Source organism: Suncus etruscus, chromosome 11 (genome assembly GCF_024139225.1).
Source record: "Suncus etruscus isolate mSunEtr1 chromosome 11, mSunEtr1.pri.cur, whole genome shotgun sequence".
Lineage (NCBI taxonomy): Eukaryota > Metazoa > Chordata > Mammalia > Eulipotyphla > Soricidae > Suncus > Suncus etruscus.
The window spans coordinates 95,003,050-95,075,138 of NC_064858.1; the positions used below are offsets into that span (position 1 = coordinate 95,003,050).

At 38.3% G+C, this 72,089-nt stretch overlaps 1 protein-coding gene across 1 annotated transcript; it reads left to right on the top strand.

Annotated features, from left to right (window-relative positions):
* The first annotated feature begins 5,469 nt into the window (after positions 1-5,469).
* HMGA2 (high mobility group AT-hook 2) lies at positions 5,470-33,719 on the top strand. The gene is made up of 4 exons (XM_049783021.1): positions 5,470-5,580; positions 8,369-8,455; positions 19,596-19,646; positions 33,603-33,719. The coding sequence occupies exons 1-4, from the start codon at positions 5,470-5,472 to the stop codon at positions 33,717-33,719; spliced, it is 366 nt and encodes a 121-aa protein (XP_049638978.1).
* The last annotated feature ends 38,370 nt before the right edge of the window (positions 33,720-72,089 follow it).

The window sequence follows — 72,089 nt, forward strand, 5'->3', positions numbered from 1 at the left end:
TTTGAAGAAATATTCAGAATATTCAAAATACTATCCAGAGCTCTTTATGTTAAAATACATATTTATATTTGCATGCTATATGTGGTTCTATACAAAGATTAGTCATGTTTTGAGATCCTATACAAATTTACTTCCAAATATGTACCATAAAAATTCATCTTATTATATAAAATATATACATAATTATTACAGTTATAATATGAGAAAATCCTTAAATTACTCCTTGAGCATATTATTTAAAGTTTATATTATATATTATATTAAACATGTATGTACCATATTCAAGTACAAATATGATATGATAAAGTGCAACTTTAAAGCCTATTTATAAAAGGTGACTATCGTTCACTCAAAATAATTTTGAATTACATATTTTAAATATATAAAATAATTCTCTCATCCTCTGGTATATTTGTAAAATAATTATTAAGACTTATTAAGAGTAACTGTTATAACAATACTTTAATAAGAATCTAAAATCTGTCATAACCTGAAAACTATGTATGCACAGAAATGATACCAATTAGAGGCAGGTCGGAAGTACTGCTTATTTCTATGGGCTATATATAAAACCTACAAACAAGCAAGATACAGTAGAAGATAAAATATACCTATTTTAAAAGTCTATTAAAATTGGAATAGAAAGAACATTCAAAGATGATATTGGTCTTTCATTTTAAAAATGAAGATACTGAAAAAATAATTTATGAAAGAAAGATTTAATAAATTGTAAACACAGGTCTCAAGATATCTAACTCAGTTACAATCTAACACATTACACTGTGACCTGAGATAAGAGATAGAATTTAGGGGCCAAAGAGATAGCATGAAGTAAGGCATTTGCCTTGCATGCAGAAGGACGGTGGTTCGAATCCCGGCTTCCCATATGTACCTCAAGCCTGCCAGGAACGATTTTTGATCATAGAGCCAGGAGTAACCCCTGAGCACTGCTGGGTGTGACCCCAAAACCAAAAAATAAAAGAGATAGAATTTATATACGATTATTTCCCATATTCACAGACAACTAAACACAGCAGTATAAGTATAATATGTAACAATAATGAAGAGAAAAAAAATAGAATAACACATTACTGGAAGATACATCCCAAATTTCAAAATATTTTTAAAAGAACTTTAATTCAATTTTTCATGAGCTACAACGGAAAATTAAAACTTTATACGTGATAGTCTCTGTATTTTATCATTAGAAAAATGATGCTTTGGGGTCCCGTGAATTCATTTTAGCATTCACTAATGAGTTCACTGAGCCAAACACTAAATCATTTGTCATAGATAATTAGAAAGCATGTTAACAGATACAACCAAGGTGCTAGTAGATAGTAGGTGCAATTTTATAGCAGATAGAGCAAAAGAAAAGAACTAGTCTAATGTAAATAGAAAGCACTTGGAAAAACTTCAGATTAGAAATGAGTTTAATGGATTGATATGGAGAGTATTATGCTGAACAAAATGAGTAAAATGGGAGGATAGACAGAATGATCACACTCACCTGTGAGATATATATATTAAGAAAACTACTATGGTAATACTATCCCAAGACAGTATTATTGAAATGAGGGCCATGAGGAGCAGTCCATGGTAGAAAGCTTGTCAAAATAGCAGGAGTTGCAGTCATGGCAGTGAAGGGACCATTATGATGATGATCATTGGAAATGATCACTCTGGACAAGAATTGGGTGATAAAAGAAGATAAAGATAAAGTGATATGCCTGATATCTCTTCAATAACAAGATTGCAAACCACAGTGTCTAAAAGGGAAGACAGACAGAGTGACTGCCTCAGAGACAGGCAGAGGAGAGGGCAGAGAGGAGGGCAACGGCGGGGGGTTGGGGGGTGGGGGGGTAGGACTGAAATGCAATCATGAACAACTTTGTAACTATGGGGAGGGGGAACTGCATTTTGAACAACCTTGTAAACCATGGTTGTTTAAATAAAGTAACTTTTAAAAATAAATTAAATGAGGCAAGCTTTGAATGAATGGGTAAAACGTGGTAGGATAAAGAGGAGGAAGTGAACAATCCAGAAATTTACTGTGAAAAAGAAAAATAAGCCTCCATTTCTAGATTAAAATTGATTAACTTGCATAAATAATATTTTTAAAAAAATCTCAAGATTTCAAAGATGGAAACAAGTTGTGATCTCTCCCTTAAAGAAAATATGCAAAACCTGAAAGCCTAGGTCATATCTTTCAAATAGTAAGGACCAAACATAGCTGATCTAAACAAAACTTGGTGCAAAATTTGTTCCATATCTTCTTGATATCAATTTCAAAACAGATCCAATACTATGATAACAAAGTGCGGAAGGCTAGACATTTCCCCACTTTTAACTTTTCTTAGAGTCAATGGTCCGTGCATAGAAAAAAGATATCTGAGGACATAATGAGGTATAAAATTAACTGGCTGAAATCCTCGGTGACTTTCTGCATTCATCCTAAGAGCTCTTCTTCTTCTATTTCTCTCCAAGAGCAAGCAAACAGAAACTCAGGAGATCCATTTTGTGTGTGCGTGCAAAAGATGCACATCACAGTGCTAATGGGATCACACTAAAACGTGCAAATTTGGCAGCCCGGAAATGTCATTGCAATCGTTAGTATGTGGAATTCCAATCCCTTTGATGAAGCTCCTAGCCTTTCTGCCAAGTTCTGGCAGCAAACCTTTGGTTCCTTTTAGACCCCTCCCACGCCAGTGGCTGGGCTCCATCGGAATGGTCAGGGGGCTTTGCCTCTCACCCACGGCTAAGCGTTCCCAGACTCTGCAGAAACCCCGACTTTCTACGAGGCAGCTAAGTGTCAGTCCCAGCTCTGCCAAGGGCAGCTGGAAATGGATTTAAAATGGCAACGCGACCAATGAGCGCTGCCGCGCCAGAACCGACATCCCCCTCGCACCGCCTCCCCAACCCTAGGACAACCTGGGGCGCCTAACTTTGCTCGCCACTTGAAGCAGGCGTTTAAATTCCACGGTGATCTGAATGTTGTGTGTGGGAGAGCTTCCTCGGGTCAAGGTTTTGATCTTAGAATCAGAATCAAATAATTTGGAGCATGATGTATGAATTTCTTGAAAACTATTTCCCCCGTTTTCAAGGATGGATGGAAAGAGCTATATGATTTTTATTTTTTAAATATCTTTTTATTTTGTTTTTTTGGGGTGATGCTCAGGAGTTACTCCTGGCCATGAGCTCAGAAATCGCTCCTGGCTTGTGGAAACCATATGGGGCGCCAGGGGGGGGGGGGGAATCGAACAGTCCGTCCTAGGTCAGCCGCGTGCAAAGCAAATGCCCTACCGCTGCGCCAGCGCTCCAGACCCTTTTTTTTAAAAATATCTTTATTTAAGCATCATGATTACAAACATGTTTGTAGTTGGGTTTCAGTCATAAAAAGCACACCCTCCCTTTAAAAGTGCCACATTGCAACAGCTTTCCTCTAATGCCCCCATCGCTTTTCTCCCCCACTACACTTCATTTCAGAAAAAAATAAAATAAATAAAAGGACTGTCATCATGATCGGGGTCCACATAACTCAGAAATACTCTTACGTTATAAAATCTGGGCTTGCCAGAAAGGAAAGTTGCCCGGAGAAGTCAAAGTTGAGGAAAACTGGCAGAGAGAATCGGACCGTGGGTACAGTTTAGGGGTGCGTAAAGGACGTGCGGTCCCAGCGTGCTCCAACTCATTTACTCGCAGAAAGATGGGACCCAGACGCACAGAATCAATTTGGGGGTGGTGGTGGGGTGGTTGTTAGCTTGCCCCGAGGGGTGGGAGGGGACATTCCAACAGGCTGGCTTGCTAGTCGGAGGTGTCCGTGCCTGCGTGCGCTCGCGCTTTGTTTGCACGTGTGCAAATGTCTGGCAAAGTGCTTGGATCTGTGTCCACGCGTGCAGAGAGGCGCTGGCGTGGGAGAAGCCGGGCATGATGAGCCCCGGGCAAGTGTGCACGCGGATCTGCGAGTTTTGGGGGGTGCTGGTGCGTGTGAGCTGCGAAGAGGACAATTAGAAGTGGGAGAAAAAAAAAACAACCCCAAACCCCCAAAAATCAGAGCTGCGGGGCGCGCGCACTGACTGCGCCCCAGTGCGTTCCATGTCACTGCGAACCCGAGCCCCACCGCGCGTGCCACTGGACGTTTCCCGCAGTGTGGGTTGGCTCCGCTCGGTGGAAGGGCAGGTAAACATAAACATAAAAATAAAAAAGAAAGCAAGCCCAGAAAAAGTGGCTCAGGACGCGCCTTCCCAAGGCTAAGCGTCCCGCGGAGCGGCCAGCCAAACCTGAATTCCCGGGTCCCCAGGTTGTCCCTTGAACCCCGCCGCCCGGTGGGAGCGCGTGAGCGAGGCTCCGGGTGGCACCCGGGCGCCTTGGCCGCCGCAGTCGGGCTTCGAACACCGCCCCTGGCTGGTGGCCAGGCGCCTTGGCTCGGCTGTGCGCTTGGCCGGGGCCTCCCTCCCTCCTCCCACTCCCCCTTTTCCTCCTGAGCAGCCCCCTCCCCTTTATCCGCCCACGACTAGACGTGGGCACTCCCCCGCTCCTGCCCCGAGCACGCACGGGCACACAAACACACATACACACACACACACAAACACGCAATCCCCCCCCTGGAAGCCCAGGCAGGGCAGGCGCTCAGAGCACTTGCAGCCCCAGCCGTGCGCACTCAGTGTCGGACGCAGCCGCCAGTAGCCGGGTCCCCCCTCCGACTCTCCGGCTGCCGCTCGCTCCAGCTACCCCGAGGAGGCGCGGTACCCCCCACACCGCTCGCTGCTTGTCGGGGTGCTTCGTGGCGGCTCCTCGGATCGCGCCCGGAGCTCTCCGTCCTCCCTTGGGCTGCTTGCCGGCTTCCTTCCCTCTTCCCTCTATCCCAGTGCTATTTGTTTTTTTCTCTCTCCTTCGTCCTTTTCTTTATTTTTCTTCTTGCTTGCTCTGCGAGCGCGGAGCCGGGGCCCCTTGGGAGAGACGAGGAGAAGGAGGAAGAATTCTTTCCCTTGCCTAACTTTTCCAGGACCACTATCCATCCCCAAGACTCTCCATCTCTCCCTTTCTCTCCAAGCCGCTTCCCAAGTTCTCTCCCGGGGCGCGCACCCCTTAACCATCGCCTCCAAGCCACCGGGGCGCATCTCCAAACTTGCCACCTTCGTTTCCCCCCCCCCCCTCTTCTTTGGACTCGCCTTCTCTTCCTCCCGTCCCCGCCACCTCCACCTCCGGCACCCACCCGCCGCCGCCACCCGCAGCGAGCGCCTCCTTCTCTCCTCCTCCTCCTCCTCCTCCACCTCCTCCCCTCGCCTCTCTTTCTGGGGCGCATGGTGGCCGCGGCGGCCGCCTAAGTCGCAGGAGCCTCCGCAGCTCGCCTGGCCTCCGCCTCCTCCTCTTCCTCCTCCTCCTCCTGCAGCCCTCTCTCCCCCGTGTCCCCGAAAGGTGCCAGGGCGGATTCGGGGGCGGCCGAGACCAGCGGCGGCGGGAGGCAACATGAGCGCACGCGGGGAAGGCGCCGGGCAGCCGTCCACTTCGGCGCAGGGACAACCTGCCACCCCGACGCCCCAGAAGAGAGGACGCGGTCGACCCAGGAAGCTGCCGCAAGTCAGTATGCGGGGGGCCGGGGAGGGACCCTAAGCCCGCCCGCCCCGGTGCGCGGTGCCCGCTGCCCGTTGCCAGGGCGCACAGCCCGTAGCGCGGGACTCCGGCGCCGCGCGCGCTGCCCGCTGCCCGGGAGGGGACCCCGGGAGTCCCCCGCGCGCCCGTGCGCTGCTGAGTCCTGGGCACCGGCGCACCTCCAGGCAAAGAAGGGAGTTGGGGGGTCCAGGGCAGCGCGTCCTGGGGGCACTAGGGCTATTGTGCTCGGGCCCGAGTGGCGCGCTGTTTCCTCCGGAGGCTGCCCGGAGCGCTCGGGGCTGGATTCTTGGGGAGCTTTTCCAGCGGGGTTTGCAGAAAGCCAGGCGCTCTGGCGGGTCTGGGTCGAAGAGGCTGGAATCTTGGGGGGCCGGAGACTCTTTCTCCCGCCTACCCGGGCCGGGCTGCTGGCGGGCGGGGGGCCTGGCGCGCTGCAGCCGCCCCTTTGGCGCCCTCGCCAAATTCTCGGTGGCCCCGACACTCGCCTCGCGCCCTCCCGCCAAAGAAAGAAAGAAAGTCTGCCGGCTTTTCGCGGGGCTCTTGAAATGTTCTCGGGGCCACTGCGATGGCCCGGAGCTGGGGCTCCCCGCGAGCTGGCGTTCCCACGGGACGGGATTGAGTCGTTTGGACCAGCACGCGGTGGAGAGGAGTTCCCGAGAAGGGGACTCCGGTAGCTGGGTTTCCCCCCTGCAGGCTCCCCTGACCCTCTTCTGCCCTTAGGTACCGCGGCTCCGAACCTGCAGGCGTGCAACACGCTTCTGGACCAGCAACTGGGGGTCGGGAGTGGGGCGATGTGATCTAGGGGCTCCCAGACCCCGCGGAGCTGAGGGTTTTGTCTGCGGATGCAACCAATTAAGCGTGCAGCAGGCATTCACAGGGTTGAGCTCTGCGCCAAGGGCGCGCGCGTGTGTTTGGGGAGAAAGGGACTCTCTGCAGTATCTATGTGTGTATGTGTAAGGGATTTGGGGGGGGGGGGTCCTGCAATATCTCTGTGTGTGTATGTGGTGTAGGGGATGGGGGGAATCTTTGCAATATCCAAACTTACGCGGGCAGCAGGGTTTTAAGGGGGATTTGTCGAGTGACAGCATTTAAAGACCGTTTCCGCGGGCTTTAAAAACTTCTGGGGTTGCTTCGTCTTAAAATCATTTCCTTAGAGGCAAATAAGCCGATTCAAAAAATAAATAAACCTATAGTTCCAAAGCTGCCTGAGAGCAAGGTGGGGGCTTGAGGACAGTGTTTGCCAGCCTGCTGCGTTTTAGCAAAAGGCAGAGAGGGTTGTACCTTTTGAAAGCATCAAAGGAAACAAGCCAATCTAGTGGCCCCGAAGCTTTCCCGCTCGACCCGGGCGACACTTTGAACTGCGTTGGGATCTTGTTTTACACCTCCCAGGAAGTCCTTTCCCTCCCCCTTCGCCTCGGATCCCAGTCGCCACCCAGAGTTCTCAATCCACGGATTGCTTTCCATCTCCTCCCACCCCCCAAAATAACCGGAAAGAAATGACTTTGAGGCTGTACCTTTGAGTCCCGGCAGAGTCACAAAGAAAGAAAAAAAAATGTGTCTCCGATGTGTTGGTTCCGGATGTGCCCACTGGCGCTCCCAGCAGCTTCCAGGCGGCAAAACTACCCCCCCCCATTCCCCCAAAAGGATGCAAATTTGGATTGAGAACTTTCATGCGATTTAAGTTCATTAGTCTCGTTCAATCAACCGACATGGAATGAAATGTAAATGGATTCACGGGACAAATGTTTGGGATCTGGAATATTAATCATTTGCATTCTTCTCAAAACCACTTGAGTAAATTTACAACTTGGGCATCGGAGCCACTTGAAGCCATAAAGTTTTGCTAAATCTATTGATAGTTTCAATTTCTCCCCAGACTTCTTTCCATATCTGACTTCACACAGACACACACACACAGACACACACACACAGACACACACACACACACACACACACACACTCTTACCTTTTGGCTGTCTTCAGCTCACATAAAAATTTTCTGGAAAACCAAAAGATTTCAAAAGAATTTTATTTTTATCAGAAGATACTTAAATCTAGACTGGAGACTATGCCTGCCTCTCCAAAAGGAAATGGAGAATTGAAGCAATTATCTAGGTAATTCAAGCAAAACCTCCCACAACAGATTTACCATAATTATTTGGATTTTTAGGGGGAATTAGAGTTATTTTGAGTTGAAGAAATTAGATAATTGCTCCAATATTTCACTCAATGTGTTGACTGAGTCACAAATGACCTACAATGAAGAGAGACATGATTAAAAGCCATCTTTTCAATCTGAACGGTTGTGGAAATATTCTGATATCAACTTCAGGTTTCTGTTCATTTGAAACGATAGTATGATAGATAGTGGTATGTATATCAAATCTTTCTAGTCCTGTGAATTGTCAAATGCTTCACTAGGCAGATTTTAGACATTAAAATTTTCTTTCAAGAACAGCAACCTTGTCAGACTTTGTTACTTTAAATTTTATACATTAAAATTTTCTTGTACTTTTTTAAGGTTGAAATGGAAGCTAGTTTTCATATGTAAAAATAGTGCCCTATTTGAATCCTTTGAATAAAAAATATAATTGTTTCTCCTTTCGGTAAACTCTGGGCCATCATTATCTATTTTTGTGGGAACTGAATGTATTCCAACATTTCTGATGAGCTGGATATACAGTAAAATAGCTAAAGAGTTAGGGTCAACTTATTTCAGACATTGTTGCCACAATCGCATTTTTCCCCTCACAATTAGGAGCCAGCTGGTGAGCCTTCTCCTAAGCGACCCAGGGGGAGACCCAAAGGCAGCAAAAACAAGAGTCCCTCCAAAGCAGCTCAAAAGGTAAGATTTCTCATGTCAAACCTCCCAGGTTCCTCAACCACTTTCTATGACCTGCCTGTGATTTTCCCATTCCAAACCCACACTTGCACGTTCCAACTGGAGATCCCAACACTCATTCACTACAGTTAATGTGCTATTTCTAAGCAGATTCTCAGAATAAAATTTCCTCAAGAAAATATTTACTGTGTTTTTTAAACCACACAAATAATTTGAAACTGAAAGCTTTGGTGGGAGGGGTGGGAGGAGGTGAGGAGCATGGAACTGATAAATTGCTACCCTTGTGAAATAGTTAAAAACATCATAATTATAGATTTTGCCTGGTGGTAAAGGATTTGCCGTTTTCTTCAAAAGTAACAATGATTAATTTACTTGATTATTTTCCATGACTATTTGTAAAGCTAAATCATCTTATCAAAGTTAAGTGCTTTGCTAAATAGATGATAATTAAAGAAGTAAATCCAATTACTAGAAATATATGAAATTTACAGCTCTCAACATAATGATAAAGTGTACAGTTTGTTTTACTGTAAGCTTAAAGTATAATATACCTAATCTCAAAAAAAGCAGAACAGATCACACAGAGAAGCTTTCAATGGGACAGTGGAACTTTGTAAAACATATTTTGGACAATTTTAATATATATTTGGGGCAGGATAATATCCAATCAAATATAACTCTTTTTCTATCCTGTCAACTGTATTTGAGGTAGCAAGAAGAAATGTTTTAAATTCAATGCTCATGCAGAAATAAGGTGAGTATCAAGTTACTGTTATTAGTGTAATGAACCTGTGTTTTACTTAGAGTTTTGTAATTAGTTAAAAAGTGCTTCAAAACTAAGAAATACATGTGTATCTAACACTCCAGTAAGTCTGAACACCCCAGTTACATATTTGTTTGAAAAATCTGTATACTCATCTCTTTGGGTTTAGTGTTTTATGTGGCTTTCTTTTGCTTGTGGGCAGTATCATATGGTATAGTATTCATGTTGTAAGCTGCCATTCAGTTTATACATACATACAGTGTATACAACAGTGATACAGAATTAATTTTTTAGAGAGTATTAGTCTTGAACAGTATAGGAGCATGTTTTTAGTATATATAAATAAGAGCTTTCTCATACCCACCTGTGACACATTTAATCAATATAATCTGAAATAGTTGAAATTACTATCATTTAAAAGTGACAGTATATAATTTAATTCTCCTAATAAGAGTACTTCTGTTTGGTTTTTTTTTTTTTTAACCTGGTTTATCAAATTACAAGAGTCTTTGAGCCAGGTAGGTCAGTTGTTTAATTTTCCACAAATGTGTGATTTACCTGACTTAATTACTTAACTAAAATAACAAAGGAACATCTTGTTAGGTCACCAGTAAATATTTACACTATGATGTAATTGTTCATTGTAGTATCTTCCCGGATACAGCCTGTCTCCTCATAAATAAAATGTTGAAAATTAAGTTAAAACAGGAAAATGAATTATCATTCAGTTTTCACTTAGTACATCCTTTTCTGAATGAGTAAAGATCCATCACTTCTTCATTGTGAAAAGTTTATAACTGACAGAACTTTTATTGATTAAAATCTAGCTGAGACTTATACCTCATTTTTCACTTATTGCAAAATAACAAAATATTAGCTCTTTTCCCCGAAAGTGTTAATTTACCTTTAGTTACTTTGGTGATAAGCATTTACAAATGATCCTATTAGGCTTTTCATTTTTCTATTTTTCATGTTTATGCATATTTATAATTATAATTTATACATAAATATATGTATTATATAAATAATATATTATTTATACATTTATAATTTGTACATCATTACAACTTATAGAGCAGGGACTTTTTCAATAATTTTATCCAATTTTGTTATGAAAGTTCCCCTTCTAATCATTTTCCCATAGCATGATTGTTGTATTTCTTCAGGATAAATTACACTCATTTGAAGAAAATAGTAGTTTGCTAAATAATGAATGGCATTAATGAATTGCTTGTAGTATGTGTAAATTTAATGTATTTTCACTTATGAATTAGTTAAGTTTGCTACTATGCTATGCAAACAGGATTGTCAAAACAATTATTTTTTTCATCAAACGTAGTCTAAAAATCTAATTCATTGTTAGGATTTTGAAAAGCACTTATTTTAGAAAAGTTATGGTTTTTTTGTTCTATGTAAAATAAACAGTAGATGTCTGTAAAGTATTCTGTGATTAATAATTGAGTCTTCTGTAAATTGAGGCTCATCAACATGGAAAATACATAACAAAATTGGTAAGAATGTAATAGGACAGACCTCTAAAATTAGAGCAGATTGATAGGTACTGGAATCCTGATGCTGTGTGTTAAATTGCTTGATGCTGGAGTTTCTTCACTTGCTTAGTTTGTGTTTGGATTCAGTAAATGGCCTTAGGGTATTTGAAAACAAAGCTGCTTGTTGGAAAATTAGCAATGTGAAATTTGACAAAGCAAGAGGAATTTTGCAAGACCAAGTGGACAACTACTAAATTAGCAACCCCTTGAATTTTAGACCATGTTGAATATAAACTTGGTTTGTGTGCTATGTAAAACAAGCAGTTTTACAACCACAATTTGTTATGCCTGGAACTTTGGGAAGAGAAAATAATTACTCTTCAGTCTGCTTCTATTCCATTATAACAAATTCCCTTGAGTATTCCCATGGATGACTATTATGTGGTCATCCCTAAGAACTCCAACTAGAGTACTCAAAATTTGTCCCTGAATCAGGTATATTATTACATGATTTCTTGAATAAACAGGTTATCTGCATATGTGTGTGCTGAACCTTTAAAAAAAACTTTTTTAGCTAAATAACTGTAAACATCATCTTTTAATTTTCTTTTGGTTTTGTTTTTCTCTAATGTTTGATTGGGATAAAAATACTTTGAAATTCCACATTTGGAAAGAATATATAATCTCCTAATCTCATTTATGTTGGGAAGTTACTGGAAGAGTTATTGCTAATTTTCCAGTGTTTAAATACAAGTCCAATCCATCTGTGAATCTCAGACCAATTCATACTGTTACTTTAGGGAAAAAACAGTTCCTTCTGTTGAATTAAATTTTTGAATTATCTCTCTCTCTCCCCCTCCCTCCCTTCCTCCCTTCCTCTTTCATCCTTTCTCAGAAACAAACCCACAACATACCACATGCAAGGCAAGTGCTCTATAATTGAGCCATACCCCAACCCGAATTAAACTTTACAAGGAAATTGCATATTAAAGAGATGACAAGTGTGAGATAACCCAGAGAGTCATGATTGTTCTAGAACTTCTTTTGACCAGGTGTGATGACCAGACCTAAAAATGACAGAGTACAGAATGAAAATGTCACTGTGAATGTATATTCAAATAATGTATAGGATAAAAAACTGAATTTCTACCAGTACATAGAATGCCTGATAGAGGGGCGGTGGGGAAAAGAAAAAAAGAATGCCTGATAGAAACTAGATACTGTAAAGTCTAAATTGTACTCATTGGCTAGAAATATGGATTTTTTATAAATGCTGCAAATACTGATCATTTTAAAACACTATTTTAGGGTAAAGGAATATTAAGTTTTACTTATGTTGTAGCATCTATGGTGAAAGAGAACTTCTTTAGAATATATGTCTAACTTGGGGCTGGAGTGAAAGCACAGCACTAGGGCATTTGCCTTGCACTATGGCCGACTAGGGCCAACCCTAGTTTGATCCCTGGCATCCCATGTGATCCCCTGAGGCTGCCCGGAACAATTTCTAAGCACAGAGCCAGGAATAACCCCTGAGTGCTGCTGGGTGTGACCCAAAAACAACAAGAACAACAACAAAAAAGAATGTAAGTCTAGCTGAAAAGAATAATGGAAAGAAAGCATGACAGTAGGTAATTCAAGAAAAAAAAAAAGATTTTAGAAATTGCCGCATAATCTCAACCTGTGGTTTCTATATTACTAGAACAATTGTGTTCAGTTCCTCTAGGCTTTAATAGGTAACTAGTTTCTACTGGCTCTCATGTCACTATCTGAATATACATAGGAATTCAGTCAAGTAAAATGAAGCAAAGTTGCCTGCTTTCTGTGAGTTTTGAAATTTTACGGTGATTGACTTAAGCATTTATTTTTGATAAAAACATTATTTTTCCAAAGAAGACCAAGCCTTAATGCATCAAATTCTCTCTGCAATGCCTTTGAGCCATCACTGATTAGGTCTCAAATACAGTTCCAAATATAGAAGATTTTGAATTATTTCATGAAAAGACCCAGAGTCTAATTCTCTTTCTTTAAAATTCTTTCATTAGAAGCTCCTCAGTCCTTTAACTGACATCCATTCATCTTAAATCTCAGAGTCACAACAGATATTTTTGCTGAGGTGATGGAACACAGCTGTTAAGTCTTTTAAAGAATTGCATTGGAAGGAGGTGCATTGGAAGGAAGTGTATTTTTTAAAAGTAGGTAGACACTTTCTTGAAAGTAGCTGAAGAACATTTTAGGTCAAGTAAATCACTCAAACCTCATTTGCCTTGTTGACTTTCTTTCGAGCTGCCTTGGAATCACATAACTGGAAACACAATTAAGGGTAGAACACTTAATTGCACTGTCTTAGAGTCTTAACTTTCAGTTAGGAATCTACTGAAATAAATAAATGAACATTATTCTGCCAACCAGAAGAAAAAGTAATAAGCAGAGCACTGACAATAGCTTAGCTATTGCCTTAAAATACTAGTCAATTTGAAAGGCGTTGTCTAGTTAAATTAGGGAGGATTCTGTTTGCTCTTAGTTCTTCCAGATCTTAAAATCAGATTGGATTTCAGTTCCACTGCTCATGAAGGTGGACAAGTAGTTGAACTTCCCATTTGTGAAACAGGGAAAGTAATTTAAGAAAAATTATGCTCAGAAACCACTGTGGTGGGTCATAAAGATAGGACTGGAGGTCTGGTACTTCCCTTGCATTGGCTACCATCCTGGTTCCATTCGTAGCACCACATATGGTCCTCTGAGGACAGTCAGAAGTCAGAGACATGCACAGTGGTGTCACCTGAATACCACTGAATGTGGCCCAGATAATCAAAAAGAACCACTTTGCATACTTTAATCATCTATGTGGGACTCAATCTTATGATATATGAGAAAACTGATTCAGAGATATGAACTGTGATATGTCCAATGTTCAACTCTGGTAAATGATGACATATGCATTTACATTTCTATCTAACTTCAAAATTTCATCTCTTTGTATGGTTATGTACTGCCCAATATTTTATAAAATGTTTACTACAAAGTAGGTTTTGTTATTTCCTGTAAAGGAAATGCAGGTTGGAAGTCAAGGAAAAGTACTACAACCAGTAGTCACAGACTTTCACTCCCCAAACAAGCCATGTTGCTCTGCCTTTGGACATTTTTAACATTCACAAAGTATTACTTCCAAGTTCAGCTAGATGACTAGACTTTGAGGAGGGTTTGCTGGTCCTTGTGGTTTTTGGTCTCCATATGCAGCAGAGTTCTGGATGTCATGTGGTGACTAAACCCCATACTTTTTATATGTCGTGAACATGCTTCAACCTGATTCTTGCCGGTTATGCTTTGGGTTCTGGAGCCACTTCCAGGAAAAAATCTCACCAGGACTGGGCTTTGGAAATGTTTAGTAGGTGCTGATTAGACAGTGCTCAGAGACCACTAAGGTTCTCTACATGGCAGTTCTTGAAGCCATCCAGTGCAGAAGGGCTGGTGCATAAGCAGTACATACTTCGTCCTTTCCATTCAAGCAGATGTCCTTGGTTCCTAAAATTTGGCTTTCTTAATATTTTTAATAATATTTTTAAGAACTTGAAGTTCCAGAACTTAGAAAAAGAAGTAGCGACCAGAGAGATAGCATAGTGGGTAAAGGCTTGCCTTGCGATCAGTTAACCTAAGTTCAACCACTCGAATCCTGTATATGGTCCCCAGAGCACCAGTTGGTGTGATCCCTTATGGCAGAGCCAGGAGTACCCCAAGAGACATACAGAGAGAAATAAGTACATTTCTCATTTACTCTTACTTCCAAACCTCATAAATTTGTAAATAAACATTCATAAATATATAATTTTGAATCTAAATTTAAAAAATTAAGTATGGAAGATGACAATCAAGGAAGAAATAAAAGATATATATATTTGTAAATATACATAATATTTGAGTAGTGCTGCTGGATATGGTCTGAAGTTTTAGTTATTAGAATAGAGAATTTTTCCCCTTTCAGATCAATTACAGTGAGATGAAATTATATCTTAATCACACATGGGTTTGTAGCATAAAAACAAATTCTAGTCTGGCAAGAATAAATGAAATAAGCTTGCACAGAATATTCATATGCTAACATATTTATTTAAAACAAAAGCCCCTGAAATAATTTTTGTTCGTTTTTTTTTTTTGTTTTTCGGGCCACACCTTTTTGATGCTCAGGGGTTACTCCTGGCTAAGTGCTCAGAAATTGCCCCTGGCTTGTGGGGGGCCATATGGGACGCCGAGGGATCCAACCACGGTCCTTCCTTGGCTAGCACTTGCAAGGCAGACACCTTACCTCTAGTGCCACCTCGTCGCCTCCCACCCCTGAAATATTTTTGTCTTGTACTGAAAAGTATTCTTCTGAAGAGCATTTACTACGGGGGACAATGGTAAAGGTAGTGATTTTCATTCTATAAAACTCCTTGATCTATGTTGGTTCCCAAACTAAAACCCTAACTTGTTTTTCAGCCTTTGTGAAGTTTGATCAGAATGATTAAATAATATGCCTTTCAAAGACAATGAAAACCTTCCAGAATGATGATGACACACAGCACAACTAATGGACTTCTCCTAGATGCAGCCTCAGAAAAGGGTCTCAGTTTACATGTAATTCTGGTCTGAAGACCCAGGAGCAAGGTTGCTTTTAACAAGTTCTAGGGACAATTGCGATATTTTGCCCTTTCCTTCTTGGTGGCTTGAATTTTATTTCTGAATAGGCTTTTGTAAAGGAAATGCTTATTTAAAATTCTTCTTATTTGCAGGGCTTTCTCCCTTTGAGAGATTTGCTTTCTTTGGCTTTGAAATGCAGTGAGTGAAAACCCTTTTAGAAAACAACTCTCTATTCAGCATATTTTTGAAAGACTCAGATCACATCTTGGCCCCAGAAACCTAACAGCTGTCCTAAGAAAGTGTTGTGACACCCTTTACCTTTAAGGTCAACAGTCTTGTCTCAGTCCCATCTAATATTGCCAGGCCCATTCTAAAGGATTCCTATTTTCCATGTTGATGCCGTTGGCTCCTGAGTTAGCTGTGCAATTGTAAAGTTGAAGATCATATCAGACTCTGCATTTTTATGAGGGAGTTTTATACTCATTTAACTCACTATGTCCGAGCCAAAAAACTTCTTAAAAGTGTCATTTGAGGGTACAGAGTAATAATAGTATAGCAGCCAGGCACTTGCCTTGCACAGTTACCTGGGTATGATCCTTGGCAAAGCCTGTGGTCTTTGAGCCTTGATGAGAGTGATCTGAGTGCAGAGCCTGGAGTATGCTCTGAGTATCATCAGGTGTGACCCCAAAACAAAAACAAATAAAAGCTTTAGTCTAAAAGTGAAATGGCAAAAGGATCTGACACTGATTAAAAAAAAAAAAAAAAAAAACTTTCTAGGAGAATGGACAATCCTGAAGGGCTTCCTTTAAAAGTCCAGAGAGAGCAAACTCTAGGGACCAACTCCTTTATGATAGATAGGCATGACCTTCCCTCACAAAAAGGAGATCCATCTTCTCAACCATGAAATCAAAGGAAGGCTTTCAGAGTGCAGTTCCTTGTCAGCTAAAATAGCAGAGCCAGGAGCCAGAGCTATAGTACAGTGGATGAGCTTATGCCTTGCACATGGCCAGTCTGGTTTTGATCTTTGGCAGCCCATATGTTCCTCCAAGCACCACCAGAAGTGATCTCTGAGCACAGTCATGAGTTATCTCTGAGCACTGCCAGGTATGGCCCCCCAAACAAGAAATAAACAAAAGAGCATAATCTAAATTTTGAACTCTAATCTTTGAACTTAAGCTTTCCCAGGTAAGGTCTGTGTTCCATTCAGGATATATATATATATATATATATATATATATATATATATATATATATAAAAATATATATATATATATATATATATATATATATAAATATATATATATATCCATCCCTTCTGAGACACCTCTAAGGGGGAGAGGGTACTTCTGCTTTTCACTTAATATCTGCCCTTGGAACTGAGGGTAATATCACAAATGAATCTTGTGAAGCCATTTGGAGGTCAAAATGATGTAGAGTGCCCAAGTCTGTTGATAATTGGAGAGAGCCACAGGCCAACAGTTTGCCCTTTTTTCTGGAAAATTAAATCAGTGACATTTTTTATTCACTAACCTTATAGTGACAAAAGTAAACAAACTAAGGAAAGTTAACATTGTTAGGAAAGTAGGAGCTCAATTCTTAGAGCCCAAATCCCCATGCTGCCATTTGCCACCATTAGGTATGGCTTTGAGCTGTTTACTTCAATTATGTAAAACGTAACCTGCTATTCTAAAAGAATAGATATAAAAATACCTATATCTGTTTTTTAAATATACAATGATATTTATTACTGCCTAATGAAAAAGGCTGTTGTATTGATTAAAATAACTCATACTGCAGAACTAAGCTCAGTAGCTGGGATATTTTAAATGCTTAGATATTCTAATTGGGTTATTTCATGGAATTTATTAGATAACAATGAAAGATTAGGGAGATGTTTGGTAAAAAATATCTTGCCACTTCATTGTTTTGGGACTACTCCCAACAGTGCTCAGGATTTACTCCTGGTTTGGAGTTTAGGGGTCATTGTTGGCGAGCTCGGGAAACCATATGGGATGCTGGGGTTTGAGCCAGGACCAGCTTCATGCAAGGGAAAAGCCCTACCCTGATATACTATCTCTCTACTTCCAAATCTTGTGGGTTTTTTTTTTTGACTCTTGCTCTCATTTCTTTATCCATCTCTATGTCGCCTCCATCTGTTTCTATTAGGCATATATTTCTATCAGACATTAAATAGAGAAAACACAGTTGCAAAGTAGCTTTAATATCTTTGTAGTAAGAGCTCAGGTAACAAACAACAAAGTGCACTAATAGAAAGCAATTTATTTTGGATCAGTTTGCCTCTATTTTTATATTAGATAACCAAAGAAAGTCTTTTAGTGGAAGAATATGCTAAATATTTTTTATCCTGAAAAAATGTGGACATACATGTTTTGAGGGGCTATGCAATGGATGTGTTGGTATTTTGGGGTTTGGAACAGGAGATGATAAATTCAAAGAATTACTTTATAGATTATGTTAAAATTTGATTCAAAAAGAAAATAAATATGTAACAGGAAAATCTTCAAACTAAAGCATTCAATCAAATTCTTCATATAAAAAATATATACACGGGGCCGGGCGGTGGCGCTAAAGGTAAGGTGCCTGCCTTGCCTGCGCTAGCCTTGGATGGACTGCGGTTCGATCCCCCGGTTTCCCATATGGTCCCCCAAGCCAGGAGCGACTTCTGAGCGCATAGCCAGGAGTAACCCCTGAGCGTCACCGGGTGTGGCCCAAAAACAAAAACAAAAACAAACCAAAAAAAAAAAAAAAAAGAAATATATACACGTAAAAACTGATGAGTGTGAAATTAGTGTTAATAATGTACATTTTTATTATTATTTCAGTTCCTACTTTCCTTCTCAGAGATAAACATTGATGATTCCTGCCAACTTTTAGTCTTGTCTACACCTTTAGTGAATTTATTTACAGGAAATTGTTTTTGGCAAGAAATAGGAACTTAACTACATCTGCAAATGCTTGTTTGATTGATTTTGAATCCTTATGTATTTTACGGAAAGTGGGGGACATTGGGCCACACCCAGTGATGTTCAGGGCTCAATCCTGTCTCTGTGTTCAGAGATCATTTCTGCTGGGCTTGGGGAACCTTTTATGGTGCAAGGGATTGAAATCGGCCTGGGTAAGACAAGCTCCCCACTCTATTATCTCTTTGGGCCAACACCCTCATGTATTCTTAGAATGAGATTTGCTTTTGAATAACAATGTAGGTAGATGTGCTTTTAAATTTGTAAAATGATGCGTAACTTTAACTGCAGCACGGGAAAGTCTTCATTATTAAAGACTGCAGATTAAAGCAGAGAGATAGAACAGTGGGGAGGGTATTTGCCTTGCATATGCTAACCCAGGTTCGAATCCCTGGCACTCTTTATGTTTCTCAAAGTCCACTTAGGAGTGATTACTTAGCGCAGAGCCACATGTAAGCCCTGAGCACTGTTGAGAATGATCCCAAACTAAAAACAAGCAAATAAAAAGACTTGAGTTCCTCAAACGATAGGTTGTGATATCTATGGCAGTCATGTAGCTTTTTACAGATTTGTTTTAAATATGATATTGGTTATTTGCAACTGTCTGATTTGTTGTATCCTGTTTTATTTTATATAGCTATAGACTTAAGGTTGCATAAACATTTCCTAGACATAAAGGGATTGCACATGGAAACACTTTAAGAAACCATGTTTTGGGCCGGGAAGGTGGCGCTAGAGGTAAGGTGTCTGCCTTACAAGCGCTAGCCAAGGAACGGACCGTGGTTCGATCCCCCGGCGTCCCATATGGTCCCCCCAAGCCAGGGGCGATTTCTGAGCACATAGCCAGGAGTAACCCCTGAGCGTCAAACGGGTGTGGCCCAAAAACAAAAAAACAAAAACAAAAACAAAAACAAAAACAAAAAAAAAAAAGAAACCATGTTTTAAGAAACATTAATTTTCAAAAAATAGTTATTTATGTAATAATGGATGTAGTAATAAATTTTATAGTGCACACATATAAAAGCAGATTTATCACTTAAAAGCATTTTCATGCATTTCAGTGGAGACCACTCTGGAGCAGTGTTTAGGATCATTTTACATCACACAGTGAAAAATGGAGCTGAGAATCTAGTAAAAAATGGAAATTAAATTCAAAGGAGAAAGATATCATGAAGATAATTTCAATAGACATCTGCAAGCCAAAAATATCCCTTTTAAAAACTGTCCTTTGGTGCGATACTTATAAATAAATAAGGTGGGATAGAAGTGACATGATTTCCTTTTTAATTTGGCAGAAAGCAGAAGCCACTGGAGAAAAACGGCCAAGAGGCAGACCTAGGAAATGGGTAAGCAGTAAAAGAGAGTGATTTCTCTTATTTGTTTTTCAAATGAAATCGTTTTTATTGTGTCAATGACATGAATTTCTGGTTTAGCGAATCCTTGAAAGGGTTAAGGTAAGCAATACTGTATCACCATTCCTTACCATGGGGTTCCAGGACTTTCTGACTTAGAACTTTTTCCCTTCTGAGTGACCCCTTTTTCTTTCTCTTATCAACATGAAAAGGATCTCCATTCTCCCTTTCTACAGAGTAACAATGAGATGACTTGTTCAGTGGATTGGGTAACTAAGGTTAAAGGGTATTATAAAACCTTGGAAATTGATTACAAATAGTGATAAAATTTTGATGAAATGTATGAGATAATTTTTAAACAATTTCCCTTTCAATCCTTTCTTCCTTCCTTTTGTCCCTTCCTTCCCTCCTTTCCTCCCTCTGCCCACCCTTCCTTCCTTCCTTCCTTCCTTCCTTCCTTCCTTCCTTCCTTCCTTCCTTCCTTCCTTCCTTCCTTCCTTCCTTCCTTCCTTCCTTCCTTCCTTCCTTCCTCCATTCCTTTCCTTTTTCCTTTCTTTCCTCCATTCCTTTCCTTTTTCCTTCCCTTCCCTTCCCTTCCCTTCCCTTCCCTTTCCTTCCCTTCCCTTCTTCCTTCCTTCTTCCCTTCATTCCTTTCCCCCTTCTTAACTTCCTCTTTCTTAGATGGTTTGTGTTTGTTTTATTTCCAAGTTGACTTTGAAAAACCAGGTTTTCCTATTTGGATTTTGTTTTTCTTCCCTTACTAGTCAAACGGGCTTCTTGTAAGTGTACTTGACCCCATAGGAACACAGATCTTATATCTCTTTGAGGTTTGATTACTGAGCAATTTTGTTAATATTACCACTGAACCTAGTACCCATTTTCTTCTGGTCTGTCTTTTATACTGCCAGAGAAGAAAATTCTTAAAAATTAATAAAAAATTTTCATCAAAGATTATCAGCCTATAATTGTCCATATAGAATCTTTGGCTATCTATTTCTCTTCCTGGTGTTTCTTCATGCTCCATTAAAAAAATAGAAAAAAATATCTTTGTTGCAACGCTGTTATATTTTCCTTCCCAAAGGAAGTTTGCCCTTTCTGTTCTAGAATTCTACATCACTTTCTATTTATACTTTGGTGTTCTCTTGCATTTAATTCATTCATTTTGCCACCCCACCACACCCCCTTCAATATACGTTGGAATTAAATTACTTAGCACAAAGAAATGGGGATGTTCTTTAGCTTAACAACATCTTGGTATTATAGAGTGTTGAAGTAATAGTGTTTCATTCAATCTCTGGTCAATAAAAGAATGATTTCTAACAAGTTGGTGATGATTTATTTAGACCACATATCTCAGTTGGGGACCCGATGACCCTCTGTGGGTCCCCAGGACGTTCCAAGGGCCACAGGTGAAGATCATGTAAATGGGGTGGGGCACAGCATGAAACTAGGACTAGTCAGTAGGATGGGGTGGGGGTGGTAGGTGAGGGACACAGAAAGGAGGGTCAGGGTCAGAAGAAATTTAGACACATATCTATACTGTTGAATTAACTTGAATATTAATTTTAAGCCTGCCTCTCCTGTTCTGGAAAGCTCTGAACATTAGGAAATACTTTCATATGACCCCTGGTACCTTTCTCTCTATTTATTAGGAAAAATAATTGTTTTCACTTTTGCTTGTGATAGCCCTTCAAATATTTGAAAACAGTGAGCACATCATCTTTGTTTATTTTTTCCTAGTAGTTTTAATAGCTCTAATTCTTTCAATGTTTTCCAATAAAGTATTTGGGGGTGGGGGCTGGAAAGATAGTATAGGGGTTAAGGTGCTCTAACTGTAAACTTGGCTTAGATCTCTAGTACCACATACACATCTGAAGCACCACCAGGTTTGTCCCACCCTCAAATAAAAACATTCCTCTTCTTTTTTCACAATTTTAAAGTCTTTGAAATATGACACCAAGAATTATCTTTTCCAGATATGGGTTCCAGAATCTCTGCTTGTGGTTCTAATTATCTATTGCTACATGATCAACTTTGACAAACAGTAAAATTAGACAAAGCAATGCAAGCTTTTTAATAATGCTTATGGATTCTTCCATTCAGGACTATGAATTGGGTACGTTAGAAAGTGATCTGTGCTTCAGTGTGTCTTGGATTTCACCGAGGTATGACTCTAGAGTTTGAGGTGTAGAATCTAGAAGAATTACCACTCATGAGTCTGATTCTCTTTTGGGAGTAGTCTTAGAGTATCGGAGACACCCATATTCATTCTATGGCATTTTGGAGTCATATGCAATGATGCTCAGGATACTCCTGGCTCTGTGCTTAGGGGTTCTCTTCTCGTAATATTCCAGAGACCATATATGCTGCTGGGGATTAAACCAGGGTCAATCTTGTGCAAGATAAACAAGCACCTTACCATGTACTGTCTCTCTGAATTGAGGTCTAACAATTTCTAAGCATTGAGACTTATAGAAGAGAACCGGTACCACTGAAATAATCAAGAAAGGCCTGTACAAACATTATGATGGGTACATAACAGAAGATTAAGGAGCAGTTTGGATGGAGTGAATGTGGATAAATGACATGAAAGCTATACACTAAATTAAAGTAACCAATACAATTTCCATCAGGCATGGCCTTTCTTGTTATGCCCTTATCTCAGTTTGACTGAAATACTATTGACCTATTACATGAATTTTAAGGAACACAGCATGTTGATTTGACTTCATATACTTTGCAGAAACATTACCACAGTAGTACTAGTAAATACTAGCTTTACCTCACATAATTACCATCTTTTTCTTTTTTCACTTTACTTTTTTGTGGTAAGGATGTTTAAGATCTTAACAACCTACAAGTACAACATAATAAGATATTTAAACTATACCCAGTATGCTCTACATTAGATCGCCAGAACTTATGCATAACTGCAGATTTGTACTCTTTGACCAACATCTTCCTGCTTTCCACCCCTTCTGACTCCAGGAAACCACCATTAAAATGTCAGTTTCTCAGATTTTTAGCTTTTGAAAACTCCATATTTAAGTGATATGCTTGTAAATTAGGGTCTTTCTTTATATTACTTATTTTCATCATGCCCTCAGAGTTTATCCATGTTGTTGCAAATGATAGCATTTACTTCCCTTTTTTTGTGACTAAGTAGCATTCTGTTATGTGTCTAACATATGAGCCACATGCACATACATATGCTAACATGTATTTAAAACACTTTTATGTGTTTATCTTCTGTACATGAACACAGGTTATTTCTGGAATAAAGAAGCTATGTATATTTTTCTCCAGGGTCTCATGAGAGGTTCTAGATTTCAAGCATTGAACCTTCACAGTGAGCTCAGTATACCACTGAAATGTTTGCTTTTCTGAGAATAACTGAGATATTCTCATTGATTCTCCTCACTTTTCATTGGTACTGACTGTGACAATGGAAAATATTTTGCAGTGAATTGTTACATGTCTATGACTCGGTTCCAATTAAGAATAGCTCTGCTTAGAAGAGGAAATAAAAAGAGATTGCATATTTGTCTAGACTTTGCTTTCTTTTTGCTTGTGTATATAGATCTATCAGGTAGAACATGCATTCAGTTCTATGGCATTTTTGCTAGAAAGCTTGTAATAATTAAATCATTGCATTTTCCCATATGAAATGGTCTTATACTTTATAATAAGTTCAATTCTTCATCAATATCATTTTTTGATTTTTTTTGCTATGTTTGTATTTTTGGGCCACACCCGGTGATGCTTAGGGGTCACTCCTGACAATGCACTCAGAAATCGCCCCTGGCTTGGGGGATCATATGAGATGCCAGGGGATCGAACCGTGGTCTGTCCTAGGTTAGCGTGTGCAAGGCAAATGCTCTACCACCTGCGCCACCACTATGGCTCAGGATATATATATATATATATATACATACATACATATACATACATATTTTTTATTATTCTTTAACTGTACTCATCACTCTCTGTGGTGAGCTTCAGGACATGAGCTGGACCTTCCAGTTCTCCTCTCTTTAGTCTACAGGAGATATATTTTTGAGCTGACTAAATTTACTAGGCATACATGGTCTAAAGCCAAATTGCTCCCCCTTTATTTTCCTCTTCATTTTTTTGCTTGAAGGTACTTTTACGGGCCCGGAGAGATAGCACAGCGGTGTTTGCCGTGCAAGCAGCCGATTCAGGACCAAAGGTGGTTGGTTCGAATCCCGGTGTCCCATATGGTCCCCCGTGCCTGCCAGGAGCTATTTCTGAGCAGACAGCCAGGAGTAACCCCTGAGCATCGCTGGGTGTGGCCCAAAAACCAAATAAAAAAAAAAAAAAAAAAAAAAAAAAAAAGAAGGTACTTTTACTATAAGACATTTGCTTTTGGGGCCATAGATAGAGTACAAGGGATAAGGTGCCCAGCTCTTCCTCTGAGCATCCCTCTGTGCTGGATGCAGCCCCAGACCACCTCACTCAGGCACCATGGCAGCATACTTGGGGCTCACATATTTTACCTCTTTAGCTTGGTTGGCTGAAAGTTAGTAGGAAGGACTTCTGGGTAAAGAGCTTAAGGAAGAAGAGATGTGGGATCAATATGTTCTTCTGATCTTCCAGGTAGGAATTCAGGATTGTATATTGTAGATGTTCTGGTTTCAAATTCAGAACATCACTTGTGGCATCACTGTGGCATCCTGAGCAAGTTCTTTAACCATTTCAAAGTCCAGTTTTTCTCATCTTTATTTTGGGGGTGGCACAACTGTTGATGCTCAGGGGTTACTCCTAGCTATGTGTTCAGAAATCGCTGCTGGGTTGGGGGATCATATGGGATGTTGGGGGATCAAACCGTGGTCCATCCTGGGTCAGCCGCGTGCAAGGCAAATGCCCTACAGCTGGCCATTACTCCAGCCCCAGTTTTTCTCATCTTTAAAAAAGTGGCAAAACTATTACTTTTTGACACAGAATTGTGAGGATTAAATGATAGTATATTCAAATAACTAAATAAAAGCTCAATAAATGTTCAATAAATGTTAGAAATTATAATGGATTCCACTATATATATATTCCCATATATGCAGCCAATACTTAAACTCTAATTACTTAACTATCAATAGTTACACATGAAGAATAGACAGATGTCAAGCCAATCAACTTTAGTGTTATGAATATGTCTTTAATATATTTATTCAGGATATTAGTAATATATTATGTATTAGTATTTATTATGAATATATGTCTTTAATATATTTATGCAGGATATTGAGGTATTTTTTCCTTAGAATTTATAAACTTCTAATTGGAGAGATTTGGTGCCCTGTGTTTATCAATTTGATAGGTGGGATTTCTGTTCTTTGCCGTAGTATGTACAAAGATCTGCTTTTTTCAGAAACATTGAAGAATTTCATTCTTCCTGTCAACTAGAAACCAGGAACTAAATATTTGTCTTTCTCAGTTTTTGCCTATGAAAGAAACTTATGGGGCTGGAGAAGTAGTAGAGCAGGTAGGGCACTTGCCTTGTACGCAGCCCGTTCGGGTTCAATTCCTAACATCCCATATAGTCCCCCTAACACCACCAGGAGTCATTTCTGAGTGCAGAGCCAGGAGTAATCCCTAAACTTTCTGGGTATGTTTCAAAAACAAAGACAAAACCAAAACAAAAGAAAGGAACTTACCAGATTACTGGTTTAGTGATGAAAAATATTTGGGACTAGTTTTAGAACATGGAGCCAAAGCTCACAAACACAGTGAAGAGGTTATGAAGATAATAACCTCACTATGAAATGCTCCATTAGTGACGCAGCCAATGCTTCTGGAGGGAAAGAAGCAAGGGCCAGATCATAAAAATAAATCCATGTGAACCAGGGATGTTTTTAGGTATTTTGTTTTCAGACTAATTTTTACAGGAAAGGAAATTAGCAACAGAAGGGAAATTCTTCCCCTTATTAATTGATGGTTTTTAAAGAAAAAATTACTAGAGATACAGAGATTTATATAGAAATTGACTCAGAACCCAGATGCTCAAGCTTAACTTCAATTGGTCACCAGAAAATTTCTAACAAACCCCAGCTGTTTTCCTGGGTTGCTGATTCTCTTCAGTTGATAATGGGGAAATATACCATATAGAGTTAAAAATACAAATTTTCACTCCATCTTTTTTGAGGGATCAATTTTCTTTCTTCATTAAAGACCTTGTAAGCCTATGAAAGTTCTGTAAACCCATTTATTAATCAAGAATGAGGATTCTAGATAGACAACAGAGCTTTTAATTTTTCGAGTTTGTATTAATCTAGAAACTGAAATGACCATTTGAAATTCAGATGGGGGAACCAGATCAGAATAAAATCTACCACAACTTGACTGATGGAACCTCTTTGGATTCCTTCTAAAGATTCTAAGCTTTATTGTGTAGAGAAAACTGGAAATTTAATTTTGAAGTTAAAACATTAGGTTTTCATTTCCATTTTTACCCTCCAGATGTTTGTTAATTTTTTAACTTTTAAGCCATTTTGTAAATTTACACTTTGTTTAAACTGAAATATAATTTTGATGTTTAGAAAAGAATAGCCAATAATGCATATTGCAGATAATTGTAACTTTTTACTGGAGGCAGAGAGAAAGAAACGACTTTGATATAGCATCAAAAACTATCTGCTAATGGAGTGTGTGAAGGCAAAAATCATTTTTTTCTTGGAAACTTACAATAACATGCCGTAAAAAACAGGCGATATTCTCTCTAAAACACATGGGTTTTGGATATGTGGTCTGTAATTAAAACATACATTTTTGATGAATAAAATGTGTTCAAAATGGGTAAGTAATGTTTTCTATAACTATCTTTTCCTCTGCAGTATTTTATGATGAAATGAACTACTTTCTAAGGCCAAAAAGAACTCTGTGGAGATCAGTGACTTAAGCTTATTTTATTTTTAATACCTCATTGCTAAATTCACTAAAATAAAGATTATAAATTACAAAATCAAATGTGAAAGCATTGATCAATTATTTTCCGTAGACAAATAAAGGATTTACCCATTAACATTTGATTCAAATTTACTATCATTTTTGAGTAATAAAATGATCTATTAATTACCTATTAAATTTTAAAAGAGGGATTCATAACCTGCTCTGCTTGATCTTTCAGTTTGGCATGGTTTCTTCACTCAGATCCTGAGTGTCAGGATTATAAACACATTGATCTTAGGGTTTGCTCTCATGTGGTATTGGACAGTACCACAACCGCTGTGTGGTCTTATTAAACTGTAATCAAGAAAGAACATGTTTTGCCCCCACTTGTGGTTCAGTGGAAAATTATAGACAGAAGTTAATTCAGATACAGGCCCTGCTTTTCTCCACAAAATAATCAGACCAATAGAATCCTAGCCAAAGCAGTTGTCTCAATTTCACTCTAATTAGATGATAGGTTTAATGGAATTCAGTGACCATTTTATATGACAGTAAAATGTATTTAAGACTGTATCTATACTATCATATACATATTGACCTGCTTTTACCTAACTACTAACTCTGTTTTTGGTAAGAGATAGTAAAGCATTTGCCTTACATGCAGCTGATCTGAATTCAATTCTCAGAACTACATATGGGCCATTGAGCAGTGACAAGAGTAATTCCTGATGCAATGCCAGGAATAAGACCTGAGCATCACCAGGTGTGCTCCCTCCGATTGACTATTTATAGAGGACAGTAAATATTTCTAATACATTGGCAATCGTCAAGATTTTAAGAGAATTTCTCTGTTCCATTTTTAAGGAGAGAGTCAGAACATTATACCTTTTTAAAACGAAGGACAGTAAATATTTCTAATACATTGGCAATCGTCAAGATTTTAAGAGAATTTCTCTGTTCCATTTTTAAGGAGAGAGTCAGAACATTATACCTTTTTAAAATGAAGGTTCTTTATTCTACATAAAGAAAATAATAAAGTTCTGTATTCTAACCTCAATATTTGACACACATACATCACCATTTTGGACATATTCTTACTCTTGAGATTTAATTAAAATAATCCTCACAGAGCAGAAGGGCCTCTGTTTAGGTGAACTGAGTATACACTTGGGCAGATTCCTTTGTTGGTTGACCCATAGTTTTTCTTTAGATTTAAGTACCTGGCTGAATATTCTGTCCTTACCTCATGTCTGTCAAGCCTTTAGGATTGTAAAACAGAAAAATCTTGATGGATTACAAGCAGTTCTATTATCCAGGGACTGATTACTGAGGCTGTAGATGAACCAGCCTCCTGTTCTTTCTCCTTAGCTTTGTTTTCCATCTTTCCCCCCTGCTGTCTGCCCTTTGACCATTTCACTGCTCATTAGCGCCTCCAACAGATTGGGGAAGGGGGGCCAGGGCCCAGAACCAGGGGTCAACTCTGGTAAAAGAATTGGTGAGAAAGAGACTGGCAGTCACACATTTTCAGGTTATTCCTTAATTTGATACATTGAGGCTACCCCGAATTTAAGCCAGTTCTCAGAGATAATTATTGCTGACTTATCCTTGAAATGTGTTATTCGTTCACTTTCTCTTACAATCAATGTAATTTTAGAAGATGTCTTTATTTAAGGTACTATAGAAAGCAAAAGCCTTATACATTACATCAATACTTGTTTAGCAATATTTTTGCCCTTGTTAGAATCCATAATTGTGCCAAGTCCACTTTTTTGTTTGTTTGTTTTGGTTACTTTGCTTTTGGGCCACATCCAGCAATGTTCAGGAGTTACTCCTGGCTCGACACTCAAGAATCGCCCCTGGCCGTGCTCAGGGAACTTCATAGGATGCCTGGGATCAAACCTAGGTGGGCTGCATCTAAGGCAAATACCTACCTACTGTACTCTCTTTCCAGGCCTCCCCCTTCAAGTCCATTCATGCATGAAACTCAACCTGTGAAATAAGAGTTCTTTAAATTCAGGCAAAGGAGATTAATATAGCTAATTAAAAAATCATTGGCCTTCATGAACAAAGGTTATTCTATCACTTTGTGTCCTGGTTTCCAGTTTTAACCTAGAAAATGTACTTTCAGTGTTTTTTTGAACATACTATTGTACACAGTGCCCAACATCTAAGTAGCACAGCACAGACCTAGATAACATTGCTTAAACCTGTTTGTCTTGGGGCTGGAGAGATAGCACAGCGGTAGGACATTTGCCTTGCATGCAGAAGGATGGTGGTTCGAATCCCGGCATCCCATATGGTCCCCTGAGCCTGCCAGGGGTAATTTCTGAGCATAGCATAGAGCCAGGAATAGTCCCAGAGCACTGCTGGGTGTGACCCAAAAACACACACACACACACACACACACACACACACACACACACACACACACACACACACACACACACACACACACACACACACACACACACACACACACACACACCAAACTCACACACACACACACACACACACACACACACACACACACCAAACTCCAAAAAAACAACAACAAAAAAAACCAAAGCAAAACAAACATAAAAAAACTAACCTGCTTGTCTTGTGCTTTCCTTGGTCTTTTCAAGTCTAGAGCTGTGATTGGGAGACCATTTCACTCACACACACACACACACACACACACACACACCAAACTCCAAAAAAACAACAACAAAAAAAACCAAAGCAAAACAAACATAAAAAAACTAACCTGCTTGTCTTGTGCTTTCCTTGGTCTTTTCAAGTCTAGAGCTGTGATTGGGAGACCATTTTGAGTGTGTGATTTTTCATTTATCTAAATGTTTTGCTGAATTTTTGTTTCTGTGTACTGGGTTCCACTGCCTGGTGCTGGAGATGCTGAAGCCAAGAAAATAAGTAGGAGTGTCTTTAAAGGATTACAGTGTAGGAAACAAAAAGAAAACTAGTACTAGATTTCAGATGATTCCTGTGTGCTTTGAATGCTACCTGGCTACATTGAAGGAAATTCCAGTTTCCACGTATTTACAGCTTTTTGGATTTCTAAAATCTGCTAACAGTCCATCATGATTTGAAGTTAGCTAATATATATTCATGATTTATGAATTAGTTGTATTTATGGTTCTAGAGTTACATTTGTTCATTATTTATGAATTAGTTTTATTTATGTGTCTGGAGTTACATTTGCTCATTAACTATCCAGACCAATATAAAATGTGTATATATAGTTGCTTGAACAAGAATGAGTAAATTTTCGTTAAAATGGTCTTAAAAAATAAGTATGAAAGAATGCTCATAAAGCGTTAGTTCTATGGGTCAAAAAGATTGGGGTAATTCTTAGAGCAACTGACCTCAGCATAGTTGCTTTTGTTTTATCTCTTTGCTCACAAGGAACACGATTTATGTTTATCAAACAACCTAAAAACCATGAGGTGTTAGATCAACTGAATTATATTTTATATTTTTAATATCTCTGATTAGTGCTACTCTGTTTAAAAATGAGGATGTTTGGGGGAAGGATGGTGCTGAAAGCATATTGTGTTTTTTGTTTTTTCCTTTTTTTTTTTTTTCATAGATATATCCTAGGATTTAGGAGAGAATTCAGCAAAGTGATTAAGAGCTCAGACCACCTGGGTTATCAGCTCCTCACAAGGGAGTCTCCCTGGGTGCTAAATAAAAGATACAATAGTTCTCCTAGAATTAGTTTGTAAGAATTAAATGAGAAGTCTTCATGAATTCAACCTGTGCTAGGCATTCATTAGACCATAGTTGGTAGTCAAGACCCAGGTCCTTGGCAGGACTTAAATATTTGGTGAGTAGAATGAGTCTTTCTGTTAGTATAGAAAAAGTCTCGTCTTTAAATTTTCCAGGTCTTTACATTTTCTTCAAAAATATCATGACTAATATTTTCAAACTCTACCCAGCTATTAAAGTATGAAGCTATAGACATAAGGCAGATTTGGAATAATTGTGAATTGCAATTTAAGTCTTAAGCTCCCTTTGAGAAGTTAGTGGTGTAATCATTGACACTTGGGCCCAAATACAGATTGTGTGTACCCCATTTTGCCCTAGACTGTTGCTTCCCTTTCTTCACTCTTGGAAATAACATTCATTTTTATTTTTTTTCAAAATAGACTCTAGTGCTGTACCTTAAAAGAATTTTTGTCTCAGCTTTAGAGCTTCAAACAGAAGAGTTTTGTTGGCAGCACTTCACAAGTAGTTTTCCAAAGTAGTTTCTAATATATTTTACAGAAACTTATTTCTTTTGTTTCCCATGTATTTTTACTCCTCTTTGTTTGTAGTTGCAAGATAGAAAGAAAAGAGGAAAGTTTGCTATTAATTCTGTTGTTATTTTGACTTTTTTCTAAGGGCACTTTGAAGCACAGAGACCCATAAAGCAGTAGAGTATACAGCAAAAAGGTGACAAATCCAAAACTTCACTAGATGAGTAAGGACTTCAGTAGGAAGAAATAGGTGTAATGTTGTGTAACTTAGAAGTTTAAGCTTCCTGGTAATTAACATTACCAGGAAAGGAAGTGCAGGGCTGCCAAGTTTCCAGACAATCCAAATATTTTTAGTCTTGAGAGCAATTCTGTTACAAGAGGCACCAAATTCCAGCCATGGGAGGAATTACCTTAAGTAGAGGACCAGGGAATCAGAAGATTAGTGTTGATAAAGTTGTCTGTAGTTCTCTTTGTTTGGCTGTCCTTTCTTATTTCTTCTTTGCAATGGCTCTGGTATCACAAAAGAACAGTTAAAAGCTGAACTTGAAGTATAACTTCATAGAGACGTCATAGAGTATGCATCTTCTTCCCTGCTATTCTTTCAGAGGTCCACGTTAATGTCCTTTAAATTCCCTAAGGGAGCTGAGGAATTGCTCGGTGCTAAATATCTGCCTTGCAGGACTGAGGCTCAATTTTGATCCCTAGCACTACCCTCAAAATGATCCTGATCTTGGAAGCATTGCCTCTAAGGTTCTCTAAGGCCCCAGAACTGAGTGAGTGCTACCACCCCAATTAGCGTATGTACACAATACCCCGAACCCTGCAACCAAAGTGTGTGTCCCCAGGTCATCATTGCAACTATAGTGATACAGAAGGGGAGTCCAAGGAGAGAGAAATCAATTTTTTAAAAGTTAAGTATTCTAATGAGAATTTGATGAAGCATTCATAGCTGGGGTCCACACTCTGTTCAGATATCTGGGTGTGAAGTTGGGATGAAGGAAGATAACCTCATCCAGCCCTTCTGCTCCTGAGAAACTGATATTTTTTTCTTTTATAATTCATGGAAATAATAAGAGGCAGTGTATGACAGTGGTTCCAGCATATAATGTTTCATTCTCCTGTGTTCTTACTGAAGTTTTTGTTCATTTGGCCACACCATGTGGCTCAGGGGCTGCCTCAAGTCTGTGCTCAGGAGTTGCTTGATGCATCTACCTATATCTATATCTATATCTATATCTATATATCTATACCTATATCTATATGTTACACACACACACACACACACACACACACACACACACACACACACACACACACATATATATAAAACATTAGGGATCTAAGAGGGGCCTCCTGCATGCTAAGCACATGCTCATCCCGTTGCATTATTTCTCCTACTTTCTTGGTAAATCCTTGCCTTCTCTTCTGGATGTATTTTTGCAAGCTTTATTACCATTTCTTTTCTTATTCCTTTTTTTTGTTTTGTTTTGTTTTTGAATTCCAGTATTAGTGCTGTAGATTACTCTTGGCTTTGTACTGAGATGATGATGGTGGTGGTGGAACTAAACTTTGCCTCCAGTATACAAAGCCTGAACTCAGCTCTTTGAGCTATCTCTCGGGCCCTCATTCCCTTTTATTATATTTGAGTCATTTATCTTCTATATGGATTAGAAGGAAATGAATTCTGCCACCTCTAACTCTCCCCTTCATGATTCCTTTTGTAGCAATGGTGTAGATTTTAATGAATTTCTATGTAGACTTGCCATTTATAGTGTTTTTAGTTCAGACTTGAAGACGAAAATAAAGGTGAATTTTGTGATTTTTATTCAATAAACGAGCAGTGGCCTACTTTATTTTGGAGGGCAGGTAAACACTAGTTTTATCCATGAATCTTCTAGCTTTGAGGAGTTTGTGTTTTACTTTGTTTGCATCTTGTTTAGACAATTGTTGAATTACCTCCAAACAAACAAAAATTATTTAAAGTTCATCATTTTGTAAATCAGAAAAATGGTGGCTTTGTCTAATAGATGCTTTTAGCTTGCTTTGATATTAAATTACAAATCTCAGTGGAGATCGGAGAGACCTTTCAGGAGTTAGTGCCTAAAACGGCTTTATTTATTTACTTTTACTCTTGAAACTACTTGTGTTTCTCTTAGTGTTTACAGGGAATTAATTCATGCGCTAGATTCTTGGACTGTTTTGTTTCCTGCTCTGATAATGCAAGTGGGCTTATGTGCATCATTGATTTAATGAGATGCTTGGAACACATAGATTGTACAGTTTTATCAAGTTTCAATATACAGTTTGTAGTGTATGAAATTTGACTTTTAGAACTACATTTATTTTGCTGAAGAAAAAGCAATCTTTTATTCCTGAGGTTATTTTAATGTTATTTTTAAAGGTTATTTAATGGCCTATCTTTGTCATTACTGTTACCTGTTCTTTTAAGTATGTTGCAATAAAATGTAACCCCAATTTGAGCAGTTGGCTTTGTTTGTTAGTTGTTTCTTTAGGGGCCACACTGGCAGTTCTCAGGGCAAACTCCTGGCTCTGAACTCAGATCTCTCCTGAAGGGGCTTGGGAGACTAGACTACATAGGGATTGAACCCATGTCAGCTACATGCCAAGGAAAGTCCCCATCCACTGTACTATGTGTCTACCCCCTACAGTTGAGATTTTATATCATAAAGCAAACACAATTTTTGAAATTTGTTTGTTTCAGGTGTCTTGTGATTTATTCATGAATATTTTGAGTCACAAAATGTCCAAATCTAAATATAATGTAAATCTAACAGTCTTTAAATTAACTTAGGTAGAAAAATCTCCTCATGAATGCGAAACTGCTGTCAAGAAAGGAATTTTCACAAGCTCCAATGATGATGATGGCTGTCCAATTCAGTCCCCTGACATAAAGAATTTGATACATTAAACCTGAATGTTATGTCTGCTTACATGTTTTGGTCCATTTTTCTCTTTTCTTGCTCTTTTTTTTTTTTTTTTTTTTTTGGTTTTTAGACCACATCCGCGTTGCTCAGGGGTTACTCCTGGCTGTTTGCTCAGAAATAGCTCCTGGCAGGCACCGGGGACCATATGAGACACCGGGATTCAAACCAACCACCTTTGGTCCTGGATCGGCTGCTTGCTAGGCAAACGCCGCCGTGCTATCTCTCCGGGCCCTCTTGCTCTTAATGGTGATGGCAAACATTTAATATAGTCTTCTTCAAAATTATTCTCCTTATTGGACATAGTACAAAGTGGGTATTCTTTGATATGACAAATCTGGGTATGATTCTGGTCCTTACATTACTTGACTTAGGTGACTTGACTAATATGTATCTCACTTCTTCTTTTGTGAAATAGGGTAACGATTCCTCCCTTGCATTTTAAACTGAAGTGTCTAGTTCCCAGTAAATGTCTAAGATGGTACCGGTACTTTAAATAATTTTTGTTAAAATCTGTGAAAATTTAGTTCATGCTTTTCTTTTTCCTCCATAACATGCCCAGTTATTTTTTTGTCAGGTTTTTTCTCACTAATTATGGATTTTTGTTAAAAATTCCTTGTTGTTTTTGCTTTTGGGTCTACCTGGCAGTACACTCCTTCCTGGCTCTATATTCAGATAATTTCTTGTTAATCTGGGAATCAATTCTGATTGATTGTGTACAAAACTAATTCCCTAATCACTGTACTATTACTCGACCCCACTAGTCATGCTTCTAAATGTGACCAGGTAGTAAGGTAGATGAAATACTAGGTTCACAGTAGAAATTTAAATGACTTGTTTCCCAAGTTCATGGAGTTAATAATTATATCTTTTGTGTCCTTTTCTTTGGATTACAGTTAATAATCTAAGAAATAATCTAAGATAATCTAAGAATAAGATAATCTAAGAAAGTAATTTATAAACTCTGAAGTATTATGTAATTATAAGATGACACCAGTAAATATGATTACCAACTACATGTTGATGCTTTACTGTATGGAAAAGGAAATTGGTCCTTTTAAGCCAAGTTTAAAGAGATTTAAATGGAGATGTTATTCAGTTTCATCCTTGTCTTACATAGCAGTTATGAAACATTATTTTTCCACTGTCATTTTTATCATCTCTTATTGATGAAAGTCTAAAATCAGCTACTTTAGATGTATGTCAGAAACCTATTAACATAGTCCCAAATTGAAGGCTTTGAGTCTGTATGCAAAGAGGTTAGATGAAATTAAGAGAAAACCAGGAGTTCTAAGTGGGTAGTAAGAGGTAAAGGGACCTAGGAGATGAAGATGAGTAGAGATTTGTTCCAGTGATGGGCATTGAAGTCAAGGGTTATAAAGTATTTCCTAAAATGTCTAATTCCTGGTAGAATAATGACATAATTATAATATATCTGGAGCCCACACAGAGATTTAATACAGGAAGTAAAGTACTTGCCTTGCTTGCATATGGCCTATCTTAGTTTGAGTCCCCTGTACCATATATGTTTCCCTGAGCACTGCCAAGGGTTTTTCTAACCATAGAACCAGGAATAGCTTCTGAGAACACTCATGTGGCCCCAAAGTCAAACATTTTTTTTAAATGTTAATGGGTAGGGAAGTTTGATTGGGACATTGTGATGGTATAGAATAGAAGAGACGGGGCTGGCGAGGTGGCGCTAGAGGTAAGGTGTCTGCCTTGCAAGTGCTAGCCAAGGAAGGACCATGGTTCGATCCCCCAGTGTCCCATATGGTTCCCCCAAGCCAGGGGCAATTTCTGAGTGCTTAGCCAGGAGTAACCCTTGAGCATCAAACAGATGTGGCCCAAAAAAAAACCAAAAAAAAAACAAACAAAAAAAAGAATAGAAGAGACATTTTAGACTGCCATATTCTCAAGCAATAAAAGACATTGGCCAGATATGCAGAGATACCATCTATGGGGAAGTTTAGACTGGCAGAATAATATGTAAGATATGAAACTAATATGAGAATATGATCTTGGATAAGGCCACAGAGCAAGTCAAACAAATTAGCTGTGAACAAATTAGCTGTGAGATTGAAACATGGAGACTCTCTAGAAGTGATAAAAATTGGATAGAAATGAATGGACATAGTATTTTAAAGAGATCATATGTAAATGAATATTTACATATGCTATTTTATTCTTTAAATCTGTTTGTAGAAACAAGAAACCTTTACCCACATTAGTATTGTGTGACATTTTTGTTTCCAGGAATTATGGAATTGAAAGTACTTATAATTGGGTAGTAAAGTATAGAATTTGGTTAATTGTACTTATAATTGATACTTATAGTTGTGTAGTAAAGAGTACAGTTTGGTTAGCTATACTTATTGATGGATTTACTTCTCTATATTCTAATAAAACTATAATCAGTACTCTAGCAATCCACCGAAGACATGTAGATGATGGTTGCCCAGGGCCCTTTCCTCTATGTTTGTCTGTATCTTAATCATTGAATTATAGAGTCTTTCTTTGGTCTCACAAATTATTCATCCTGAGTGGGTAGAATGGAGTGTGATGTCATGTCTGGGACATGAGCCTGTAACCTCACTGCTCATGAGTTCCACCCTTCCTGCTGTAGGCAACTCAGTACACAACTATTGGCACATATGAGTGTGCAATAAATTTAGTTGATCTAATCTTCTGTGGACAGCTAGGCTTTCCACTGAGATGAATCATTAATCAATGAATACTAATTGTGAGATGAATGAGTTTCTAAATTAGTATAAAATTAATCAAATGCATATGATAGTACGGCATTTGAAAGTATTTGTAATATAAATAACTGATGGAGGCCCCCTTTTTTTTAAGACTGTATTTTGAAACATTGGATTTTTCCCACCTCTTTTCTTCCCCTCTGAAAAAGGATCAGAAGAACTATCCTCACAATTTTCTTCCTGTTCCTAGATAAGAAAACATTGAGGCAAGAAATGAGTCTTTTGGTAATCATACTTCTCAAAAATAAAAGGTTTTGCTTGCTCTTTATCTATTGGAGAAATAAAAAAGACTCCATTTACTTTGTAATTATTTTTCTTTACTAAAATTCCAAGAATATATTTTGTCTTTTTTAAAGTAAGACCATCTTAGATTCACATAGAGTTGTAAAAAACTGTTCAAAATAAAATACCTTGCTTAATTGCCCAGTTTCCCCTCAGTGGTGACATTTTGTAAAATATTCTGTACTATCAGCTGGGCAAGTGACAGGATACAGGCCCCCTGCCATATTCATCAATCCCTAATCTTTCACCTATTCAGATGTATATGTATGTTTATATTAACATCTTTACAGTTTCACCATCTGTGTGGATTCATGTGTTCCCTAACAGAAGCATTGTCTTTTGTGTTGCTTGAGAAGTGTTGGCACATTAGTGATGGCAGATGTGAAGATGTGCCTTCTCTTCTGCTTATAGAGAACTTTGAATGACTATGTGAGGGTGGAAGTAGTCACTTGAATCCCATTTCCTCGCTATGGGAAAAGCCTCTACTGGAGTTTTTGTAGTTAATGTGTTGTGTTCTGCAAATTTCAGAGGCCAGGGAGCAAAGAGTTGGCCTAGGTGTGTTAACACATTTGCTTTTCAGGCCAGAGAGAGAGCATGGAGGTAAGGCATTTGCCTTGCGTGCAGAAGTTCGGTGGTTCGAATCCCGGCATCCCATATGGTCCCCTGAGCCTGCCAGGAGCGATTTCTGAGCATAGAGCCAGGAGTAACCCCTGAGCGCTGCCGGGCACACCCAAAACCCAAACCCCACCCCCCCAAAAAAAAAGAAAAACCACACCTGCTTTTCCCCAGACACTACAATAATAGGCTGATGTATCTGTTTGCTCTCTGGTATATATTGAAACCTGTCTTTAGAGTCCTGAGATCATTAATAAATAATATCTCCCCACCTCTAGAATTCATTATACACACATTTTTTTAATTTTAATATTTCTTTACTTAAGCACTTTGATCACAAACATGTTCGTAGTTGGGTTTCAGTCTTCAAGACAGGCATTCTATTTTTCTCTCTCACTATAATTGTCATGATAATTGTTATTGTAGTTATTTCTCTAACTGTTCTCACCACTCTTTGTGGTAAGCTTCATACCCTGGACTGTTCCTTTCAGCCCTCATTTCTATTGTCTCTGGATATCATTACCATACTGTCTATTATTTTTCTTAAATCCCACAGATGACTGAAACTATTCTGTGTCTATCTCTTTGACTTATTTCATTTAGCATAATAGGCTTTATGTCCATTAATGTATAGGCAAATTTCATGGCTTTATTTTTCCTAACAGTTGCATAGTATTATCCCATTGTGTAGATGTACCACAGTTTCTTTAGCCACTCAACTGTTGCTGGGCATCTCTGTTGTTTCCAGATTTTAGCTATTGCAAATAGAGATGTAATGAACATAGGAGTGCAGAGGGCATTTTTGATACTGTATTTCTAGGGTATATCCTTAGGATTGGTATTGCTGGATCATATGGGAGCTCAATTCCAGTTTTTTGAGGAATCTCATATTATCCCAGAAATGCTGGACTTAGATGGCATTCCCACCCAGTGAGTGAGAGTCCCTTTCCACTGCAACCATGCTAGTCCTGGTTGTTCTAGTTCTTTGTGATGTGTGCCAGTCTCTGTGGCATGAGATGATGATGTTTTGATTTGCATCTCCCTGATGATTAATGAATAGTAGCATTTTTTCCCCGTGCCTTTTGGCCACCTTTATAACTTCTTTGTGAAAATGTCTGTTTATTTCTTCTTCCTATTTTTGATAGGGTTAGATGTTTTTTTTTTTCTTATTAAGTTCTATCAGTATCTTGTATATGTTGAATGTTAACCCCTTATCTGATGGGTATTGGGTGAATAGTTTCTCCCATTCTGTGGGTGGCCTTTGTATCATTCTCACTGTATCCTTTGAGGTGTAGATGTTTCTCAATATTGTGTAGTTCCATTTGTTTCTCTCTGCTTCCACTTATTTGAACAGTGGTGTTCCCTCCTTGTAGATGCCTGTTTACTCTCATGGAGTGTTTTGCCAGTGTTTCAGGTCTGATATCAAGGTCTTTAATCCATTTTGAATTGACCTTTGTGTATGGTGTTAAATGGAGGTCTAAGTTTGCTTTTTTGTGGTTGAACAGTCATCCAACATCACTTGTTTAAGAGGCTTTCCTTGCTCCATTTTGCGTTTCTTGCCCTTTATTGAAGATTAATTGATTGTATGTGTGAGGAGCATTCTTTGAATACTCAAATCTATTCAATTGATCTGAGGGTCTGTCTTTATTCTGATACCATGCTGTTTTAATGACTATTGCTTTGTAATAAAAATTTAAAGTTGGGTAAACTAATACCTCCCATCTTCTATTTCCCAAGGGTTGCTTTAGTTATTTCTAGGCGTTTATTGTTCCAAATGAATTTCATATATTTTTGTGGGTGTCCTCAGAGGCATTACATTAAATCTGTACAATGCTTTGTGTAGTATTGCCATTTCAATGATGTTATTCTTTCGAGTCTATGAACAGGGTATATGTCTTCATTTCCTTGTGTCCTCTTTTATTTCTTGAAGCAGTGTTTTGTAGTTTTCTTTGTATAGGTCCTTTACGTCTTTAGTTAAATTAATTCCAAGTTATTTGAGTTTCTGTGGTGCTATTGTGAATGGAATTTTTTAAATGTCTATTTTTTCTCTGTTATTATTTGTGTATAAGAAGGCCATTGAATTTTGCTTATTTATTTTGTAGCCTGCCAGTTTAATATACAAATCTATTGCTTCTGAAAGCTTTTTGGTAGCATCTTTAGGGTTTTCTAAATATAGTAACATGTTACCTGCAAACAGTGAGAGCTTGACTTCTTCCTTTCCTATCTGGATGCTGTTGCTATCTTTTTCTTGCCTAATTGCTATGCCAAGTACTTCCACTACCATGTTGAATAAGAGTGGCGAGAGGGGGCAACCTTGCCTTATGCCAGATTTTAGAGGAAAGGTTTTCAGTTTATCTTCATTGAGTATAATATTTGCCAAGGGCTTGTAATAAATGACCTTGACTATATTGAAAAAAAGTTCCTTCCATTCCTATCTTGTTGTGAGTTTTTTATCATGAATGGCTGTTGGATCTTATCAATGCTTTCTCTGCATTTATTGATATAGTCATATGGTTTCCTTTTGTTGATTTTTCTTTTGTTGGTATGGTGTGTTACATTAATTGACGTGCATATATTAAACCACCCTTGCATCTCTGGAATGAAACCTAGTTGGTCATGGTGTATGACCTTTTTGATGAAGCATTGGACCCTATTTGCTAGAATTTTGTTGAGGATATTTGCATCTGTGTTCATCAGGGTTATTGGTCTTTTATTTTTTTGCAGCATTTCTGTCTATTTTTGGTATCAGAGCTTCATAAAAACTATTTGGGAGTGCTTTTGTTTCTTCAATTTTCTGGAAGAGTCTGGGAAGGACTGGTAGTAGGTCCTCTTGAAAGGTGAAAGAATTTGTTAATGAATCCATATGAGCCTGTGCTTTAGTTGTTGTGAAGAATTTAATTACCATTTTACTTTCCTCAAATATGATGGGTTGGGGCCGGAGTAGTGGCACAGTGGTAGGATGATTGCCTTGCACACAGCTGACCCAGGATGGACCGCAGTTTGATCCCCCAAAATCTCATATGGTCCCTCAAGCCAGGAATGATTATTAAGTTTCTTGTTCTCCCTTTCTTTGTATACACACATTTTCAATGCTCACAAGGAATAATATTTATCAAGAAAACATCCTGTTAATTGTTCTTTGGCTATTTGGCTCAGTCTCTAGAAAGAACCATAGAAAATATAGAGGAACTCTTGTTATTTAGGAAAAATCAACATTTGAGAATGTTACCATAAGATTAAACTCACGGATGAAAACAAATGATAACTGTACATCTCACACATACACAGACAGATAAACGCACACACAAACACACACATCAAAGTTGTACTGAGATACAAACACTTGACAGATGGCCAAGTTGCCTCACTGGCTAAGTATCTAAGTCTGAGAAAAACTGAGAGTTGAAACTGGATATCCTGGTACTGGAGAGAATATAGTGGGTTGGATGCTTGGCTTTCACGTGGTTCAATCCCAGGTCACCTGAGCACCACCAGGAATAATTCCTGAGTACAGAACCAAAAATAACCCCTGGATGTTGTTGGGTGTGTCTCAAATCCATAAATAAATAAACAAACAATTAAATGGAATAAATTAGAAGGCCAGAACTTGACACTGAAAAAGACTTTATGCATTTCACTATCTTCTGGTATCTGAGTGCTTTATCTGATCACCACAATTTGTGATGATGATGACGATGCCAATGACAGTTTAGCATAACAATCAGTGAGCAAAAGATTGTAAATTGCATCATTCTGTAATCCTTTCAAAGACAGTTAATAAATATTGTTCTGTGTCCTATTGATTCCTACACCACAACTAAGCTATAACATATAAAGCACATATTTGTCTCTTTAAAATGATGCTTTTCCTATTGGCATTTAAAAACTGATTATTGGGCCTGGCGTGGTAGCGCAGCAGTAGGGCATTTGCATTGCACTTGGATGACCTAGGACGGACTGCAGTTCAATCCCCGGGCATCCCATATAGTCCCCCAAGCCAGGAGCAATTTCTGAGTGCATAGCCAGAGTAACAACCCATGAGAAACACTGGGTATGGCCCAAGAACCCAAACTAACTAAATAACTAAATAAATAAACTCATTATTTACAAGTGACATTCTTTATTTTGGTAGTAATACTATTTTAGTATCAGAGCTTTTAAGTCTATAGGAAAAATTACTTTAATCTTGAAACTACAGTGAAAAGTCTAGATTTTCAAAAATTAGAGAGACAACCAACAAAGCAAATTCTTGTTCCAAAGAAGTGTGGTTGAACTGCAAGCAAGGTTATGGAAATTACAAAATGGAAGCTTGAAGCTTTGCTTAAGTCCAGTTGTCTGTCTTGAGGCCTTGTCTCAGCATGGCTTTATGATGCCTCACCAAAAGTATGAAAATATACTAGGCCTATGTAATGCTTGGCCTGCCCACCATAATAATGATAATCTAATTTAGGGGCCCTGTGTTTGAATTTTCTTGTATTGGGCAGGCAACAGAATGAAAACTGAGATCAATAAAGCATCCAGCTCTAGGTTTCTTTGAGTTGTACATGAGCAAGGCACACTCTGCCTTCCAGGTTTCCATGCCCTTTCTAAGGAGTTACTTCATCAGTCTTTCCTTGGTTTCCTACTAGTAATGTTGACCTCAGTTCTTCCAATGAACTACTTACTGTCCTCAGCTAAATGAATACAGGATTAGTTTCGTTTCCTGTGGTGTCTGTAAGGAAGTTCAGTAAGCTTGGATGCCTTAGTACCTCAGAAACATTCTCTCAGTTCTGGAAACCAGAAGTGAGAAACCAGAGAGCTCTGCTCTCTTAGCAGGCTTTTATGGAGATTCTTTCCTATTCTTTTCCCTTTATTTTTGGTGTTTCTGGTCATCCTTGGGGCTCGTACTTTTAGATGTCTTGCCCCAACATTTCTCTCTATTACCAAATGATAGTGAAAACTGTGTCTTCTTAAGTCTTGTAAAAATCACTCATTTAAACCCACCCTAAAGAGCTCATCATACTTTGATTGACTCTGCAAAGACTTTATTTCCAAATAAGATCACATTTAGATATTCACAGTGGGTTAGAACTTCAATTTTGGTCGGGGGAGGGGTGGTTAAAGATGGTTCAAATAATAGCTGATCTCTTTAGCGTCCAATCCATTTAGAGGATCAGCAGGTACTTGTGATTTGCAATGAGAAACGGCAGTGAATTTCATTTAGTGTAAAGCATCACATCCAACATTTGTACTTTCTTAGAGTAACACATTGGAAAGATTTATAGGCTCTTTTGGGTGTGATTTTTGGATTAATTCCCTGCTTTGAAACCATTTGTTGAGCCCAGTTTGTTTAAATGAGAGATCGACTAGACTTGAAAAACTCATTTTCAGTTTAGCCTGCAAAGTAAAGGATGCCTACAGAGGGGAAATCTGTCACAGCAAACACCAGCATTTCATTTGCTTCTCATTTTGACCAGTGGTTAGTTATTTAATGTTTGTTTGCATTTGTTATACATTGAGTTAAGAAACCAAACAAAATGATCTTACTTTTTTTTTTCTGAGGGCTAAGAAGATAGCTCAAATGGTTGAAATGAATATTTGGCATTTTTGAGGCCAGAGTTTAAACCCCAACACCATATACCTTCCAGTCCAACATCTCCAAGACTGCCCAGTGGTCCTGGAGTTCAGGCAGCACCAGACTGATCATTGAACTACCCAGTCTGCAGTCAGTCAGGAGTTAGCACCAAATATATCTTTTTTCAATAGTAGTCTAGAAAAAAAATGTTCACTATAAATTATTGAGTGGTGTGTATACAATTTCTAACTAAAATTTTTTTGAAGAAAGCAGTCTTGCTCAGTCTAATCATAACCATACACATTCCTTCAAATATCATTAGTTGATTAGAATAATTTGTCTTCATAAGTTATCTTTCCAACCTCATTCCCTTTAATATTATTGAATCAGTTTGGGAGGAAATGTTCATATAACCTTAAGTTGTACCTTTCAAAACCATTTCTTTTCTTTTCTTTTTTTTTTTTTGGTTTTTCGGGCCACACCCGTTTGATGCTCAGGGGTTACTCCTGGCTAAATGCTCAGAAATTGCCCCTGGCTTGGGGGGACCATATGGGACGCCGGGGGATCGAACCCTGGTCCTTCCTTGGCTAGTGCTTGAAAGGCAGATCTAGCGCCATCTCGCTGGCCCCTCAGAACCATTTCTTATTAATAACTTTCATATATGTGCTTGCAGATTTCTTTACATTAATGTCTTTTAGTTTCAAATATTCCTCTTCCCAGAAGGCAGTCCCTATTGCCTATAATCTTCCAAACCTAGGAGAACATTATTTCCCTTCTGTCATTTTGATAATTACGTCTTCTGTGCTCAGTGGTGGCCTGTTAACTAACATGAATACCCTGGGCTTACAAAATCGCCTCACATTTCTATATACTGGGAACTGTGAGAATTTTCTCTTAATGGTGCTTTAGCAATCATGATGAAGGTGCAGGCATTTCCTGAGGATTAATGACCAGCTGGGAGGAACCTGTGGCCCTTGGCTCTGCCTCCACCCAGCCATTAATTCCAGAGAAATGTCGTTTGCTGAGGTCGTTATTGCTCTTATAAGTTTAGAATGGAAAAACATAATAGGCATATAAATTATTTTTATGGGTTGATGCAATTTCCAATAGTTTGTACTAATTTAAGAGAATGAATGTGTATACATGCAATAGTAAGTTAGATTGTTTGAATCATCTTTTGGTATTCTATTACGTAACTATTATGACTAATTTTACAGTTCTGCACATTAAAAAGATGTCTGTATGAATGTATATATGTGTGTTTATGTATGTATATATTTGGTTCTATATATCCTCAGTCAGTCAAGGCTTAAAAGTGCCATAGTAACATTTGGAAATATCAATTTCTATAACTAACTTTCCAAAATTATTATTGAATCATCATAGATGCAGAATTAAAATTTTGTTAATGGTTGAGTTTCAATATTACAATGTTCTAACACCCATCCCTTCACCAACGTTTGTTTCCTACTACCACTTTCCCTAGCTTCCCTCTCGTTCCCCCACTTACCTCTGTGGCAGTCACTTCTCTTTAACTTTTCTTCCTTTTTTTTTAATTTTAGGCACTGTGATTAGCAAAACTTACTGAAAAGGTATCATACAAAAAACTTACACAATCAACCTTAAATAATAATTCAGTTTCCATATGGCTTGCTAGAGAAAAGTAGTTTTTCTTTTTATGATAACACTTTTTCTGTTATCATAACATGTTGCAAGAAAAATTTCAATTCCATAATGAATTTATGCTGCTCCTTGACTTTTGTTATTTAATATAACAACCATTTATGTAATATTTTTCCTTTGTATTGATCCACAGGAAAACAGCGAACAGCTCTGTTGTTCAACATTAAATTTTGTGATAATTGGGAACCCTTGATGCAAAACACACAATAAAACAATAAAAAATTGAAGCTAAAGTGCCATATTGTTGCCCACTCTGCTCCTTTGTAATCCTTTTAAGTGAAAATCTAGGTCTTTTTGTATGTCTGCTTCTGATTTTAGTCAGTTTGGTCTACTGCATTATATGTGTGTATATATATATATATTTTTTTATCTATAACAGATTTAATATGAACCATTCTAAATAGTGATAAAAGGGAATATCTTGACAATTTGGAAATATTGCCATCCTTGATCATGTGGAGAAATGTGGATAGTATTATCAGGCTCAATCCTTTGGGACCATTTTGGTCTGTATCCCCAGTAGTGACTCCATGTTTATCAAGCATTGGGTGTTGGCAACCTCAGTAGGGACTCTGGGAAATAATTGGACATGGATCTTCACTGAAAGATAGAAATCAAGGCAAGAAATCTTGTGTAGGTTTGCATTTAAGTTTTTTATTCTATGTTTTTTATATTTCTTAATCTAAGTTAAAAAAAACCTAAGTTTGTTTTTAACCTAAGTTAAAAAACCTAAGTCTCTAAGTAGTTGCTCACATTGGGAAATTTATTTACAATTGGATGCTGTCGAGTTTGCTCCACCAGAGACTTTCAGTCTCCCCAGTCCACTTCTCTTTTCCCTCTCCTCTCTTTTTGATCCACAAAAGGGAGGCATATGTGCCTCTCAGATCTAGCTGTCCGCTCTGTTCCATTTGGGTGGAAGGTGCTGGAATTTCCCTATTCTTTTGGAATTTCATTGTCCAAAAGAAATTTCTGACAGTAGAAATGTTGCTTTTGTGTCTTCCATTGTGGCTGACTGCTTGAAAACTTGAAACCATTCCATTGCACTTGGAGAACTAAATAGTGAGTTTAATTTTATTTTAATTAATTTGAAATGAAATTGTTTTATAGTGATGGTCTTCAGCAACATCTTCCTGGAGTCACTCGAGATCTTTGATGCCGTTGTCTTCTCTCCATTTCTGTGTTCCTAGCACTATTCTGACTGCTTTGCTACTGGAGAAGATCTCAATATACTTCAGTTTAAATGTTATTATAACTTCTGCTTGTAGTTAGCTAATTCAATACAGCAAAAATTATGTAACTTATCTAGAAGACACTGATTGAACTTAGACCTAAAGAAGAATACAGAGATGAAGAAAACGTATTCCTTATCTGCAAAGAACTCAAAGAATAGAAAGAACTAGGGTTTCTTGTGTGACTTTGAGTATGCAGTTTATGATTCTAGAGGATTCTGAGTAAGCTAGATGTAAATTTTTTTGAGCTGATAGCTTTTGAGGCAGAGGTATTGACATAGATATACACATACATATGATTAACTCTCAGACCATTTTTAAAAAAGCACTGGAGAGATAAGATGAGAGTAGAGTGCATACCATACATGCAGCTGAGCCCAATTCAAATCCTGGCACTGTACGGTCCCTTAAGCACCACCAGGAGTGAGCTAAGAGTAAGTCCTGAACACTGCTGAATATGGCTCCCAAACCAAAATAAATTAATATTAAAATGAAAATTTCTGGTAGTTCAGTGGGCTGAGTGCAGGCTTTGCAGATAGGAAATCTGAATTAGATCCTTGGTAATGCATGGTCCTCTCTATACTGCCAAGAGTGAACCTTAAGTGCTGATCCAGGACTAGCCCCCAAGAATTGTTGGATATGATCAAAGAAACCCTCCCAATTAAAGAAGTAAAGAATAAAACTGCCACCCTGGGACATCATTATTAGAATGAAATCATATCATGACTTTTTTCAATTCCCATTTGAACCCATTCTGACTGTTGACTTCCAATAGTGTTTTTATTCACTCCAAGTATTCGGTTTGAATTAGGCAAAGTCTTTGTGCATCGACTCAGTTTTACACACATACAACTGGTACCACCACTAGTCTTACATATTTCATCTTAGGACACCTCCTGTTTATTCCTAATGATATTTTTATATTAGGTTATTTGTCCTTTCTGTGCTCGTGGCTTCGCATTTGTTACTGAATAAAGTAGAAACTTTTCAGGTCATAGAGAGAGAATTATTTGACTCTCTGCTATTTTTCCCATGCACACCTGGCCCAGTGATGAAATATCATAGTCAACGAGGGGAACAAATACTTCCTCACCTTTGTTTTCACTTGAAATTGCTTTTTCCAGTTTTTAACTCCTCAAGCCCCCCCCCCTTTAAAAAAAGTCTCCAAAGTCCAGTTTATACATCTCTTTTATGAAGTAGTTGTATTCTCTTCTCATCAAAAGTGGACTCTCTTCCACCCTCAAACATGAACATGGGTTTTTATTGCCTTGCTTTATTGCTATTCTCCACAATATTTTTCTTTCAAGGATAATTTCTTTTTACATTTCTTAGATTTGTTCACCAGTTTTGTGGACTCCTTGACTAGAGCCACGTGGTAGACATTTTCTTCAGAGAGTGGTATGCAGTTGTTGCTTAATAAACATTTGTTAAACAGGAAACACAGTGTATGGTTAGACTTCTTGGGAAGTCTAACAGGTGATTTCTTAAAACTTTGTTCTGGAAATACATTTCAAGACTTCCAGAGGCCACCAGAATCTAGACAGTCCAGAAATGGACAAAATACTGTTTGTCCTATTCATATATAACTATGGCTGAGTATTTGTAAGTTAAGCAGCGAAAGAAAGTAATCATTGACCATAAGAGAATAATTATAATAATGTACTATCATGAAAATGATGTGATGTGGTCTATTTCTCTCTTTTAAAAATATTTAATTGCACATAATAGTTTCAGATTCTGACTGATCTTCAGTAAATGAAACTTTAAAAATCAATAAGGAAAGAGTGTCATTGCCTTTGGGTGTGGCAAAACAAAACCAAACCAAGCAAAACAGAAAGAATAAGTGACATCAGTACTGCTGCAAATTCACTGAGGTCACAGAATAGAAAATAGATGTTGGAAAAAATACCTTCACTGATAACAAAATGTAGAAAATCTTGATAGGATTATTTCAACAACAGATTATAAAATGAACTACTAAGTGATGGTATTGACATTGTGAGTTCTACATGGTTCATTATAACTTCCTGTGCTTCTGTACAGCTGGAAGGAATTGTGTTTATTTAAAAGTAGTTTCATTCCTCGTAAGTGTCTGTAGTAAAAAATCAATGTCTGATTTGTTTTTAAAAATTAGATTTGCTGACAAAAATAGAGAAATTAGACTTGCTGACAAAATTTGAATGAAAGTGTAGTTTTCATTTTCATTTGACTTATTTTTCAGTCATTATTCTATGTATGAGGGTTATTAAGTAAAGAAAATAAATTAGTTCTCCTTGTTTCCCAAATGCTACATATTGGTCCTTTTATCTAATCTCTCTCTGTTTTTGCTTTCTCTTCCCTTTAAATACATATTTAATTTAAGCATGTTATAGGCTCTTGGTAAACAAAATGTTAAATTGTAACAGTAAAAAAATATTTTAACGATTTTGAATAGACTAGGCTTGAAACTTAATATATCAGCATAGTTTTTGAAAAATCAATTTGTGCATGGGCATGTTCCTAATTCCACAGTGACTTTAGATTTTAAATGGTGATAATGAAAAAGTAAGCATTGAGCTCGTTAACATTTTCCCAAGGTTTTTCAACAAGCTTACACACACACACACACACACACACACACACACACACACATGCGCGCACACACACACACACTATATATATAATTTCAAGGCACAGAAAATGACACTACATCTCTTCTGCGTCCCACCACTATGACTACTCATAAACTAAAATATTTGTTAAGTGTTTACATTATCTTTATTATACAGTAGCAGGAGAAAAATGAAGCATTTCATAAAGTAATTTAAAATACTGCTTTTGAACAATCTGGTTGTGCAAAATAAAGTCAATTATTCGATATCTCTAGTACTCTTAGTTAAGTTTTAATTCAAATGCCAAAGAGAAGCAGCATGAATCACTTGGAGGCTGGCCACACTACTGAAAAACCCTGGTAGGAGAATCTTGGGGTTTGGAGGTCCACATCGAAATGAAATGCGCCCATCTTTAGAGATACATAAAGTTTCAGAAAGGAAGCTGAGCAACAGATAATGTCATAAGGTCTGTAAATGGTAGGTGAAACCATGGCTGGGGTTAAAGATTTTGAGAAACTGAACAAAAATTAAAATTATGCAGAATATATAGGAATCATTGCACTCAAAAGAAAAAAAAATTGATTGTTACTTAAAATATTTGGTTGTTATTGTCAGCAGTAAACAACTGGGGATCACCACATTCCCCTAGTGGTCTTACCTTATACACAGTCTATGTGTAGTTCTCTCACTGCCTCCTTAGCCACACTGAGCTCTTGACAATTGGCATGACAACTTGCTAAACTAAGCTCACCATTGAACCACATGTATACTAGGAACCCTTCCTGGAAATGTTTGTAGCACTTCAGGACAATAAAGGATGAAATAAGAAGAATTTGTGGGCCAGATAATATACCTAGTAACATTCATTTTTCTACCTGGAAATATTAGCACAATTCACTTTCAAGATGGAGTCTTTCTTTTGGTTTTTTTTTTTTTTTTTTTTTTTTTTGGGTTTTTGGGTCACACCCGGCAGTGCTCAGGGGTTATTCCTGGCTGTCTGCTCAGAAATGCTCCTGGCAAGCACGGGAGACCATATGGGACACCGGGATTCGAACCAACCACCTTTGGTCCTGGATCGGCTGCTTGCAAGGCAAATGCTGCTGTGCTATCTCTCCGGGCCCGTCTTTCTTTTGGTTTACTGAAACCATTTCAGCAAATAAATCAAGTCCTGGTTTTATGAGTTGGCTGCACCTTCCTTAAGATATGAACATCCATAAAAAGATTGAAATATTACATATGTGTATAAATTAACTATGTTGGTTTCAAGGATAATTAGATTCCAAATGATAAAGAAAAAGCAGGACCTGGTTGCCTGGTTCAGAGGAAGAAAACATGAGTTCTAATTCAGGACTTATTCATTCCAAAAGTTGAGAATGGTAGACTCTGTGCCCAGCTGTCTGTCTGAGCTGCTGTGTTCAGGGTTTGCCTTCAGACTGCTATCGTTGTGACTTCCTCATAGAACAGATACTATGAAATTTTGATGCCTTTCAAAGAATGTAGTATACCTAGGTAGCTTGGCTTGGCATAGGACTCACGCTTGTACTCAATTTTTGCCCAGTTATTGCAGTCATCCAACAAAAGTTAGTTGCAGAACAAAAGTTTAACTTCTTCATATAGATAATAGGATAAGAGGATACATTGAAAGAAAAAATGCATTGTACTATGACTCTGAGTGTCAGATCTATCAGTCCTTGAGTATTATGTACAGTTAAAACTTGTGGTCACATTTAAGTCTGAACAGCATGTGGAATTATGCACTAGTAGCTTCTGATAAATGCAGCAAATAGGAATCCTCTCTCACTGCTGAGATCCCCCTGGTAACTAAGTAGGACATATTTTCATCATTACTAGCCACTACCTGCTGGCCATGCTTAGCTTTTGTGGACAGGAGTATTCCTAATTCATGTAACATTCCATAGAGGTGGGTAAGTGCTTTCAGAAATGCAAATTTAGGTATGAGATTTTTAAAGATTGGAGGATTGTCTTATCACACAGCCAGGATGATCATTTTTCTGTCCTTGTTTTGAGGCCACATCGAGCTCAGGGCTTATTCCTTGCTCTGTCTTAGGACACACTCCTAGTAGTGGTTTTGGAACCATAGGTGGTGTAGGGGATTGAACTTTAAATCAGACGTGCAAGGCATGCACCTTATTTGTACTGTTTGGTCCCAAGGCTAAACCTTTTTGACTCATCTGTCAATTTCTGTTGGAACTGTTAAAAAGATGATATTTTTCCTAAAACAGAAGGAGGATGATAATAATGATGATGATGGATATTGTAGCATTTCCTATACCATTTTGAAATCTGTTACGTTTCTGACTTGGCTCCTATGTATGATGCGTGTAATAGAGATTTCCAGAGTTGTTACTACTATTAATGATTGTTTTAAATATAGGTAACTGTATTTAGCATATACGAAATGGTCTTCATTACTATTAACATTAGCTTATTTAATTTTAGAGATACTTCAGCTACTTTTTGCACATTGGTGTATTTTAACTTTATTTCATGAAGATGAGTATTTTCATAATTTTGATGTAAAATGAAAGCATAATAAATAAGTATGTGAGCACTACAAGCAACTATCATTAACTTTATAACGTGGAAGTAATGGTTATATTAAAATTAAAGCTGATCATGGGGTCGGAGCAGTGGCGCAAGAGGTAAGGCATCTGCCTTGCCCGCGCTAGCCTAGTACGAACCACAGTTTGATCTCCTAGCATCCCATATGGTCCCCACACCAGGAGCGATTTCTGAGTGCAGAGCCAGGAGTAACCCCTGAACATCACCAGGTGTGGTCCAAAAAACCAAAAAAAAAAAAAAATTAAACCTGATCATATCTTGTAATGCTTGTAATGTTTTCTAATTGGATTTGGAATTTAATATTGAAAGCCCTGAAGTGACTATTTCCCATTTCTTGAGCATCAGGTTGGAAAGACACTTGTTCTAAGCAACTTTGGTTCCATTTATTTTCACTAACATTATGCTATAATTACTGGCTAAAAAATTGGAAATCAGAGCAAATCTATAATTCGGAGGCAGAATGGAAATGGAGAGAAAGGTTCTAAGGAGACATGCCTGTACGTAGGTGTATGTAGGTAAATCTTCCCAGGTCCTTGATTTCATGGATTCTAGAGAGCAGTTTTGACCAATGGTCTAGTTGCTTAAAACTAAAGATCCCAAAAGAACTATGAGAAAAAAAGTGAATTTAAAGCACTGAATGACAAGAAGGAGCCAGCCAACCTTGCCAAGGGCAGTTCTGTTGAATGACATCATAACAGCAAGGTTTAAGTCTGTTTTTCTTATCCCCTGGGTAATCTGTGTGACTCTATGAACACCGAAGGTGTTCTCTGGTGTTGATACAAGAGGCAAGTGGGCTTTCAATTCTTCGAGTCTTCTACTCTCATCTACTCTGGGTGTGCAATTTTTCCTGTTGCTTTGTGGAACACTCCATTTTTGGTGTGTTATTCCTTTCTTGTACTTTCTAGCAGTCTCTCTTTTCTTTTTCCTCCTCTGTGATATTTCCTCAAACTATCTTGCTTCCAGAAATGGCAAAAAAATTAAAGGTGAGAGAACTCATTACATACTTGAAACCATATCTAAGCCCGAAGAGTCAGCATTGCCTGGCTTGGCCTCCCTTCCTGGTATTTATTAAAGCCACAGGACTAATTGCTGTGGGAAAAGGGAAAAAAAAACACAGAGGAAAAGGAGACAGGCTCCACCCTCGTGATACTGACAAATCAGTTGGACTGAGCACAGAGAAATAAACTCAAGAGCACTCTGCCAAGTTCACTTGATGTCAAAGCAGAGGATGTGAGTCTTGTGAGGAAATCTGTGGAGGCCTGAGGGATGACAGATACAGTCAGTCTTGTAAGGAAGGCTGCCTGCAGGAGAGGTTTTATGGGTGGAGTTTTTATGGAAGTGAGGAAAAGCTTGAATTTTTCTACACACAGTTTGTCACTGGAATAAAATGGAACACACCTGGAGGGCAGCTTCTTTTTCTTATCCCTTCCCAGAAGTCTCTTGTTACTCTGTGGAAGTATTTACAAAGAACTTGACTGACTGAACTTAGTGTATCATGATGGTAAATTGATGAAAGCCACCGGTCATAGCACACAGAGGAAATAGATGTTGTAGGCACCTGTCAGCCTGTGTTTTTTGTCTTCTCTGTTCTCCCTCTTTGTTTCGGTCTATTTCAGTCTATCTGTTTCTATCTTTCTCTCTCACTCATACACTCACACACACATACACACACATGTGCAAGTGCACACACGACAGAAAAGAATCTGCATCCGAGAAAGAACAAATATCCCCAAACCTTCTGCAGCTGGCCCCTCTGAAAGGGAGGATCTGTTGAATGCCACTGGAAATGTAAGGATCTCTTGTGACAGTAAGGTCTCAGGAGAAAACCCGTAACTAAATTGCTAAGTTCTTTGGGTCTGAAGCTTTCTTTTCACTTGCAGTACAGATAAGTGCCTGATCTTATAGTATCATGTTTCTGACTTCTTTGTTCTGGCTTCTTCCCCCCAAACCCCGAAATGCCATTTTCATTTGTTTTTCAAGTTTAGAACATGTCAAAGAGCTTCTCTGAGTGGTAGGTGGTTTTACAGACCACATGGAGAATGAAAACTAAATATCATCTTGGAAACAGTCCACCATTCAGGGAGGGGTTGGATTACTTTACTATCTTGGCTGTGTCTGAACCTGAAATAGGAAAGGGAGACCTGAGGCAATGAGTCACTTGATTTAGACCCAAAGCACCTTGAATATGGGAAATAATTGAAGCAAGATTTTTTTCTTTTCTTTTTTTTTTCTGTTTTCTCCACTACTCATCCAATTCATATCTTAAAAGATGGTTTATGGACAGGTAATATATCAGAAAATCATTGGAAAAATCAGCCTTGCTCATTTTTCCTTTACTCTTTTACCTTAATCATTAGAGATGATGAGAATTCTGGCCTCAATTTTAATCAGTTGTACTTGGGAAATTAGTATTTTTTATTGGCTATTCTTGATGGAATAATGGAACCATGGCATTTTAAAGTGAGAATTGTTTATTTGCACTTAAGCCCAAATAATAAACCTTATCATTTTATAAGTACTAATTAATTCTACACCTAACAATCAACACATGATATAAAATTGAACCTGGTGGATGACCACTGATTTCTTCAACTATCTACTTTAAGAGATTGGCATTACTAAACTGCTAAATCTCTTTTGAGCTATGAAACAGAAGCCAATGTAAAAACATTCAGCTAATGGAATGGTTATTTAAAAGCAGTCCCAACACTATTTTCTAAGTACTCTATTCTCTCAATTCAATCACAGATAGACTTTGAGGAGTATAGGGAGTCCAGAGTAACTCAGAAAGATAATGGCAATCACTTGGAAATAAAATAAAACATCTGTATCTCAGGATTCTGCTCACCAGATTGTACATTCATACCCTTAAAACTATACCTGGGAGGTCAAACAAGTCTAATCGAACAGCATGGTAATTTATAGTCGACCCTGGATCATCAGAAGGAGTGTTATTGACATGAAAACTCTGAGTGTATTAATGAACTATCTTTCTATAATAATAAATACTTAATAATACTTAATTAATGCCTAAGAGACACTGTTCAGGGGCCGGAGAGACAGCACAATGATGGGCATTTGCCTTGCACATAACCGATGGTGGTTCTAATCCTGGCATTCCATATGATCCCTGAGCCTGACAGGAGCGATTTCTGAGTGTAGAGCCAGGAGTAATCCCTGAGTGCCACTGGATGTGACCCCCCCCACAAAAAAAACAAAGACAGAGACAATATTTAAGAATAAACTTTCAGATAATTGACAGAATTTTTTTAATAAACTGAGTTTTAGAAATATAACTTATAGAGTCACAATTAGAAAATAATAAAACTGCCACACAGATATGTCAAATTAGAGGCCTGTCATATTTCTGCACCTTTTGGCCAACTCAATTATAAAGATTAAGGATCTACCATTTTCTAGCCCTCAATTTACTTAACTTTTAGAGTGAAAGCATTGCTTTCAGTCCAATAATTTTATTCCAATATTTATATTTTATTCCAATAATGTTTAATATCTGTTGTATTAAACAGTTAGCATGTATATATAAGTTTGGGCATAAATAAAATATAGTTCTTAGCTTTAAGAAGTTACAGTCTAAGCTGACATGGATACACATAAAATTTCCATTTATTTTAAACTCCAATCATAATTTTCTTTGGCTGCGTAATAAATATTTTGTTTTATTATTTAATTTTATAAGAACTTGAGAAAGTTTGTATTTTATAACTATCTTGACCAAGTGTAAATTCTAAACAAAGATGTAGGAGGTCTTTTTTACAAGTAGATAGGATAAGAAAGGCTTTGCAAAGATGAATGGTACTTCAGATAAGTCCTAAACACACACACACACACACACACACACACACACACACACACACACACACACACACACACACACACACCACACAGGTTCTAGTAGGACAAGTCAAAAACAAAGGTTTTAGAAAAAGCCTTTTATTCTGGGGGAAAAAATAGAAGCAAATTAACAGAGGTAAGGAAATATAATGCATGTTTGAAAGAGAGCAGTTAGTGTTAGATGTGAGCATTAGTATCAGTGCAGAGATGAAGGGTGGAGGTGAGCAGTGTACCTAAGACAGTCATTGGTATCATTATCTAAGTACCTTGATAGAATCCAGAAATTGAGGTTCTGAGAAATGGTGCAATCTTAAAAGACTTCTGAATACTAGCATAACCTATCAGATCAGTTATGTTTTATAGAACATTCATAAGTTCAGTATGATATATAACTATCATAAAAAGTTTCATGATTAACTTATTGGGGTTATTTACTATAATAAATGTATTGACCTGTGCTCATGGGAAGTAGTGTGGATTTTATGTTTGTATTGCAGCTCTGGGGATCAAACCAAAAGCTTCTAGTTTGCAAGGTATGATGTTCTGCCACTGAGCTATATATGTAACCCTCCAAATTGATATTTATTATCCAGTAATTAGTAATTTTAATAGTTTGATCTGGGAACCACATCTGATTGTACTCAGTGCTTACTCTTGGCTCTGACTGCACTTGGGTGACTATTCATGGTGCCAGGGATTAAACCTAGGTAGGGTACGTGCAAGATAAGCACCTTATCCATTCTACTATCTTGCCAACCCCTTGGGTGATATTTTTAAATATATATGTTCCTAATGGAATAGTTAATCTGATTAATTTCAAAATAAAAATACTTGGGGCTGGAAAGATAGTACAGGAGTTAATATACTTTCCTTACACGTGACCAACCCTGTTTTGGACCCTGGTAACAATAGAAATGAATGTTGAGTACTTCTGAGGTAGCCAAACAAACAAACAAACAAACAAACAAACAAAAAACCAAAATCAAAAAGGAAATAAAAGAAAAAGATGTTGCTCTCTATCTGACCTATATATTAGCAGCATGAGAAATCTTTCTTTCACTTTGTATATCTACATTGAAATTGTTGTAGCATTATTTCAATGCATATGCCTTACTGTTTTAATGACGTTTATAGATTTCTGGAGGATGTAGAGTCTTCTTTAATATTCCCTTAAACTGGTACAAACAGGGACACTGAATCTATGTTGAATGAATCATATATTGAGTGAATAGTCCCTAGGTTAGCCATCATTCTTACTTTCAACGTCTGGGTGAGTAATTAGCTCCAAATGAAAAGAACTCCGAACTTTCAGAAGAAAACTGTCTCTATAAATTACCAAGTACCTCTCAGTACCCTAATTTTCCTCAGAGCTGAGGTTCAGCACACACCCTCAGAGGTTCTATATCACTAAATTTGGGTTGATGGAAGAGATTGAGCTGAATACTGTTCATTGGTATCTGAGTCAGTAAACTGGACCAGAGTCAACCTGGTCAGCCCATCGTCTGTCTGTCCTGTCTGTCTTAGTATGAACTGCAATCTAAGAATGGCTGGTCCATTTTTAAATAGTTATGACTTTAAAGTAAAATTTGTTACATGTGGAAATGGAGATGTGAATCTTTTGGGGCTATTTTTTTTTCATGGCCTGATAAATGGCATCTGACAGGATCAGTTATGTTTTATAGAACTGTTTTATAGAACTGACAGATCAGTTATGTTTTATAGAACATTCATAAGTTCAGTATGATATATAACTATCATAAAAAGTTTCATGATTAACTTATTGGGGTTATTTACTATAATAAATGTATTGACCTGTGCTCATGGGAAGTAGTGTGGATTTTATGTTTGTATTGCTGAAACCCAAATGATTGTCTCTCTGGCCTTGACAGAAAAAGCTTTTTGATACTAGCATGAATATTTTTTTTTTGTCCTCTAAATCCAAATCTCTGAGTTTCTTCCTTTAGTGTGTAAATGGAAAAATGAATTTAAGTTTATTAAAAGAAGTAATTGCTAGCTTTGCCACTAGTGATTTTTCCCCTTCTCCTGAAAACCTGGAATGATTTTGATCTGGATTCTCAAAGAGAAAGACTAATAGGAAAGAAAATGTTTTATCCATTACTATATCCCTTTATGCTGTTGATTCTGAAAGTGTTTTTTCGTGTAGTTTGGGGAGTTACATTCCTTCATTAGTTGTACTCCATATTTAGTTCACAATCAGATGGTCATATCCACAGAGTTATGCCAAGTTATCTTGAAAGCAACTTTTCAAGATCTTTGAAAAGGTGTTTGCATTTTCATTTCTTCCAAGGTCTCTTCCAGGTAGACTCAGGATTAAGGACTCATTGATTGTGATCACTGTTGCTTTTTTATGTGGTTGGTTTTTCATCACACTAACTACTACTTATTCACTCAGTATATCTGTGCTTTTGCATTGGCTTAGCTGTCTTGAATTTAGGGGTCCTGGTACCTTAAGTTAATAAATTGGAGAGGGGGGGTAAAAACAGTTTTTCTTTTACACAGTGAGGCCATTCTCTGTTGTCTGGGAGACATCAGGTTTGTATGTAAAGGAAAAATGTGTTCCTCTTGAGCTGAGTGTGGTCTGGCTTTTACCCACTTTACAATTCTGTGGAAGGTATTTCAGAGGTCACCACTAACCTCTGCTACCCAATCCAAGGAATCTTTCACTGTCCTCATCCTGGTATCCTTTATGAAAGGCCAGACACACTGACCATTTTTTAAGCTCTCCTCCTGGGATCCCAGAACTAATGTATGCTCTGAGGGCTCTTCTCTTTCTCCCTGCCCTTCTCAGGTACTCCTCTCCAGACACTTGCTTATTTTCTTTCCACAGGTCTGTCCTGAGGAAGCTCAGTGACATCTGTTTCCATTACCACTGGATTTCTTTTTATTTTATTGAAATCATTGTGATTTACAAAGTCTTTCATAGTTGGGTTTCAGACATGACTGGGATTTTAAGGAATGTATTTTTAGCTTTCTATTACCTACACTTCGTTAAAGACAGTTCAATTCCCAAGACTAATGCTTGGTGGAAAGTAAATCTTACTAGTCACGTAAATTGATGGTTGTATAATATATAGATATATATAACATGAAGTGTGTTGGATATATATTTAATATATATGTTTAAATGTGACCATTATAACATTTAATGTGAGTAACATTGTGTTAAAATCATCAGAAAGTCATCAGTATAAAACCAATTAAAATGGAACTGAGCAGAACTGTTGGGGTTTAATAATATATGGACTCTACCTGAGGGAATTAAAACCACATACACACAAAGAGATAAATAATGATATAAGATAGTTTAAAGGCAGTTTCAACCAATGGTAAATAATAAGAATGGATCTGTTTTATATATCTCTATGCTTCATTAACACTCTTGCATACACTGGTTTTTTAATACCAGTTACTAGATAAATGAACAAATTCATAGTGATTTTTTAGTTGCATCTTTACAATGTGTTAAACTGGAATTTGATCTTGGAATATGTTTATTATGTCAATTAGAAATAATGGGGCCGGAGAGATAGCATGGAGGTAAGGCGTTTGCCTTTCATGCAGGAGGTCATCGGTTCGAATCCCGGCGCCCCATATGGTCCCCTGTGCCTGCCAAGAGCAATTTCTGAGCCTGGAGCCAGGAATAACCCCTGAGCACTGCCAGGTGTGACCCAAAAACCAAAAAAAAAAAAAAAAAAGAAATAAAAGTTAGAATTAGCCATGAAAAATATTTTTTCATTTTTCAAGTTTGAAATAAAAAGTAATCTAAATAATGGCGATATAAACATATGCAAGTAATACATGCATTAAATGTACAGAATTTAAAATTATGTAAAGTTTATTACTTGAAAGGTTGGGTAAAAATGTAGATTAAAGTTCCTAATTATGGAGTGGAATGATAGTACAATGGGTAAGACAATTGTCTTGCCCACAGCCAATTGTGTTCTTAGCACCCAATATGGCCTCTAAGCCCTTTCAAGGAGTGATTTTTCACAATTTTACTTCAAAATACTGAATTTTCAATGGCCTATTTATGTGCCCCCATTTTCTGCCTTTTTTCTATTTTTGAGCTTTAGCTCAGGAAGATAAATAAATAAAGCAATTGTAAATCTTTCTATAAGTTCTTCCACTTCAAGAACTTATACATATTAGATCTTCTCTTTATTCACTAGAAATTCTTCTCTAGAACTACTGCTATAGTCAAGTAGCTTGATTCTGTTGCCATTGTTAGTTTTGCTGTGTTTCCAATGTCATATATGCTTAAAAATAAAAATAAGTTTTTGTTTGATTTTGTTTTGTTTCTGTTTTTTTGTATTTTTTGTCTTTTTGTTATGTTTTTCTTCTTTTTTCCCCTTTCCTCTTTTAAATTGATATCTATAACTTCTAGACAGACTCCTCCTGGTTTTGTTTTTTATTTTGTTTTTTCGATTTTTGGGGGTTTTTTTGGGGGGGCACACCTGTTGATGCTCAGGGGTTACTCCTGTCAAGCGCTCAGAAATCACTCCTGGCTTGGGGGAACCGTATGGGACACTGGGGGATCGAACCACGGTCCATTCTAGGCTAGCACTTGCAAGGCAGATGCCTTACCTCTAGTGCCACTGCTCCGGCCCCTGGATTTTTCTTTTCTTCTTCAAACAGAACCACATAACTTGAATCATCTTGTTCTGTCTCATAAATTGAGGGAAAAAAGAATGGATGGTACCAAGACCAAACAGTCGTATGAACATTGAGTAGAAATAAAATGATCAGACTTAAAAAAATCAAATCCAAAGTCAATGACAACAGAATCAATACCCATTCTACAACTAGCTATACACAGAGGGGACCATTTATACTAGTAGCTCAGGGTGCAAAGAAGGGGGACATGGGATGCATGCTGGGAACAGGGTTGGAGAGAGGACAACACTGGTAGTGGGAATGCCCCTGATTCAATGTCACTATGTACCTAAAATATTACTGTGAAAGATTTGTAATTCACTTTGGTCACAATAAAAATTATTAAAAGAATAAAAATAAGTGTATACATTTAGGTAGAACTAATGCAATAGGTACCTTTTCCAAAGTCATATCAGATTGATTTTGTACTCCCTGATCCTTGACTCAGGAAATACCCTTAGTACATCTATTATTTGTTCTTTCTTAGCAGTAATACTAAATATACTTCTGAATAGACTTACTTTTTTAATAAGCCAGTCATTGTTTTTGGTTACCTTTTTTTTAAGTACTAGAAGAACTTAACTTTCATAAAAGTCATCACTTATTTAGAATGGAATCTATATAGGTACATTTATTTAATTTTTTGGCCTTGGACCCACACCCAAAAATCCTCAGGGATTATTCCTGGCTCTGTACTCTAGTATTACTCCTGGCAGTGCTTGGGGGACCATACGGGATGTCAGGGATTAAACCAGGGTCAGCCACATGCAAGGTAATGTCCTACCTGCCATATTATCTCTCTGGTCCCAATCACTTATTTCATTTTTTTTAATATCAAGGCTTACCTTAACCATAACTGTCTATAAGTTTAAATTACCAAGTGATGTTATTTTTATAAAAGTTCTTTCTTAAAATTATTTTCAGATCATTGGAGAATGACCAAGGTTAGTTAATAGAATGAACTCTTCTCTGCTGCCCAGCTATTTTTTTTGTTTGTTTGTTTTTGGTTTTGGGGTCACACGCGTGCCGAGATTCAAACTAGTGACCTTCTGCGTGAAAGGCAAACCCCTTACTTCCATGCTATCTCTCCGGCCCCTGCCCAGCTATTTTTAGATTTTTTGATAGTAAAAATAAATTGTAGTTGGGAGGAATAGATTTACATACAACTAGGCTGGCCTTGTTGTTCATTGCACTGAGCTTTGTTGAGTTTATTCTTTTGTTATTACTATAAGTTTGCAATAAAATTGTTCCTTTGAAAAATTCTTTTTCCCTCAAACCTTTTTCCATAAGAGTGAGGTAACTATAGATCAGTCTCTACTATAAATATATGTTTATTGTTAAGGTCCGGAGTTGAAGGACAAGACCACAAAATTGAAATAAAACAAAACTAGCTTTATTTTATTTACTAACAAGCTACAAACTGACCAGCTAGGGCCAGGCCACCTCCTACGGGAGGTGAACCGACCCAGGGGCCATAAGCCAGGATATATAGGACTAGAAGCAAGAAGTTTTGACCTTTAAGTTGATTGGCTGTTGTCTAAGGTGTTTCTAGGGTGTTTCATCATGTCATTTTATGGCTAGATGTCTAGGGTAGTATATTGTGGTTTATAGGGGCCTTTGGGTCTACGTCATGACTGTTGGGATAGAACTTAGCCCTTAAATGCAAATTTAGAGTTGTTAGCCTTAAATGGAAATTTAACATTGATTCAACAAAACGGAGTACTTTCTGTTCTAGGCTTCACACTTATAAGTGAAGTTACTTAGCTATTTGAATCTGTTAAATGTATATTTAGCATGCTTTATAAAATAGAACTTCTGTATAGAAGATGTTTTTTATTGAGTAGATTTTAAATTCCTAAATAATTGGATTGTCATTTGTATTCCAATATTTTCAGGAACTTTTTCATTATGGGTTCGTATTGTATGCTCACTCCCAAATCATGGTGTAAAGTATCAATTAAATAGATTTTAAATTAGTATTGGGAACAATCTCACTTGATATTCTCTAATTACCAACCATCCCACTCTTCCTAATTTTAGCATACGCTCAACTATATAACCAGTTTTTCTTTCAAGAAAAACACATTCTAGGAATTCCAAAAGGGATTCTAAGTTGGTCATTTTTGATTTCTCTTGATTTCATTTACAAAACATGCAAAACAATCCTTGGTCTTTGACTTGTGAAAACCAGAAAATCATTTTCCACTGAGGCCCAAACTTTCTAAATCAAAATTTGACCTAAGAACAAATGCTTTTGTCATTTATAAGCCTTTAACATTAGGATTTCAGAATGAAATTTCCAGACCACCTTTACCAAATCCACGTCCACACATATCCCTAAAGCACATTAAATTATACAATGCTCTTGCAAGTCTGAGTAATAGTTCCCAAAGAAGGAAAAAGCTTTTTCTTAACTCTTGGATTGGCTAGTTAGTTGGTAGAGGGGAGAGAGGTGAGTTCCAATAAGGGCCTAGGTATGAGCTAGGCAGTGGATGACAGTTTTCAGGGTGAAGGGAGCAGCCATTGTAGGTTCTGGGTTGTCAGACTGGATCTTTACAACTCTGACTTATAAAGTGATTTATGGGAGTTCTAGCCCATCCGGCCAGCCATATATCACCTTCTGGGTTGGCTTGGTTGACACCTTGTCACATATTTGTGGGCTTGAGGAATTCATTGTTCTTGTTTGAACTGATAAGGAAAAGAAGAAGAAAAAGGTTTTCTTCCTGAGACCTTGGGCAAATCCAAAGGGTTTGAAATGTTGACTTGGAGCAAGGCTCTCTGTTTCCAAACAAGCAACATTGGGAGTTGCCACCTGGCTGTAGTTTTCTTTGACCCAGGAACATTATTTCCTCCACCTTTTTTTCCCCCCTCTGAGATGGTTCTTTGGAGCAGGGCTTTGGGCAGCTTAAAGAAAGAGACCTCGTTCCTTCAAGAAGTGGGAGATAGAATGGCTGAGAAGAAATTCCAATGGAAGGTAAAATGACCTTGGTCACTGGGGGAATGTAAAACATGCAGTGACTTTTGATGTGAGCCGATCATTCCCACGTTCATCCTTTGTACCGTGTGCTTTTTGGGCATGGTGCCATACTGACCTCTGCCCTTTGATATGTACTGCCCCATGCCTCACTTACTATTTTGGCAGCCTGCACACACGGGCTGGCATCCTAGCCCAGCACTTGAAAGCAGCAAAAACTTGTGGAATGTGAGCTGCTCAAGCCGATAGTTAAAAGTGTGTGTGATAGAGACCCGAGGATATTTTCTTCCACTTCACCAGAGCAAACAAATGATTTGCTGGGGCTTATTAGGTCTCTTCAGAATAACGTCTGTGCTATCTTTGCTTTGGGAAACTGATTAAACACCTTTTCCTCCAGGAATAGTAAGAGGCCGGTTCATACCGTGTCATGGGATGTTAATATTCATACTTCCTCTGTAAAAATAAAACATTTTCTTTGAACGCCAGTGTAGCACGAGAAACCCCATTCACTAATATTCTCTGTCATCAACTTTTGTTTATTGGGAAGAGAAGAATTTTTTCATACCCCAGCCAAAGGCTGGGTGTCCAGGGAGTTTTTGCATTTTTTGTATTATACTGTTAACGAGTTTTTGTGTAATGTCATAAATCATTTTTACCTAGAAGCGCCATTCACACATTCCCACTCTGAACCTCATCTTGAAAAGGAGCCATAGAAAGCTATTTTCAAGGTTTTAAAAAGGGTTTTTTTTTTTTTTTGCAACTGCATATCTTATAGAATGCCAATGTATAAAGTGCTTTTCACATTTGAATTACCAAGCTGTTACTATCCCACGAAGAAAGGATAAAAAGAACTGTCCACAGAGGTGGACAGAGACTGGGTTTCAAGAGTTGACATTGGGATGGTACTGAAAGCCAATAAGTGTATAGTAATAAATTGCATGTAAAAACTAAAGCTAGTTTCTGAAAAGGTGCTTTCTCTGTTGCACCACCCATAAAATGAATATTTTGAAAATTACATCTCTAAATGAATGCTATGTTGTTGATGGTAAATCAAAGTCTTCACACATATCTAGTTTTTAAAATACACAAACCAAGCCCTCCATTTTTTTCCCCCTAGACTCTATTGAGTCTTTTTCTGCTCTGTGTTTGCCTTTTTCTTAGTTTGCTCTCTGCTTTTCCAGAACTAAGTTTATTGCTAGTGTTTCACTGCTCTCTGCTGGAGAAGCCCAAAGCTAGGCAAAAGCTTGTAAAACTCCAATCACTTGCAAGGAATGCAGGTGAGATGGCTCAGCTGATAAACTCCTGGCCTCTGAAATTCAACTCAACACAAGCCTTATTCATGCTTGCCATAGATCACAGTTGGAAAGTCATACTGGGAAGATTAGAGATGGTTTCTTTGCCTGGAGGATGGGTAAGATGAAAATGGTGTGCTCCCGGAACTGCAATATGTTACTTGAAATGTTGCCCCTTACATAAAAATGCATTGACTGTACAGTTTCCCAAGTTAACTTTCATTCGTTCATTTTTGATACATTTTCTAGACCTAATCCCACCGTTCAAACAAAAGAAAGTAAAACTCTTCGATCAAACTTTATGTTCTTTTAAACAAATGAACAAAAAACTTTTTAATATGTACAGCATGCTGAGAAAAATAACCAGGAATATTTGGTCAAATGAGCAGACTGTGGAGTAGGATAATTTTTGCCCTGATTTTTTTAGATAGGATTAAATATTAACTTCTGTCTTCATGGACATGATCATAAAACCATAGCATAATTCAAATGCTATGCTTCTTAAGTATGAAATAAAAGCACTAGTACAAAACTAAGAAACCGTAAACTCTGGGTAATATTTTAAATATCTATATTGATGCGCACATGCTCATATATTATTGCACATGTGTTTTATACATACATGTCTATGCATGTACATAGCCTTTAGATAAAGAGTGAGAGAAGATCGGAGTACATTTCTGCAGTGTGTTGTGTTCTTTTCAGTTGGACATCTTCTAACTTGAAAATAAGTCAATGAATAGAAATCATGAAAAGTTACCCTCATAACAACATTAAAGTGTTTTCCTATTCTACAGCATTCTGAGTGAATTATTGCTGTTCTGTCAAAGAAAACAAAAACATTTGGGAAGAACTATTTATTTTACAGTGGTTGACCAAAAGTATGCAAGTGGTTATAAAAAAATGTAGACAGCTAATGATGGGAGGTGCCATTTGCACATTCTGCAACCTACTCGCAAGTCCTTGACACTAATTCTTGATCATTGGACATAATATTAGGAGCAAAAACATTTTCTACAGGGAATATCTTAGCACTTTCAAAGCATGTTGGTTCAAAGCAAATAAATAAGACCTCCATACCCCATCCTGTGTCACTGGCACCTCACTCATGAGGCATGATATATTTTTCCAAGAACAAGAAAATTTGGCAAAAAATATTTTCCCCCAAGGTTATGACCATTAGATATTTTTGTGCTAGGACACTTGTGTGGTCTTTTGTATTTAAAAGATCACAGGTTAAAAGCTGTTACTGAAAATATGAATAGATGTTTTTATTTTAAAAAAATGGGAAATTCAGTTTTCCTCACAGTTCTTTCATATTAAATATAAAAACATAAGGGCTCGAATGACAGTACAACAGGTAGGGCATTTGCCTTGCACACGGCTGACCTGGGTTCAATTTTTGGTCCCAGAGAGTCTGAGCTCTGCCAGGAGTAATCCCTGAACACCACCAGGTATGGCCCCCAAAAAAACAAACAAAACACACACATACACATGCACACACACACAGACACACACACACATCTACTCAGAGAAGGTTACTAACTTATATGGCTACACAGCTAGACGAAGTTGAAATGTACTGTTATAAATAGGACACTGTTTGTATAATGTGTTTTCCCTCAGAACCAGTCAGGAACTCACTGATATCTCCTCAGACCTGCTCATTCTAAAATTTAAGGATTTCTTATTAGTAAAGACACTCTTGAATCTCTGCCTTGCAGATTATTGAGTCTCCTTTTACTTACCAAAAAAAAAAAAAAAAAGAATCAGACAAAACAGGATCCACTTAACTTTCTGGCAGATCATGACATATAATTTTAAGAGATGGGACTGCAAATAGCTGGCTACATTTACACTTATTATAGAATGACAAATAGGAAAAGCTCCCGAATATGCCCCCACATGATTCCAGCTCATAAAACCATTCAGTAAATATTGATCGAGCAAATGTCTTGAGGGAAATGCTTCAAGTTTCCTTTCTCTGGATGCCACTGCTGCTTGTTTTCTGGATGGGAGGCAACAGTAGGAAGGTCCCACTTTTTAATCTTTTTGCTTCGCTTACTATATCACCATGTTTGGGCAAAGATGCTGTGGACAACTGGCTAACCTAAAGCTTTGTCCCCAGAGTAGAGAGAGTGAAAGAGACCAGAGGTCCACTGGCCACTGTGCCCCTACCTCAGCAGCTCTTTCCTCGTGTCCCTGAGTCTTGAGTCTGAATTTTGTGCAGCGTGCCCAAGACACAGTTGTCCTTTTGACAGCTAGCTCAGCGGTTAGTGTGTTCCTCACTGAGACGGCATCCAACTTTTGTCAGATGTAGCATCTGCTTCCCTCTGTGACGACATCCTTGGACTAATCACGCGTTTGCTGGCCTGGATACGTAAATGAAACTTGGCTAAAAAGCTACTTAAAGGTCTACGACGCAATCTTGCTTAATAGCCGGGAAACAAAACAAAACAAAACAAACCACTCCAGCAAATCCTCATGTGTGCTAGTAAGTAGCGGGAAATCAGTTATGACAGGAACTGGCCTGGCCTGAGATTTGAATATTGTCCGAGATGGAGTAAAACTGGGAGGAAAAAAAAAAAAAAAGATTCGCCCCAAAGAAGCAAACAGCTTTGCATGCATCTATCTCACTTCAGGCCCTGCCATTGCTGATAAGGAAAAACCTGATAATCTGCAGGGGGGGGGGGGGGACACACACACAACCATTCACACATGTGCTGGGATAGCTGGGTCACTGTTAATCACAGTGAACTATATGCCTTTCCTCCAGGTCCTCAGAGGTGGCCTGAACCCTGGCGAAGACAGTCAGTAGGTTTCTGCTGCATTGCATTGAGAGCTGTCCATGGGGGGCTTCCTGTGTGGCTTTTTTTGCAGATGGATGCAAAAAGTTGCATGTTTCCGTTTCTTATCCCGGGGACTGCCAAGCATTCCCTCTGACTGTCTATCACCAAAGCTGTCTGCTCTGACCAGAGGGAAATGAGCACGGAAACCCCCGGTGCCTGTGCCTGCCAAAAGCAACCTTAGGCAATAAAAGCTCAGCAAACGGCAAGATCCTGCCTGTCGACCTTTCTGCTGCTCATATGAGAATCACGCGCTGTTATTTCAGTGGCTTTTGCCAGCTGGCCCTTACCCACCTTTTCTTTTCCTACTGAGTTAGAGAGGAAGCCTCGGCTGTGGTCCCGCTTGTGCTGCCAGGAGTGTGTCTGTAGTAAGGCCAGCAGCAAAAACAAAACAGGGCAGAGCCTAGGGAGGCCTTGATCAGAGCAGCTGAGCCTGGAAGCAAGAGTAGCCCGCTCCCAGCAGCAGCAGCAGCTGCATGCAACATCAGGAGTGGCCACATGCTTGTAAAGATGGTCAGGATGATGATTAAGCCAGATATCCTCAGAGCCTGTCCACAAGAGCCATTCGATCTTCAACAGTTCAGGAGCTGGCATGTATTGATAGGCCAACTCACACCTTTTTCCCAGCTCAGTCATTGCATGTTTGGTATTGGGGCTGAAAATGAAACTTCTCTCCATAGAAGAGTGGTTGTGAAAGGGAGCATTCTCCATCTTTGTTTTCTCACTTCATTTCTATTGTTCACCTCATGAAACTCACCTTTCCCCCTTTGCAACATGAAAAGTGAGGTTTAGAGAAGTTAAGGTCCCCAAAATCCTGGAGCAGAAAGGTAGCACAGCACTTGCCTGGCATGCTGTTGAGCATGGTTCATTTCCTAACACCACATATCAACCTCTGAACTGAAATTTTCTTGCAGTTGTGTCTAGTAAGTCTGGTATCATCAGAGACCTTCCAAATGATTCCATTTCTTTGTTTTTGGGTCACACCCGGCAGTGCTCAGGGGCACTCCTGGCTCTACACTCAGAAATTGCTCCTGGCAGGCTCGGGGGACCATATGGGATGCCAAGACTCGAACCCCTGTCCTTCTGCATGGAAGGCAAATGCCTTACCTCCATGCCATCTTTTTGGCATCGACGATTCCATTTCTTAATGGACATTAGCACTATCAAGTTTGTTTTTAAAACAGGTGTTTATAAATTTTCATTTGTATCAAAAACTTTTCTTTAAAATTTATTTGGGGGTAGGGGCCACACCTGATGGCACTCAGGGGTTACTCCTGGCTCTGCACCCAGAAATCATTTCTGGCAGGCTTGGCTGACCATACAGGATACCAAGGATTGAACCTGGGTCTGTCCCGAGTTGGCCACATTCAGGGCAATTCCCTACTGTTGTGCTATCGCTCCAGCCCCCTTCTTTAAGAAACTTTTATATTTTTTTTTATTTTAAGGGTTTATTTAGCATTTCATCTTCCCATAGAATCTTATTTAAAGTAAATTTTGATTTTAAGCTGCAGATATAAAGTGGATCCAATGTACTTATTGAATCAATGTACTTGGATTATTTTGGGCAAATTTGTCCTAAATATTTTTGGTGTCCAAATTTCAGAGAAACATGTTTTCAGCCCTAGCCACGGTAAATAGTTGGTTTGAAAATGACATCACGAGAGACATACTTCTAAGATAAAAAAAGTTTGTTGTTATGTTCTTTTGGCCAGAAGAGAATCTTCTTCCAGGGAAATGTAGCCACAGAATGCTGGGTTTGGGTTTTATTAATATCCCTGTAGATTGAAAACAAAATGTTTTCCCTCCCCATTTTTGTTCTTTTCCATTTGGCAAACCCAATGGTGATTTGCCACATGAGCCAATGTGTGTTTCATTTGCTTATTTTCTTGAGCACTCGCAGCCCTGGTGACGTCGCCTGGAATGTGTACAATCCCCAGGAATCAATAACAGGCTGGAAAATAGTTAGCTTTGAGGCAATAAGATCATTTGTGCACCTTACGTTAATATTCCAACTATCTCAAATCAGTTTTCTTTAAAAAAAAATAAACCATTTAAAATGAATTTTAAATTTCTTTTAAATGTATAAAATGCAAGCCATCTCTCCCACATTTTTTTTTTATTTCTGGGCCACACCCAGTGACGCTCAGAAATTACTCCTGGCCATGCGCTCAGAAATCCACTCCTAGCTCGGGGTTACCATATGGGACACTGGGGATCGAACCCAGGTCTGTCCTGGGTCAGCCATATGCAAGGCAAACACCCTACCGCTGTGCTACTGCTCTGGCTCCTCTCCCACATCTTTTGTTGTTGCTATTTAAATCATCACAACTCAGAGATGAAAAGATATTTTTCTAGTGACTATGGTTAAGTCACATTTTCAAATTATTTTATTTGATTATTTATTTATTTATTTATTTATTTATTTATTTTGGTTTGGGGGACACACCCATCAGTACTCAGAGGCTACTCCTGGCTCTGCACTCAGAAGTTACTCCTGGCAGGCTCAGGGTACCCTATGGGATGCCATGGATCAAACCCTTGAACCCGAGGTCAGCCTTTGTGCAAGGCAAACACCATATCCTCTGTTCTATCACTCTGGGCCACTCAATCTTTTTTCTTTAATAATGTATTTATTTAAGTATGGTTACAAATTGTCTTAAAATGAGCTCTATGATCTAAAATATTTTTCCATAAAAACTTTTTTTTTTAAATCACCAACAAATTAGGTGGCCAAAAGATGAAACTTCTTGGGTAGGAAGCACAGAACATGGGTGAAGGTACTTGACTCTGGTTCAGTTAATACCAAACACTTGATATAGTCCTCTGAGTGTCTCTAGGAGTGACCTCTGAGCATAGAACTGGGGAGTAAGCCTTGGTCACTGCCAGGTGTGGCCCCAAACCAAAAAAATAAACAAAAATCTGAGCATGACTCACGTTCATATGTAGTTGCAGATTCTGTGTCACCATTTTTTAATATCCACTGACTAAAAGAAGTGCATGAGTTTTAGAGGTCAGGTTATTGAGTGTAATTAAACTGCAGTTTTCTCAAAATTCTTTTTTTTTCCTTCCTGGAAACCTAGTTTAATGAATAGAACAGGCAGGGTAGAGAGACCAGGAGCCAGCCTTATATTCAGGAAAATGTAGCCAAAGCCTAGAAAATCACAGGAGCAGTAACAGTCCACTGGCCTGAAAGGCCCCTGGGGATACTGGAATAGGCCAACAATGATCCCACCTTATCTTGAGGATGAGCTGGGATCGAACCTCAAAAGGGACTTCTACATCCAGTAACTCTGACCTCATGCGTCCTCAAAATTCTTTTAAGCTGACATTTCACTCAGAGTTAAAGTCATCTGAGTCCTTTGTCTAATGAACTATTGATTCATCATTCTTGCAGGGAGTGTTTGGGAATGACACTGACTAAAGAACAATAAGGAAAGTGTTGGGAGAAAGAAGAGTAAATATAATCAGAGCACAACATTGACTGCAGGAGAAACTGAGACAAAAGCTTCTCAGTCTGCCTGAGAACCAATTGACTGTGGCCATTTCCACTCTGCCTTATCTTGAACTCACTCTTGCCTTTTTGAAGGCATAGTCCATTGATTTCCTCATTTCCTCTTTTCATCATTGCTTTCCTCTAGGGCCCCTTACCGAGTAAGGCTCTTAAGCTATAGATTGAATCATGAAATTCTTGAGATGTTTTGATGGCTTTTAACTCATTTAAAATCGTAATGCATGCTACTCTTGGTCCAGAGTTATAGAAGGTCAACTGCCATTTCTCTTTATTTGCCAATTAAAGTGATACCTTTTGAGATCATTACACAAATTGTCCCCAATGTGGTCAATGTTATTTTAGTGGGAAATTTCAAAGATGGGAATTTGGTGACTTGCTTGAATACTAGTTTGATAGAGGCAATTAAAGTCTGGTTTGGGGCAACAATAGGGCTTTTATGATGTCAACCAGGTGATGACGGCAAATAATGACATGCCACAGTTTTTTGAGTTTAGTAGAGTAGTCAATAAGTTACTTGAAATATTAAACACTAGTATAAAATAGGGTTTGTGTTCGATGATTGTGTCCAACTATAGGCTAATGTATGTGTCTGTCTGAGCACATTGAAGGTAGACTAGGCTATAAGCTGTGATGGCAGGTCACGGAAACATTAACATTAAATTGAAACTGCCAGGACTTAACAGTGGGGTTTTGTTGCAATGAAGCCATTGTGAATTAAAAATGCACTTAGCCTCTCTCTCTCTTTTTTTTTTTAAGAACAGCTTTGGATTCATTATTCTAATTGTGTCTTCCTTGCTGTTCACCCAAGAAATTATGTATATTTAGATTTGCCATTAGATTTTAGGTTTTTCTCCTGATCACCCTCCCAGTGATAAACAAGGATGCAGAAACACAGATTCTCTGAGAAGCAGGTACATTTGAACACACACACACACACACACACACACACACACACACACACACACACGCGCGCGCACACACACAGACTACACAAATTAGCAGTTGAATATTCTTGGTTATCAGCACGCACACACACAGACTACATGAATCAGCAGTTGAATATTCTTGGTTATCAGCATGCACACACACACACACACACTCACACACAGACTACACGATTTAGCAGTTGAATATTCTTGGTTATCAGTGTCATTCTCCGTAGCAGTTTGAAGGAATATCTTATGAGTTGTGGAAGCTCTGATATTTTATTCTGGAGGAAATTGGGTTGGGCACATTCAACAATGTCCAGGGGCTATTCCTGGCTCAAGGCTGGGGAACCCTTAATGGTGCAAGGGATTTGAACCAGGTTAGCTGCATGTAAGTCAAGCTCCTTTGCATGTGGCCAGTCACAAACCCCTCCAGGAGGATTTCTGAGTCAGAACCAGGAGTAACCCCTGAGACTGTCAGGTATGACACTGTTGCAAATCAGCCCCTGAAGAGGTTGACTGATGGAGGGATGGAGGATGAGGCCTTTCTCTTCCAACTCGGAGCACGCGTCTGCCACCCTGTCTAGCCGACGGTTCTGAGGTGAAACGGCGGGTAAACAGCTCGCAGACAGTCAGGCTCGTGGAAATATTGGCTTTATTCGGTGGACAAGACTGAAGTCCAAAGACTCAGCTTCAGTTCCAGCCAAAAAGCCCTGGCCTTCCACAGACTCTTGTTTTTATCCACCAGAATCAGGTACCACCCAATGGTGGGATCAGATACCAACCAATGATGGAAGCAGAATCAGGTACTACCCTAGGGTGGGGGCAGAATGCCCCCTAAACCAATCAGTTTAGGGTGATTAACATAGTAATCCCCTAAAATATTTACATACACAACATGACACAACAAACAAAAATATCACCTAAACACTTGTATTTTTTTGTCACATAAATTGCACAGTCGAATAAGATATTTAAGACGT

Excerpts from the sequence above, each read along its gene's own strand:
- HMGA2 (XM_049783021.1), top strand. The coding sequence starts at position 5,470 with ATGAGCGCACGCGGGGAAGGCGCCGGGCAGCCGTCCACTTCGGCGCAG. Across the intron at positions 5,581-8,368 it reads GACCCAGGAAGCTGCCGCAA|GAGCCAGCTGGTGAGCCTTC; the intron begins GTCAGTATGCGG and ends CCTCACAATTAG. Across the intron at positions 19,647-33,602 it reads GAGGCAGACCTAGGAAATGG|GTAGAAAAATCTCCTCATGA; the intron begins GTAAGCAGTAAA and ends AAATTAACTTAG.